The 72,089-nt window shown below is 35.6% G+C and overlaps 1 protein-coding gene across 1 annotated transcript; it reads left to right on the top strand.

Moving 5' to 3' along the window:
• Positions 1 to 15,244: 15,244 nt before the first annotated feature.
• LOC149830358 (uncharacterized) lies at positions 15,245 to 41,811 on the top strand. Its single transcript, XM_090015435.1, has 9 exons — positions 15,245 to 15,347; positions 38,481 to 38,527; positions 38,631 to 38,795; positions 39,051 to 39,224; positions 39,305 to 39,397; positions 39,514 to 39,582; positions 40,982 to 41,188; positions 41,273 to 41,398; positions 41,662 to 41,811. Exons 1-9 carry the CDS (start codon positions 15,245 to 15,247, stop codon positions 41,809 to 41,811), a joined length of 1,134 nt encoding a protein of 377 aa, XP_089871561.1.
• The last annotated feature ends 30,278 nt before the right edge of the window (positions 41,812 to 72,089 follow it).

Below are 72,089 nucleotides of genomic sequence, written 5' to 3'. Positions count from 1 at the left end.
CTTAAATGTAAATTAATAAACTGTGAAAAATAATAATGAAAATAAAAACTTAAAAGAGCTAATGGAACCAAGAACCAGATGCGGGTCATGGAAGCTCAGTCAAGTGTGGGGGATTAGAGGAGGAAATTGAGTCAATCAATGTAAGGGTGACTGATGGGGGCTATTCCAACAGTAACAATGTTCAAATAGAAAGAGACTGTCACTTGGGGATGAATGGATTTCTTTGAGGGATTTGTCCCAAAACTTGAACTCGTTACAAATTTATAAATGCAATCAAAGGGTATGTAAAATATACAGATATACAGAAACAATAACATTACAAGAAAAACATTAAAATTGTAAGTGAGTTGAGAGTGTGGACCTTCCTGGTGATTTCGAGCGTAACAATGTGTTCTTCACCCCCACAATAATGTTGCATCCTGACACTGCCGAAAGCAGTTTGTGCATGCGGGTGTATCGATGTAGGAATCGAACGCCAGTGACGTCAAACCGGAGCACCCCTTTCACGCCAAGGACTCATCACCGAAAAAGAAGCAGCAAAAAGGTCAGTTTATTTTTTGTTTTAGATAAATAAGTGAACCAAGGGTTCTCGATTTGCGAAAACTAAAAAAAAAAAAAAACAGGCAAAAGAAAGAGGATTCGGCCCTCTTTGGTTTCATTTTTTCGATAGAGAAGAAAAGAAATCACCACCAATGGTGATCGAACACCAATGGTGGCCCGATCATTCTCTCCCTCTCTATGTGCGTCGGCATCTTTCTTGGCTCGAACCTCCTAATTTCACGACAAGGGTCGCAATGTCGAAAAAAAAAGAAGAGGAAGAGGGTTCGATTGCTGCCCTCTTCCCTCCTTCTTTTTGGCATCCGCCCTCTCACCAAAGAGTGACTGCAATGGCAGAGGGCAGGGACTGAAAAAAAAATCATTGCTCGCAGGGCTGACAACCCCATCGAAGAACTAAAAAACATGCCTGAAATCCATTTTACACGAGGTTTTCCACCAGTTCATCGGCAAAAAAAAAAAAAACCCACCACATGGAGCGATAGATGAACAAAAAAAAGAAGAGGGGGAAAAGGGCTTTTACCTTGCCGGTGCCTAGGCGTTGTTGGACAGGCCAGAGGAGTTGATCGAACTTCCTCGTCCCTGTCTCCACCATCAGCCATTAAAAGAGGAGGACGATGACTCATCAAAAAATCTCACGTGTCGATGCTCCTCCAAGCATAGGGTGGCTCAATCCCACCCTTAAGCAGCGACTCACCGGTAGAGAGACCGAGCTGCCACCTGTTGCCAAAAAATCCCTCACCGAAAAACCCAATGCGGCTCCAACTGCCGTTCCCCTCTCTCAAAGAAAAGAACAAAAAAAAAAACTGAAAGGTGGAACCCTAATCAGGTTTTCCCTTTCATTTTTTACGTATAAGCTTTCACTTATAAAAAAAAGTTCAATTTGAAACTGAAATTTCCTGAAAATTTCGAAAAAGGGTCTCTTTAACATGTTAATTCGGTTTTTTTGTAAAAAACAGAAAATCAGTACACCAACTTTTTTGAAATTACAGAAAAGTGATTCTCTTCTTTTTTGTTAAACTTAGAAAATTTCAAACATATATATAGTCTTCTGGATAATTACAAAAGGCTACTAATATTTTTAGAAATTACAAAAAGAGGGTTGAATCTTTCTATTTAACTCAAAAAACATTTATTTTGAAGTTTTTGTTTTCATTTTTGCTTAGAAAGGCTTTTGCTTTTCTAAAAATTGTAGAAAGGTGGTTTATCCTTTTTGATAAACTCAAAAATTTCAGAAAGTGTTCTGCTTTATTGAATTTTTGCAGAACATAGCATTTAATCTTTTCTGAAATTATAGAAAGAGGGTTAAAAACTTTCTGTTTAACTCAAAAAGTTGCAGAAAGAGGTTTATATATTTTTGCTTACATAAAGCCTCTTCTTTTATTTTCTAAAATTGCAGAAAAGTGGTCCTGGGTTTCTAAAAAGCACCCAGTGCTTGTTTGTATTAAAAGTATTTAGAATTTAGCATTTTTGTCCATATTCTTGCACGTTTAAGTATCTTACTACATGCTAAATTCGTTTAGAAGGATCAAAACTAGTTATATTTATAAATCTTAGTTAAAATAAGCTTTGTTAATTCTAATATTTGTTTATTAGGAATATGACAAATAGAATAGTCATGGCTGAGTTGTCCAAAATTGAAAAATTCAATAGGATGAATTTTAAAAAATAGAGAAGGAAGATGGAATATCTATTAACACATGACAAGACTCTCTCTACATTGAATACTGTAAAATCTTCACTAACTGATAAATCGAGTGAAGAAGAGAAGAAAACTCATAATAAGTTTATCGAAGATGATCAACTTCATCGAGCAACTCTTCTAACATTTATGCAAGATGACCTCATCCGGGTATTTGAAGACTTTGACACTGCAAAAAGAATAACGAAAAAAGTTAGAAAGAAGTATGATATGACTTCAGAGATGCACATTCAACTTCTTCTAGAGCAATACAACTCATGTAGGATAAAAGAATCAGACAACATAGTCGATCATGTGAATTGAATGCTGGTAATGGCTAAGGACTTAGCCATAGCTGAAAATGATATTCTTGAGCGAATGCAAATCTGTACCATACTGAACAACTTTCTTTCAACTTGAAAAAATGGTGTCAATTGTCATGAGATTAAACCAAAAAAGCCTTACTCTAACTGAGCTCCCTCTGCAATTAGCCCTTGAGCAAGAACACATGTCAAAAGACAGGGAGGGAGAAGTTATGAATACCCAAAATTTCTTCATGGCAACCTTTCACAAGTTCAAGCCTAATGGCACATTCTTTAAAAAAATTTAAGAAGAATAAATTAAACAAGAAGCGTCTAGTGCAAACCAAGAACTCCAAGACTGCAACTAGGGGAGCATATTTTTCTTGCAAAAAAGTTGGGCATTTCAAGAATATTTGCCCAAGTAGAACAAAAAAAGAGAATCCAAGAAATCAAGTAAATAGAGAACGAGAAATAGTATGCACTGTGTCTAAATCATTGATCGCAAATAGTGATCTCTCAGGGTGGTGAATTGATTTAGGGGTGACGTGATATGTGTCTAAGTCAAAAGAAGGACTTGTGAAAATGCTGAAGTTGAAGCTTAGAGATCATAAAGTGTATATGGAAAATAACACCTATAGTAATATGGTCGAGATAGGGACCTACATGTTTTAAGTAAAAAAGATCAGTCTCCTACTAACAAATATACTATATGTACCTTCCATGAGAAGGAATATTTTAACAGTAGGAGATTTTGCTAAAAAGAGTTTCAAAATTCATTTTCAGAGTGACAAGGTCACTATTAAAAAAGATGGAAAAGTGAAGCTCAGGGGTCACTATGATGCTGACCATGGTCTTTTCCATTTAAATGTAACTCCTATAAACAATGCAATGAATATTTCTAGTTATATTGATTGCGCATTTAATGCCGATGCATATTTATGTCATTTAAGGTTAAGACATGTAAATGTCAATAAAATAAAAAGAATAATTCGTATAGGATTATTACCTTCTCTTTAAAATGTAGAATTTGAAAAATATGAACCATGCATATCAGAAAAAATGACTAGAAAACTTTTTTCTAAGAGAACTAGATCACGTAACTTACTAGTTTTAGTACACAAGATATATGTGATCCTCTAACAATATAAACACAGGAAAAGAAATCATATTTCATCACATTTATAGATGAGTACTTAAGGTATGGATACATATACCTATTCTTTAAGAAATCTGACGCTCTAAAAAAATTTAAGGCATATAAATATAAAGTTGAAGGATTATTATGAAGAAAAATCCAAGTTATTAGATCTAATAGAGAAGGTGAATATAACTCTGATGAGTTTAAGACCTTTTGTAATGATAATAATATAACTCTTCATACAACTATGCCTTATACACCACAATAGAATGATGTAGCATAACGAAGGAATAAAACCTTAATGGATATGACAAGATCCATATTGGCACATGCAAATCTTTTCAAAAAATTCTGGAGAGAAGCAATTTGCACTGTCTTGTATATCCTAAATAAGGTTTCTTCTAAGGCTGTAGAGCTTACACTCCATAAATTATGGACTGATAGAAAGTCAAATTTGAGTCATTTACGAAAGTAAAGATCACCTGCTCATGTGTTGATTCCTAGTCAAATGAGAAACAAGTTAGATAACAAAACTATCAAATACATCTTCATGGGATACCCAAAAGGATCAAAGAGATATCATCTATATAATTCTGAAAGTGATTTATAGAGAGTAAAGAAGTAGAATTCCTGAAAACTAAAGAAAAAAATTTTGATCCTAAAGATGATATCTTTCTGGATATCATAAATGATTCTGAGATACCAAATCAAGAGTTAGAGCATAATGATCCACTTGTGAATAATGAACAAAATTCACAATCAATAATTGAATAGAAAAGAACAAGAACTCATTCATCCTATTTGAATGATTATTATACATTCTTGAGTGAGAAATTATATTATTTCATAAATTTAGATGAAACTCTTGACAACTTAAGTTTTGAATATGCAGTTGCTTCCAATGAGTCTGATCTATGAAAGAAAACAATAAAAGATGAGTTGGACTTCATAGAAAAGAATGAAGTTTAAAAACTAGCCACTTTGCCTAATAGATATAGGACAATTGGTAGTAAGTAGGTTCTCAAGGAAAAACTCAAGGCAGATAGATCTATTGATAAATTCAAGGCAAGATTAATAACAAAAGGTTATTCTCAACAAGAAGAGATTAATTATGAAGAAACTTATTCTCTTGTAGCCAAACTGCCATCTATTCGAATTATTTTGGTATTGGTAGCGTATATTGATCTTGACCTCTATCAAATAGATATGAAAACAACCTTCTTAAATGGTGAACTAAATAAAATTATTTTCATGCAACAAGTAGAAGGTTTTAAAATTGAAGGTCAAGAAGATAAAGTATACAAGTTAAATAAATCTATGTATGGACTTAAGCAGTCACCAAGACAGTGTTATTTGACTTTTCATAATTCTATAACCAAATTGGATTATGAGTCAAATAGTCTGGACTACATTGTATATGCCAAGAATAGTGAGAGTAAGTTTATTCTGTTATCCTTCTATGTTGATGATATATTAATTATAGAAAATGACATAGACATGATAAATATGACTAAATCATAGTTAAGTTCTTGATTTAAAATGAAGGATATGGGTGAAACTTCATATATCCTTGAAATTAAGATACAGAGAGATAAAAAATCAATATTGCTATGTCTAAGTCAAGAAAAATATCTTGATCACATTCTAAAGAAATTTAGAATGAAAAGTACCAAGGCAAAGTGTACTCCTGTAGTAAAAGGTCAAAAACTAAGTAAAAATGACTGTCTAAAAGATGAATAAAAAAAGTTGAATGTTCTCTATGCTCAGGGAATTGAAAGCTTGATATATACAATGCTATGCACTAGACCTGATTTAAGTTTTGTTGTAAGTCTAGTGAGTAGATATTAAAGTAATTTTGGGCTCTCTCACTGGAAAGCAGTGAAAAGAATTTTTCGATATCTAAAAAGAACTAAGGAACTCAAGTTATGCTATTAGTTAGATAGTTTAAAGCCTGTAGGCTACTTCGATGCTGACTTTGCTGATGATAGAAATGAAGTAAAGTCCACCTCTGGTTATGTATTTATGTTAAGAGGTGGGGCAATTGCATGGTCACGCAAGAAATAAGGGTGTGTAACATAGCATACCTAAAAAGCTGAGTACATCACCTGTAACATGACAACTATATTTGGAGTGTGGATAAATTGCTTTCTAAATAAATTAAAATTGGATATTCTAAAAGATATAGTTCAACTTTATTATGACAATAAATCTATTATAAGATTAATACAAATAAGAGTTGATAGCTCTAAAAGTAAGCATATTAAAGTTAAATATCAATATATTCATGATATGCTTATGAAAAATGAAATAGAGTGGACTATATTCCTTCACGTGACATGGTAGCAGATCCGCTAACCAAGGCAGTTACTGAGAATGTTTTCACTAGACATGTGAGTCAAATGTGACTCAGATATGCCTAAGTGGTGAGTGAGTAAAGATCACTAAGAAAGTGTGTATACAATGTTTCGGTTGAGAACAAGCATATAAACACAAGAAATCCTTTATGGCCAAGTGGGAGATGTAAGGCTATATGGCCATAAGGTAACTCTTGAGGGCTATTTCAACCGTCACAATGTTCAAATACAAAGAGACGTGTCTCTTGGGAATGAAGGAATTTCTCCCAAGAATGTGTTCTAAAACTTGAACTCTTTACAAGTTTATAAATGCACTGAAAGGGTATGAAAAACACAAAGATATACATAAACATTAACAATTACAGTTACAAGAAAAGCATTAAAATCGTAAGTGAGTTGAGAGTGTAGACCTCCCTGGCGATTTCGAGCATAATAGCATGTTCTTCACCCCACAACAATTCTGCATCCGAGCATCCAAGTTATTACAATCAATCCTAGAAACTTCAGATGTGACAAACTTGAATCTAAATTCCCAATTTTGCACAGATATCTTTAAAGTTTTGTTCATGTTGGGTCCCTCCCATGCGCCTTATCCATTGTTAGTCTTCAACATTCCACCAACATATACTAGCCATAGATGGGCTTACACAATTAAGTGGCTTCAACTATACATGAGAGGTCATTATCTAATGATCGAGTTCTTCAGACTTTACATAATGGATTTTTATCATTTATTAGAGAGCGACATATTTTGGATTATGAATTTTTGATGTTTAGATGTGTTTTTGAAAGCACTAATAATCAAAGGCCTATAATATTTTATATTGTAAAGTTTTGAATGCATTGTAAGTAATTTTTCACGCTTCTAAAAACATGCTTATATGTCATGTAAAACATATTTCTTACTAAATAAACTATAAAGAACAAATATACGAGGTCTCTGATCGATGATATGCTTAAGTAATGAAAAAAGAGAGTCGTCTGATCGTCCTTGGTTGTAGATTTTGGACCAAGGTTGTCAAACTAAGAAGCGAAAGTGAAAAATGGTACAGAAAGCAAAAAGTGAAATATGAATAAAAAATGAAGCAATATGTTAACTGAATAGGAATCAAACAAGAAACAAATAAAAACTAAAATAAAATTAATCATTCTTATATTTCATAAGTTTTTAATAAAAGAGTTAAATTTTTGTTAAAGATGGTTACCAATTTAAAAAAAGTGCATGAAAAGTGAGTTAAAGCGTGAGAAAAAATACATGAAAACAAATATAAAAAACTATATAAGAAGCATAGACTATACGTGTGGAAAGCATAGAAGAAGCGTGGGAGAATCAAGATTCTCATGAAGTTTCGAAAGCAAGGAGTATCAAACTTTTGAAGCGATTTTTCAAGAACCGAGCTTCCCACCTACCTAAGAAGCTTTCGATAACTCTGTTTTGGATCTTTTTTTATTGAATGGTTTTTCTTCCACACACATATATATATATATATATATATATATATATATATATATATATATATAGTGGGTGTGTATACGAAGAATTCTTTAGTAAAAAATATAATTTTTTTATTTTTTCAAATTTTTATACATTTGACCCTCCGGATGTGATACATATTAAGTTTAGAGAAACTGACCTTTGGATCATATGTCAGGACCGAACTTCAAGAGCTGATCCGTATAAAATCAAGTACATAGATCACATCTATATGGTCATAATTTAAAAATAAAATAAAAAAAACCTAAGAATCTCATCAAACACTTATCTTAAGCACCTACGCTCTACTTTTAATATATATATATATATATAATATATATATATATATATATATATATATATATATTTATTTATTTATTGGTGTAACATCGTATTAGAGGAGATTCAGATTGACGATGATGGGCAATCAGTGTTGCGTGTTATTTCATTTGTCGATGCCAGTTTGGTCTGCCACGCCTCTTTCTTTCATACTTAAAAAAAAAGGTAACGAAAATCTCGAAGTGGAGAACTTCAGGGCGCTTTCAGGTATTTCGCAAAAGCCGCGTGGCTGTTTTAGCATATTTACAGTTTCCATTCACTGTTTACTGTTGCACGAAAAGGCCCTTTTGTTGTAGAGAGAGAGAGAGAGAGAGAGAGAGAGAGAGAGAGAGAGAGAGAGAGAGAGGGTTGTGAATGAAATCTAGTGGGATCAGAAGAATCCAACAGCTTCCAAATAACCCTGCTGATATCACCATTCTCAATGTAATTCTGTGTCAAACGGAAACCCAAAATTGCCATCAGCATATCTCCACCATGACAATTTTGGCCCATACCAAAGACACTAATTCGGTTCGGCTTGATGAACCTTTTCAGAGGCTTATGCTTCAAGTCACTCAAAGAAGTCTCAATGAGTGTTAGCTTAGTGGGGATGGGTCTTGGATATCATACGGGTGATTAAAGTTCAATTCTTGTGGGTGTCACCTTCTTGTACAAACCGACGCCCAGCACAGACCTTAAGATCCAGAGTCTTAGCCACCAAGTTTTCCTTCTTGAGGGATCGATCTATAATCTACCTACTATCAGGTTTTGGGTTTCTCCGTGTAACTACTACAAAAATTTATACTCAAGGGGTTTGGCTTAGTGGGATGGGGCCTAGGCTGTTTGACGGGCAGCCTAGGTTCAAATCTTATGGGCATCACACCCTGAGTAAGTTGAAGTTGAATTGGCGACTCCCTGGGGTCAAGGGGTAAGCCCTCAGAGTTTTACGCTGACAGGACAGCGCCGGCAGGCTAAGCCGGCACGGTTAGGTCTCTGCACCTGGGACGGTTTCTTCGAGTAAACAAAACAACAAGTACCATCATAAGCAATGCTGGTGCATCCATGTTGTGGGTGTTCTGATTTTTGATCCCTTTTGATCTATGACACAATTTATGAAATATCTTGAAGACCACACAACATGAAGTCTAGAACTGCTTTATTATTGTAAATTTTCATCACTTACTGACTAAATGATTTATTTTACTAGAGAATCGTTTCTTTGAGCTTGAGAGAGAACTTTAGGTGTATTGAGGATTGGGGTTTTGAAAGTTTTTGTAATTAACTATTGCATGACTCCCTTTCATTACTGGATTTCTGTCGCAAAGTCTGTGGACATAAGCCTAAGTATATATATATATATATATATATATATATATATATATATATATATATATATATATATATATATATATATATATATATATATATATATATATATATATATATATATATATATATATGGGGACTTCTCCTTCTCCATTTCTTTGTGTTTGCTTTGTTTGTTTTGTGTTTTACATAGCTAAATTATATGCTTGTGGCTGTCAACTGAAGCTTTGTTTGAGAGCTTGAAGTCAAGGAGAACTTATGGATCTGAAAAAATGGAAATTGATAGTGACCTAGTCTTTATATGCAAACTATTAAACTTTATAATGCACATTCTCTTTTATATGCTTGCAGAACAAACTATTCAATCAAAGAACTTTACTTTATATTCAAATCATAAACTCTCTCTTTCTCTCTCTCAGTATGTATAAAATAAAAAGCACTATTCATTGTTTTCAAATTTATAGAGATCTAGACTTATAAATGTGGTCTACATTAAGGTAGTAGAGATCAGGTTTCGAATTATAAACAAAACATCTTTCAGATTAATGCTTCATTTGGATTGCATAGTTTCAGCCACCACATGTATCCTGGTAATAGAGCTGCAAATGGATCGGGTATGGTCAGATATATGATCCGAATCCGACATGTTTTTGGAGTTGAATCCTCTAAGTAGAATTTGAATGTGCATTTGGATCAGATTCAGATTTGTTCAATTGGATTACTTTTGGATTCGAGTAGGATTTGGATCAGCATTTTAAGTCAGATCTAGAATTGTTCTGAATCAAAATCTGAACCGATTGCATTGTTTTACATTAAATAGCTTGTTTTTGTTCTATTTTTTCGGGATCCAGTATTACCAAATGCATTTGAGATTCGGATTCAATTTTATCTTATCAGATCCAATTCAGATTAGGATCCAAGTTTGGGTCTAGCATTCATTTTTTGGATTCGAATTCAGATCTACTGAGATCCAGTGCAAATCTGACCTGTTTACACCTCTAGCTGGAAACACACACACACACAGACTATTGGGCAGCAACCAAAGAGCTAGTGGTCTAAATGGATCAGATTCAGTTGGATATCTGATTCGAGTTCAGCATGTGATTCCCGAAATGAGAACCTAACGTGCATTCTGATCAAATGGATATGAAATGAAAACATTTTTGGATTCAGTCCAATATTTTAAGTCGAAACCAATCCAGGTTCTGATCAAAATCTGATCCAGTTGCAGCTTTTACGCATAAATAGCTTGCTTTTTTTTTACATTTTTTTTACTGGATCTTGTGCTAACACATACATTTCAGATCCGGATTTAACTTACTTCATCGGATCTGATTCAAATCTAGATTCAAATACATATATACCGTTAATGCTTCAAATTTGGATGTGGATCCAACATGATCCGACCCGAATATGATCAGCTTGTCACCCTACTACAGATGTATTATACAATTGGAAGTTGAAAAAAGTGATATGTTTCTGCTTTATCTTTTCTCTGGCAATCCTAAACTGGAGAATTTGGTCCTGGCCACTTTGCACTTTAGGTTGGGAAAATTAGGCCCCTTTGGAGATTCTCTAGCTTTTACTTTTTTGGACTATTAATTTTTTTTTTTCGTAGTTAGCCAACTGCTCCTCCCAAAGCGCCAAAAGTACATTGTCACCCTCACACGCACCCACATGCATCCCACAAGGTATATTTGTCTGGTTTTACAAAACCCTAATTTTGTTGAGAACCCAAGAACACCCTGAGTGCACTTCCATCCATGCATCTTCATCAATCCTAAGCTCCAAGGTGGGACAAGTTTGCTACAATCCCTGTCACGGACACAAAATGCATTAAAGCAAAACACTTTCATATAACCTTTTTTTTTTTTAGATTTATAACTCCAAGAAACTGCACTTGACACGAAGACCTGGTCGTGCTGGCTCAACCTGCTCATACATACAGTTGTTGTACACTGGGGTGTAAAACTCCAAGGTTAGGACCCGTCCCTGGGGCATCGGCTTGTGCAGAGAGGAGACGCTTGTGGGATTTGAACCTTAACCATCCGTTTAGTGGGCGAGGCCCCACCCCACTTTGCCAAATCTCCCCCTTTGGGGCGTCTTTCATTTTTTTTTTAAATGAAAAAGCTTGGGTGACTCTAACAGAAAACAATAAAACTCCATGACTAAGACCCTCCCCCCTAGGGCTTACGGCTTCGGCTTATATAGGAAGAGGATGTGACACCCATAGAATTCGAACCTCAACTACCTGTTTAACGGACTGGGCCTTACCCCACTACTCCAACTCCGTTAGGGTTAAGCCAAGAGGTATTATTGTGAACCAAGAGGTACAAAAATTCATGGGTACTTCCCTCTTCCTCTCGGTTTTCACTGGAGATGGTTTCGGCTTGATGGCAAGGACATGCACCCCAGGTATTGAAATCTCAATGTCCTTTAACTGGAATGCCTTAAGCCCAGAGCCAGATCTGTCAAGAGGCCAATGAGACTTGGGTCTCAGGCCCCTGGGCCAAAACAAATTTTAGGAGCCCATTTTTAATAGGGATTCCATTTTTAATGGGGACCAAAAACAGCAAAAAAATTTTTAGGGGCTCCCAAAAAATTGGAGGCGCAGACCTCGAACTCGTACTATTAATAGGGGGCTCAAAGCCCCCAAACTCCTATTATTAATAGGGGAGCTATTTTTAGGAAGCCCATTTTTAATAGGGGCTCAAAAAATTTCGAGGCCCTGCCCCAGAACTCCTGCTATTAATAAGGAGCCCATTTTTTAACCAGGTGTGCCAAACCCTTGTGGGCTGGAACCAGCAGGCCATTACTTTGCATCTGTTTTTTTTAAAGGCAAGATGGGGTTAGGCAGACCCACCAGTTACTCTTCAATATACCTTGAAACTGCAACCTCCCAACACATGACAGCTCCTACCAATCTTGCTTTGCTTAAAGAAAAGGTGGTGACCAAGATGACCCTGATGTGATGTACAGAAGATTATTTTGGTGATGTTAGGCCTTTTTGTTCTTAGAAAGCTTCCTTCGTTTCTTAAAAGCATGCTCAAAAGCACAAGGAACCTACTTTCTCTGAACCTGCTTTATCATGTCACGTCAAAAAAAACAATAATTCATTATCAGGAATGTAAACCTTTTAGATTTGGATCAGATGTAACTAATACCATATCCGACTAATCGAATGTTGGCTAAACTAATTTAGATTTTTGCTTGTAAACAGAATCAGATCCATACCAATGCACGTCACCTTGTGTTGGGATGTTGCAGATTCAAAACCTAATGGCATAGTTGTATAACTGGCAGCTGGATATCAATTGCAAAAAATTCAAAACCATATCCGCATTGGATTATAATAGGAGATGGCTTTGGCTTACCAAATTCCACTGAATGAAATAGGATTCGGTTGAATATAGGATAAAATCCGATTCATTGACATCCCTATTGATTATAGAGCTAAGATCTCACATGCACATGTCAGGATGCATCTAGCCATCTAGAAGTTGGATAATTTGGGAAATTGCGGGGAAGTTTGCATGGTGGGCCATAGCTGATTTGGAATCACATGACTCGGAATTGCACGGAGTCACTGCAATTCACATGCAAGTGAGAAAGGGACTTTCATTTGCTTTGCAAAATGTGAGTCGTTTTTTCTCATGCTCCATTCTCTCGTTTGCTTTGATGTGAGAAAATGGAGCCAATGAGAATCATTTTCTCATTTGGGTAAAAGAAAATTATTCCTATTATAGTTGAAACAAACGTTCCCTTCGGAGCACAACGACAATGGGTGAATCCGAGCAGTGTGACAAATCTTATGATATTTATAATATAGTGATATTTTGGTGGCTATTTTAAATGGCCTAAGTATCACAATATTTTCGTTTTTTGAAAATTTGTGATTTTGTCATGATATTTATTTTATAGGACATATCTGGGGATAAAAACAATATTAAAAATTTTTACTTTTTATCTTTCAACCTATTTTGCTATTTTTTTTTGTATACTTATTTTGTTGATATTTTCCTTGAAAAACACGAGATTTTGTTTTTTGAAATTTCATTTGTGTTGGTCCTCTCCCCTTTTCTAAACTCTACATGACTCCTGACAATTTTTTTGGTGATCCCTCGTCACCATGATGAATGAAATCTTTCAGCTTTCCTCACCAATTTTTTTTCTCAATTTCTTGCAATAAAATAACATCCGTTTAATTGTCAGTTTTATTCGTTTATCACTATTAATCCAAGTACCAAGCACTACCATATGCATTATTATGCTCCCCACTTTATCACTATATTAACCAATTTTTATTTTTCTAGCTAGTTGTGCCCACCTAGAGTGAGACATCCTGTGATGCTAGCTGGTCAAGTTGACCACCAACCACACATCTTTCATCTCCGAGAGATAGAAACATAGTGCCAAAAGTCAAAAAATAGCAAAATATCGGCAGCTAAATAATCTTGAGATTTTTTTTTAAAACTTGTGGTTTTGGCAAATTATCGACAATAAAAACTTATTTAAAATAAAAAAATAAAATTATATAAAAGCAGTATAATTTTAAAATAAATAAAAGCACACTATTTTTCATGATAAACAATCGATAAAAACATAAATATCAGCATTTAAAATACAATATTTATGTTTCTACAAAAAAATCATGATCTTTAAAAAAGAATAATTTTTGCTACTAATGAAGGCAAGGAACTAATGAACTATAAATCATAGGTACAAAGTTGTATTGACTCAATCTAACCACATAGAAGTGTTTAACATTGTTTGTTTGCTAAATAACACGCCTTTAATCATGCTTTTTTGATGTAAAAATGTCATCTTTGGAGTTTTGAAATTTTAGCACATTGTGAGTCATTGATTTTTAGACCACTTTAAAAACCTAATTACTTGTCATAATCACATAAATCAAAAAAAGTTTCCTACTAAACAAACCATATAGATCACAACCTTAATATTCGATCTACAAAAAAATGGATTTTTTTGAAGAAAAATTAAAGTGATTTCTAGTCATTAGTTACTTACCTTTATTAGTCGCCAATATTTACCAATTTTAAAAATATCACGATAAGTTAAAGTTAAAAAAACTTGCAAGTAATTTCTCACTATATTTTTACGACTTTTTTGAATAAATCTCGAGATATATTTGTCACAGTCGATAGAAGACACGGGAGGCTTCCTTTTCCAAGTGACAGCATCTTGAATGGCTCACAGGACATATAAGACACATTTTAATGCTCAAATCTTGTTCATGTTTGTTTGCATGCAACAAAAGATGCACTTGTATCGGTACCAACATTGACAATTTTTAGTGTTTTCTTAATGACGACAGCTAAGTTGCACACTAAGATGATTGCTAGTCATCCACTTTTTAAGGCCAAAATGTCATCTTCGATGATGATTTTTGGAGTATAGTACTGGTCCAAGTTGCCCAACAAACACAACCCACAAAGTCTCTTTGGTAATTGGCAGCCTCTATCCAAAAAGCCAATCTTAGGCCTTGTCCTATTGTCCAGAGTATGGACTCTCGTGACAATAAATTAACTAATCTTGGTGCATCATGCACTTCGGGAAGTGCCAGTGTCAATAGGTCGGGTTTACCTGGACCTGACCTAAACCAAACCCTATAGGGTTCGAGTATGGTGATAAATAAGAAAACTTGATTAAGACCTCGGTCCTGACCCGAAGGTCCGACTAATACATGGATCCGAGTATAGTTTGTGAAATTTTATACCAGACCGGGTCATGACCCCAGTTCTGATTACGACCTGCAATTTTTCAATGTAAAAATGATAAAAAAATATTATTTTGCCAGGTTTGGTTTATGTGGTTCTTATTGAATCTGGGTATGGTTTCTCTTATAGTGGATCTGATTAAACCCGGGTTTGAACCCGATACCATACCCAAAAATCAGGTTCAAGTCTGATTTCACCTGGGTCCGAACCAAACCCGACCCGTGACACCCCTACTTCCAAGTATATATAAAATTCATGGATGGAATGATAACAGAAGACGTAGAATGTGGTTGCATAGAATGAAGAATTATTGGGCTAATATTAAAACTATATAGCACAAGGGGTTTGGCGTAGCAGGATGGGGCTTAGACCATTTGACAGGCAGTCTAGGTTAGGTTTAAATCTCATGGTCATCACCCTCCTAGGTAAGCTGAAGCTTGATGACTCCCTGGGGTCGAAGGGTAAGCCCTTAGAGTTTTATGCTGACATGGACAGAGAACAAAGTTCGGGAGGATGGAGAGGGTGTTGCGTGTACACCCCCAAAACATGCACTGTAGCTACAATGCATGTTTCGGGGTCCCCACTGAGCACCGCGTGGCGCTCAGTGGGGTGTACGGGGGAACCGTACACCGCCGTACATCACTGAGGTGCTCAGTGGGGACCCAGGAACATGCACTGTAGCTAGTGTTCCTGGGGGGAACATATAACCTGCCCGCGGGAGGATGAGCTAGTGCGGCAAGGTCTCTGCACCTAAGGCAGTTTCTTCGAGTAAAAAAAAAAAACGTTGCTCTCTGTGTAACACTTTTCAACATGGAAACAAGCAAAGGCGTTAGCCAGTAGGGTTTGACTTGTTTTAGTGATTCACAACAGTAATTTTTGTTGCTTTCCGGTGTGTCCCATTCAGAGCTATCCGTAGGTTTGGTGTGGTATGGATCCGGCCAAACCCTGTCAATACAAGACCTAAACCTAACCCTTTTCAAATGGAGGATAGTGCTGTCCTTGTTTAGCTGATGTACAAGCAGGGCTGCCAAACGAGTTGGATGAACCCAACAGAGGGTCTTCAAAGCTTGGCTCGTTCTTGTGATGAGCTGAGCTAGACTGAGCTTGAGCTCATGTCAAGCCTGAGTTAAATGAGCAAAACTGGCTCATTAACAAAAATAGCATATATTTTTAAAGTGAAATTAATAGAAATTGGACTCCAAACCAATGTTGTCAGTATCGGTATTGGGCCTGAATTGTTTGCACCGATAAGTGAATTGTTCTGTATCTGGCCAAAAATAATAAAAAATTATTATGTGTCAATCATAACGTGACACGTGTTAAAATATTAAAATAATATTAAAAATATTTTTTGGTATTTTTTTTATATTTATTCAAAAACAGCCTAAATACATTGTTCCAGAGCTTAATAGAAAGGATTTGAACTCTAAATGCATTACTTGCAAGCCCAACACGTCAACCATTGACCCTTTATGATATATAAAAATATTACCTGACGAGTCTATATGAGCCAAGCCAGCTGAACACTCGTTATTCGTACTCAACTTGCCGAGCCTATTTCATCTATTTACAGGTTGAACACGAGCCAAGCTTTGAGCCGCTCATCTCATCTCTCATCCCTACCTACAGGGGTATTTTTGAAAATAAAATCAGGTGATCAAGGCAATCACTAGGGTGTCAACGAGTTGGATTTGGTTTGGACGCAAGTAGGACCAAACCCGGATCTGATTTGAGGTGCTGGTACCGGGCCCAGATATGGGTGTAGTCGGACCCACCATAAGAGAAAACATACCCCTGTACTATAAGGATTGCATGAGCCAGACCCGTAAAATAATAATTTTTATCTTTTGTACATTAAAAAATTACGGATCTTAATTAGAACTCAGGTCGGGCTCGGATATGATATGAAATTTCACAAATTAACCATACGTAGGGCTGTCAATGGGTCGGGTTTGGTTCAGACCCAGGTGAAACCAGACTTGGACCCAATTGTGGGTATGGTATTGGGTCCAGACCCAGGTCTAATTGGGTCCATTATAAGAGAAACCGTACATGGACCTGATAAGGACTACATGAACCAGTCTTGGGCCATACCCTGTAAAATAATATTTTTTTTATGATTTTTAGATTGAAAAATTGGGGGTCTTAATCGGAACTCGAGCAGGGCCCTGGTCTGGTATAAAATTTCATAAATTATACCCGGTTTCATGTATTAATCGGACCTTTGGGTCTTCTTATTTATTACCATATCTGGACCCTATAGTGTTTGGTTCGGGTAAACCCGACCCGTTGACCTACCTTGAATGGTTGGATCTGGATTTATAACATTTGATCAAAGCATGGATCTAAGCTAGGTAATGGCAGAAGGCACAGGTAAATTAGCTGGTCCAAACCCCTTACAAACCAGAATCCGGATCGGGTGCAATATGATTGCAGGAAAATTTGTGCATTGAGCACTCAATCGCCCTCCATCAGGTCTTGGTACCAGGGGTGGCAAAATCTGACACGCCCCCCAACCCGACCCGCTTCTTAGCCAGGTTTGGGTTTGGCTTAAACAGGTTCATGTCGTAAACGGGTCGACCCACCTAACCCGTTTATTAAACGAGTCGGGTTCGTGTTAGGGGTATGCCAACCCGCCAACCCAGCTAACCCGTTTAATAAACAGGCTAGGTGGTAGGGTCAACCCAATTAGTCAAACCTGACCCACCAACCCATTTATCCGTTTACCCGAACCTGACCCGCCAACCCATTTACCCGACCCGACCCGTTTATTAAACGGGTTAACCGTATCGTATCGGGTTACCCGTTTAATAAACGGGTCAGGTTCATGTTGAGGTATGCTGACCCGCCAACCCACAGACTCGACCCGCCAACCCGACACGATTGCCACCCCTATTTGGTACCATACCTGACAGACAAGACCTGTCCCAAGAGAGGAGGGTGATCAGTATTTGTCCAATTATATCGCACCTGATCTTTTCACTCAAAACCGTATGCCTATCATATAACAAAGAGCGTTTTATTTGAGAACAATTATTCCCCAAAAATTGAAGGGAGTACATGTTGCATTTAATGCGCTGGCATGGTTGCCTAGGATGTTCATTAAAAGAGGCACACACTTTAAGACTATCAAAATTGTCAGAACCAGTTTCTGAATCGAACGTTTTTTCAAAAAAAAATAAAAATAAAAATGAATGGGTCTGAATAGTTGAATCGAAGGTAATGGTATAAAATTTATCTAATAAAACAATGAACCCATTTTTATGGTTTTTTTTTCTTAAATTTCATCATACTGACGTGATCTATATGATTGGTTTTATAGAATCAAAGTCGATGCATAATAAAAGATCTTTTAAAGCTTAAAAATCAATAACTCATAATTTTAGTAAGTATTCAAAAATTGAAAAATCTTATTTTTTTTTATCAAAAATACATCATCCAACCGTCAATTCTTAGCAAATTGACCACACTACTCCATCTACAGGGTTGAGTGCTAAATGAAACATGCTAATGGATTTTTGGTATTTTTTTTTTGAAATTCTGACCCTAAAGATGTTTTCAACGTGATTGATTTACTAAAAATCGATCATGCAATTTGGATGAAAAAGGTAATTGGAGCCTAAAAAATTTATTAAAAATTGTACACTTGATTTTTGAAACCTTATAAAAACTTATTCATGCATCAAAATCATATGCTCTAAGAAGTGATTATTATAAAAACAAGCATATAGATCACATTTGTACAACCATAATTAAAAAAAAATGAAAATCCAATAGTATGTTTCATTTAGCACTATACCTATTTATAGGTTTTCGTTATATATATATATATATATATATATATATATATATATATATATATATATATATATATATATATATATAGAGAGAGAGAGAGAGAGAGAGAGAGAGAGAGAGAGTAATGGGTCCGTGCTAAACCAATTTGGTGCTAAACTGCGTGCTAAATGGGGTTTCCAGGCTTTTTCCATTTTACTATGAAATTGATTTTAGAGGAATTTCAAGCATTTGATTCCAACATATTGGTGGGTTTTTATAAAGTTTGAAAAATCAAGGGTTCAAAATCTTTGTAAATTTTAGAGGCTCCGAACATCATTTTTTTTATCGAAAACACATGATCCAGGTATGAATTCTTAGTAAATCGACTATGCCCAACACATTTATGGGGCTAAAACCGCATAAAAAGCACTAGAGAAGCCCAAAAAACCCATTTAGCATGCTGTTTAGCACCAAGTTGGTTTAGCATGGACCCATTACTCTCTCTCTCTTTCTCTCTCTCTCTCTATATATATATATTAGGTGATAAAATTTTCTAATGCCGACACTAGGTACAAATTAAACTTCTTTTTTCATCAAACAAATCATATAGATCTCTTAGTGGGAATCGACTTTTGAATCACCTGATTAAAACACTAGGAATGTTTGTATAAGACTTTAAAAATCAATGGCCTACAATGTGTGATACTTTTCAGGGTCATAAAATTATACTTTTTTCATCGACAAAACATGATTCAAAATCTGGTTCCTATTATTTGGAACATGTTGAACACATCTATGATGTCCGAAAATAACCTAAGCTTATGACTTTTAAAGCCCATGTGATGCCAACACACCATTATAAAATGTTTTCCATATATGTATACAAAGGAGATCCAATCAAAGGAATTTACAAACTGTTCAAACTATTAAAAATCATAGTTAAAAACTTTTTTTTGGCAAATTTGACCACAGGGATGTGATCTTCATGATAAAAAAAGCCTAAGAAATGATTCTCATTGAGAACCTTTTTTGATGCATAGATTGAATTTTTATGATCTAAAAGACTTCAAAAATTTCAAACTGGTAATTTTTAGTAGATTATAAAATCCTATGTGCACATCAAAAATTTTTTTTACAAGAGCCGGTTCATAGATCTTTTACCGTGAAAATTGTCTATATAGTCATATTTGCCCATAAAACACCTTTTAAACCAATTTTTGAAAGTGGTTTGGACAGTTTGTGCCTTACTTTAGTTGGACGGTCCTCTAATATATATATATATATATATATATATATATATATATATATATATATATATATATATATATATATATATATATATATAAAGAGAGAGAGAGAGAGCCGAAACAAGATTTCAACATAGCCAGAGAAAGGGTCAACAAAGTTGAACCCAAAGAAAACAAAAGTAGAAAAACAAAAACAAAACAGAATCAATCAGGAGCCAAACAAGCGAAAAAAATGGCTTATGCAGAAACTGCAAAACCAATAAAATTCGAAGGTAGCAAAGTGACAATAAGAGGAAACGTTAGATCTGAAAGATAATATGTAGAATCGCGTAAATGTCCATTAGGATTTTCTGAGCAAGATGATTAATGTCGATCAAAGATTCTTGAAAAAGGACATCGTTGTGTGCCATTCAAACGAACCACCAAGTCGTAAACAACCATGGCCTCCAAATTAACTGCCACCGCTTATTGCGCCGAAGGCAGACCAGACCCAAGATGAGGTATAGCGCAAAAGACTTTTCCATAACTAGGTCCTCCGGGTGCCTCCAAGTCCTACGAAAAATTTTCACAAAGGTAGGGCAAGACCAGAAGAGGTGGAGCAAGGATTCTTCAGCAGCATGACAAAGCACACACCAGCTCGGAAGCTGGAAGCTCCACCTCTTTAAGGTAGAGTAAATTTGGATCTTATCGTACAAGATTAACCAAGCCAGAACCCAAGAACGGGGTGAAGGGTCTTTCGCCCAGAGCACATATTCGGGCAACTAGATCGCCTCCAGGAAAAGCAACAATATATAGACTTTGCTGGTCAGGAACTTTTCGGTAGGAGCAATAGCCCAATGCACCTAATTACCAATATCGGCAGGATCCTCAAAATTGTCACTGAAGAACGCTAAAGCCGACAACTAAGACTTACGCAGATGGGAAAACGCTCTACGTTGCGAGCATAGGAAAAATGAAAGGAGAGAGAGAAGGCAATTTGGGCATCATTACAGTTGAATTGGCCGATTCGATACTGGTTCCAAATCAGCCCCAAAAGTGATTGGAAATGGGGCCAATCAGATTCGGTTTTGATAACATTGAGTCTGGGGGGTGGGATGATCATGTGCGTGGGGCTAAGTTTTGTGATCTTCTTGTTGGTTACAATTTCTGCAAATTGCCTTGATGGTGCTAAGTTTTGTCTCTCTTAGTAAAGGCATGCATGCTTGTTCAGACACTTCTTGGAGAAGCATCTCTTCTTTGAAACATGTGCCATCTAGAGATGCATCTCTCCCCCTTAATCTTTGTTCCAAATCCATTTGTGATCTCTAAAATCTGGTACACGATGATCTTTCTCTCTCTCTCATGCATGAGCTACTTTCTGAAAACTTGTACGTTATAAAATTTGACTAAAGGGGATGATTGGGATTGTTGGCTCTATCTATTTGAGAATATTGTCATGTAGCGGGGGTGGGATGATCATGTGCGTGGGGCAACCATATCCCAAAGAAATTGCAACTTCATAATGCCTCCGAATGGTTACCAATAGACACAGACGTTCTGAGCCACAGGATAATTCTATATCCATTATGCTGATGTTTCATCTTTATCTATATCTTGAGGGTGGTACCAACCGGGGGCTGGGCTTGTTTGGTAGGAGCTGTTAGTGTAAGTTACCTTGTGTTGAGACGTTGCAAGTTCAAATGTCAATGATATGATGTATAACTGGTAGGAGTGTCAACAGGTCGGGTTTACTCAGACTCGACCCGGACCAAACTGTATATTGTCTAGGTATGGTGACAAATAAGAAGACCTGATTAAGACTCAGGTCCAGACCCGAAGGTCTAATTAATACATGGACCCTGGTCTAATTAATACATGGACCCTGGTACAGTTTGTGAAATTTTATATCAGACCCAGGCCCAACCCGAGTTCCAAATAAGACTCGTAAATTTTTGATGTAAAAATGATAAAATATACTATTTTACCGGGTATGGTCTAGATCTGGTTCATGTAGTTCTTATTGAGTCTGGGTATGGTTTCCCTTATAGCAGACCTGATTAGACTCGGGTTTGGACCGGATACCATACCCAAAAATCTGGCCTAAGTCCGATTTCATCTGGGTCCAAACCAAACTGCCCATAAGGTCTGGGCTCATTTAGTAGGGTGACTTGTGAATGTAATCAAGTTGATGAGACATCACAAGTCTGAAACCCATAGGAGCATCAAAACAAAGTGTACTCCCCGGTGGGCAGGGGGGACCTCAAGAGTTGTACCAACTAGAGGCTAGAAAATGTGTGGTCACACCCAGGCGGTTCTAGCAAAAAAAAAAAAAAGGGTTTTAAGAAGAAGGGTGGAATGAGATAACTGCATGGTTGAATCACACTATCATAAGGAAGGAGTTTTGGGTTCAAATCAGGAGAGGACTATCGCCAGCTTACTTGTAAAACAAAGATGTTTCAGAAGCATAAAAGAGATTCATAGTTTCGCGCTTTTGAAGCGAGTTTCTTGGTAATCTAACTTCAAAGATGTTTCAAAAGCATAAAAGAGATTCATAGTTTCGCGCTTTTGAAGCGAGTTTCTTGGTAATCTAGCTTTAGAGAGCTTTTAATAACTAAAATTTTAGCATATGAAACAACACTGCAACACAAACAGTTGGCCTAGAGTTAAGTGCACATGGTAATAAAATCATCTTTTTAACTGCATATATGTCTGAATTAACAGAACTGATATACATTTGCTCTGGATCTACTGCTTGGGTCACTTCCCTATCATATGCCGCTGATATGGACTGCACTAAATACGTTTCATATGCTTGGTCATTTTCAGTCCAACTGGTCTTCAGGTCCCATGCCATGTAAAAACAGAAACCCAAAAGCATGAGTCCCATTCATGGAGGAACAGCTTTATTGGCAGCCTGCCATGCATCTAGGCAAGATCCACCAGAATAGTGGTACCAAGGGAATCTATCTTGTGCTTTTTAGGGGTGTCTACTCCAAAGAGGGAAGGGAACACTCAAGTGATGAAATCCATTGAGAGGTGTAAGGGTGTCAACTGGTCGGGTTTACTTAGACCCGACCCATACCAAACCCTATAGGGTCTGGGCATGTGATAAATAAGATCTGATTAAGACCCAAGTCCGGACCCGAATGTCCCGATTAATACATGGATCCGGGTATAGTTTGTGAAATTTTGTACCAGACCTGAGTTTTGATTAAGACCCACAATTTTTCATTGTAAAAATGATAAAAAATATTATTTTACCGGGTATGGCCCGAGTCTGATTCATGTAGTTCTTGCCGGATCTGAGTATGGTTTCTCTTATGGTGGGTCTGATTAGAGTCGCGTCCCGACCCGATACCATACCAAAAAATAGAGTCCAGGTCTGGTTTCACCTGGATTCGAACCAAACCCTGACACCCCTAGGTGTAAGGCAGTAAGAGAGAGGCCCAGGCTTGCTTACCCTTCAAGAAGCCAAAAATATATGCTTCCTTTGTTAAACATGAGAGCAGATCCAGTACCCGACCAAGTACATTTGCAACTTATTCGGCCCAATGAACGGAAGCCACACATCAATTGATAGACGTCTCCTGCATAGTGAGTCGATGCATGGGGCATCCAGTGATTGGATTGAGTACCTTGCAATGTATTTAGTTCATCATCAGATCTTGCTCGTTAAACATAGAACACTATAGTATATCACTACAAGAAAAATGTTAATTAGCGATGGAAATTTGCGATGGATTTTTTCCGTCGCAAATTAGCGACAGATTAGCTAGAGAAAACTTTCTTAATGAATCTGTCGCTAAGTAGCGATGGATTAGCGATGAAAGTTGTTTCATCGCTAATCCGTCGCTAATGAGCGACGAATTAACGACAACAATTATTTCGTCGCTAATTCTCAATACAAGAAAAACATTTTAGCGAGGGATTTAGCGAGGGAATTTTTCCGTCGCTAATCTGTCGCTAATTTTTGATTTAAACCGAGCGCAAAATTTTCCCTCTCTCCTCGTTTGAAATTTGAATCGATCGTGCTCGATTTAAACCGAGCGACGTCGGAGAGCTTATTGGAGAGCATGTACATGAGAGTGGAGGACGACGATGCCGGAGGACAGTCGGCGATCGCTGGAGGACGTCGACGCCGGTTCACGGAGGACGACAACGCCGATTCACGGAAGACGGCGACGTCGGAGGACAGCGACACCGGAGGACGGTCGACAATCGCTGGATGATGTCGGTGCCGGTTCATGAATGACAACAACGTCGGTTCACGGAGGACGATGACGGCGGAGGACGGTCGACGATCGCTGGAGGACGTCGGCGCCGGTTCACGGAGGACGATGACGCCGGTCCACGGAGGATGACGGCGACGCCGGTTCACGGAAGATGACGGTGCCAGTTCATGGAGGACGGCGACGCCGGAGAGCACCGGTTCATGGAGGACGGCGACGCCGGTTCGCGATGAGGCAGAGCGATCGTTCTGTGCATGCAATGCCTGTCGGGTGCGGTATAAGTCCGGCTTAGTGCTGCCGGAATACCGCCCGACAAGGATCATTTTTTTTTTTAAAATTTAGCGACAGATTAGCGACGGATAATGTCCGTCGCTAATCTGTCACAAATTAGCGACGAAATTAACGACAGATAATTTTTTCCGCTAATTAGCGAGCAAAAATTCGCGATGGCCTCTATCCATCGCTAATCCACGGTTTTCTTGTAGGGTATGCTTTCAGACGGAAACTTGGCAAAATAAAAGGAACTTTGCCAAATGTTCACTTTTCCATAGGGTTGCATATTGGTCATAGCACTCATGACCTGGGTCCAAAATGGTTCAAACCATATTGTTGGTTCCGGAACAAATCTATTGGAATCTGGGTTTGGTTCCAACCAAATCAAAGTTGGACTCAGTTAAGCCAATATGGTTGTATCTGGGTTGGATTCGGACTAACCCAACTCATTTTAACCTTTTCACATAAAATCAACATGTTCTACCCATTTTCAGCAGATTCAGTACCACAGGGACTCAATCATAACTGAACCTAGGATTTTACTGCAAGATTAGAGCTGGATCTGGATGCATTGGCCAATAGTTGCATACAGACCCAACCCATATCCAAACCATGCGATTTCAATTCTCTTCTCCCCTCAAAAAAGGATAATTTACTAATGGGCACCTAATGTACTAATGGGCACCTAATTTACTGTAAATTTATTCTTGGCCACCTGGGTTTTCAAAATATTTATAGAAACCACACCTTTTCAAAATCAAAAAATGATTGTATTAAAATGATCTTTTTATCCTTAGCCCAAGCGAATTTCTACCAGCAAACTTTCTTTCAAGTATGAGAATATGTGAATTTCCTTTCAAATATACAATTTTTCTAAATTTTCTTTCAAATATGATAATATGCAATTTTTTACGAACATTCCTACATGTGTAAGAATATTCACAAATGTGAGAGTATTTAGTAAAAGAAGGTTCACATATTTTGGAGACATTCACAACTAAAAAGTAAAATCATTTTTACTCACGTATATATAGAGTGAGTGGTAGCTGCTTACCACTCACTTGTCAAGATGTTAGTGAACTTGCACATGCTAAAAAGCATCGCTAGAGGCTTTTGGTGCTTTTGAAGCAACACTAAATACTTTAGTACTTTTGAAGTGCTGCTAAAAGGTTTTTTTGCCTTTAATGACACTTTTACAAATACCAAGAGGCCTTTTACTTAACATGTCCGCATTCACAAATACAATATGACATTTGCAACAATGAGTTGCAAAGGTCTCCAAAATGTGTGAGCCTTCTTTTACGAAAATAGCATAAAGGACACAAAAAATGTTAGGGCATGGGTGTGCGAAGGTCAAGACATTCACAAATGTGAAAGTATTTAGTTAAAAGGAGGTTTGTTTTGAGGACCTTCACAATTTATGAATGAGAATGCCCTCAAAATGTGCTTCTTCTTTTAATAAAATTGTATAAGGAACAAAGGCCAGAGGACATTCACATGTACCTATGTATATATTCTGTTTTGTTATGTTTTTAGGATGAATATTACATATTTAGAAAAAAATCACATATTTGAAACAAAAATGCATATTTAAAAGAAAAAACTAATATTTGAGAAAAAAATTGCATATTTAAGAAAAAATTCACATATTTGAAAAAAATTCTCATATTCTCATATATTTGGGATAAAATTTGCATATCTGAAAAAATTCTTTTGTGCATAAAGTAAAAAAATCCTTTTACAGCTGAAAATTTAAGAATTTGAATATCAGACCGATTTCAAAAATTGCAGGGCATTTTAAGAAATGCATAATTTTCCGTTTCAAACTGCTCAGTTTCACCCCTTAAAAATTTTAGTCTCGTAGTACTTGGCCAGATGTAGCCAAGAGACAGTTTCATCAGAGGGTTCTTCCGTCAAGCTCATGCCCTCAAACACAAGGCAATCAATAGATTAGATCTCGATCAGACTGAGAAGTTTTATCCACACAATGCCATTAACACAAATTAAAACGGCTAAAAGAAAGCTGGATACGTTATTCTTGGATAATTTATTATTAGAAAACTATATAAGTAGAATGACATGGGAATAATTTAACAAGTCGGAAATAACGGGCAGTTATGAGTCAGACCATGGTTTATACCAATTTGAATCTGAATTCCAAAAAAATAGATTCAAATCCAGATCTAGATCCAAATGACATCTCATGAGGTAGAGTTGTACCCAAACCAAATTATGTAAGTATCCAGGAAAAAATGGAATTGAGTTTTTTTTTGGCATAAATTGAATTTGACCTAATGCAAACACAAATCAAGCAAACAATTACGATCTTGTTCAGAATCTGAAAAAGCCTGGTAACAAATATGAATGCAATCTGACCACAACTTTTGGATCTTATTTCAAATTCTCATACAAGACCAAGGTGTCTTTTTTTTAGAGAAATACAAGACCAATGTGTCTGATCCAACGGAACTCAATCCATTTTGCACCCTCGTATTAGAGATAAGGGTGTCAACAGGTGCGGTTTACAAGGACCCGATCCGTAACAAACCCTATAGAGTCCGGGTATGGTGATAAATAAAAAGATCCGGGTCCAAACCTAAAAGTCCGATTAATACATGGAGCTGGATATAGTTTGTAAAATTTTATACCAGACCCGGGCCCAACCCGAGTTCCGATTAAGACCCACAAATTTTCGATGTAAAAATGATACAAAATTATTATTTTACCCGGTAAAAACAAGGTCTGGTTCATCTAGTTCTTATCAAGAATGGGTATGGTTTCTGTTATGGTGGGTCCGATTAAACCTGAGTCCACACTTGAAAATCGGAGCCAGGTCTGGTTCGGAACAAAACCCGACCCATTGACACCCCTAATTAGAGACTCCTGACATAGGGAGGCCTTATAATTGAAACTAAAGGACAACCATGCTTAGCAAGCACATCAAACTTGATAAACTACCATCGCAAATGAAATGAGAAATTAAGCCTTCGAACTTCACGCAAGTACCTCTTAGGCAGTTTTTTTTGAAAGGCAAGCTGGGGTTAGGCATATCCCTACAAGTTATACAACTATACCATTGGGTTTTGAACCTGCAACATCCCAACACAAGGTGACGTGCACTAGCTGCTCCTACCAGACAAGCGGAGCCCCCGTTGGTAGTACCTCTGAGGCAGTTGCTTACAAAAGAATGACTACAAGGCATTAGCAGGCATCTTAACTATGCTATCCAGTTGCGTCTATAGCTCATGAGAGCACATAATCAACATGGGTTGGATCCAAATGCTTTCAGTACCGTTTAAAAGGAGAAAGTCTTCCTGATTGGGTCTGGGTATCTGGCCTTTGCTAGGATGTTTGGGATTCAGACAAACCATTTATAAATTTACATATTGTGTAATACAACTACAACCCCATAAAGTTAGTCAGAAGATACTAACAATAAGCATTTTATACAGATCATCCAAGCCCGTATGCATGGTTCCTGTGCTGTTGGTAGATGATGCTTGTGAAAACAAGAATCAGGTGAACACTCCAAACCATCAGCATGCATGAAAAGATTGTAGTTTATCAAAGTGCAGCTCAGCATGTAGAGCAGTCAGTGTGCCAGTTGCACTAAATTACCTGCCACTCCAGGTATTGGTGCCAATCTTGCTTGTTAAACCACAACAATCTTCAGACGTACTTATGGCTGGTAAATGAGCCGAACGAACCGAACAGGGCATGTTCGGGCTCCGCTCGTTTACTAGTGGATTGAGCTCGTGGCTCGGCTCATGTTCATCTCAAGCTCGAGCTCGTTCCTGAATGAGATGAGCCGAACACGAGCTGGCTCATGTAAAAACATTCCATGTTATTTATACATAATATATACTTTTTATATATTATACTTGAGAATATATATAACTTTTTTATAAATTACACTTAATAGTCCATATTTTATGTATATATTTTTCATTCAACTTATATTTTATGCATTCTTCATTTTATATATTACACAAAATATATTATATATATATACATATATTTTATCTATATGAGCACTATCAAGCCGAGCTGAACACCTTGTGTTTAGGCTCGACTCATTTAAGCTAAATGAGCTGCTCGTGGTCCGGCTTGCCAACTATACGAACTGATCATGAACGATTTCGTGACCAGCCGAATCGAGCAGAGTTACGAGCTGCTCTGTTCGTTTACTAGCCCTACATACAGCCTTCAAACAGTTGCTCTGTAGCTTTCTGCAGATAAACAGCCAATAAAATGAGCCCGCTGATCAAATCCAAGGATGCTGTCGCCGTTTTTAGTTGAACTGATCTGTGACAAGATGCTTCATGCATGGGATCGGATGAGATAGCTGGATGGAATATCATGGTCATGACTGAAGGGTCTCAGGTTTGAATTCCATGAAGTTATTTCCTAGCTTGCCAATGCAGATATAAATAAATAAATAACATGCAGTTTTACCACTAACTGTTACAACTGTACAAAAGGTAAAGGTTCACGACTGAGAACTCTGATAGATAGTAAAAACTTCACCTATTGTAAGTGCAGTTCCATTAGAAAAAGCAGGATTGTTCTGAAAATTTTCTAATATATGAAACCTGGCACTCTGAGCAGTCTCATATTAACCAATTTACCTGATGTTTATTATCCTTGCCCTTCACAGCTAGGGCACACCTTGCAGCTACATGACTCAAGCTTCTGAGAAACCATTATCAATGAAGATTCCTGTAAAAATAGCATGTCCAGTCATATTAGCAGGAAACCTTGGCCATTAATTATTGTGAACAGATTCACAGGGTTTGTCAAGGAAAAGTTAAGGCTACAATCTATCAGTTATGATCAGGAAAAAGACAGTTTCATAAACTTCACCATGCATCACCGAGGTATATATTTTTAACCTTAAGATGATCAGTTAAAAAAACCACAGTTTGCGGGATTAATAAAAAGAATATGAGTGATTTATAAAAAGATGTGCGACTCATCAGCTATTTCTGAAACAACTTAACATTTCAGTAATTACACTCAGCTACCTCCTTTTATTAATTGTGTTTCAAAGACACTTGATCGTAGAATCATGTAGTTGACTTTTGTTTATTCAAGGAAAGCGCCCTCATTTTGTTTAATGAAAGACCATATAATTACATGAGCTGTTCTATAAAAAAGGTCAAATTTGACATTTTGTACCTCATACCTCATGTGGGTATCTGAAATGCATTCAGATAAAGTAGGCAGTTGAATGTCAGAGCCCAAAGATTAGCCAGCCTTTTGTAAATAGTAAAATAGCAAAGTACTCAAAGAATAAATAGAACGTGGTAATTGGATCATGACCCTTAATTCATATGAGGCCCAATAACTTGTATCATGGTTTTGATCAACCATCCAGGTTGTTTGTGTAATGAAAGAGGAAAAATACAAATAGGTGTCTCTTATGAGCTTACAAGAGTACAAGAACACAATGACCACTTATAGGTCTATAAAAAAGAGTATTCACATAAGCCACTTATGAGCTGCAATCACTCAAAAATAATGGATCTTATTGGGAGAATGGGTGCTTGATAAAGCAACACATCAAAAGGAAAGCAACCCTATATACACAAAGGAGAGCCAATCTCCCAAGAGCTATATTTGGGCAATGACAATATTGCTCGTTGCAAAAACAGAATTTATAAAACAAAAAAAATAAAGGAAACAGAAAATATACAAAGACACAAGTGCCCCTAGTGGGTACAACCTATAAAGTGACAAGACTAAAATACCCCTATTACTCATTACTTATTACAATGACATGAATATATATCATATATATTTAATTATTTATATGTATATGCTATGTATGTATATACCTAAATGATCATATACATGCATGTATGATACAACTTAACATTCTTCCTCAAACTTACGGTGTGATCACTGAAAGTTTTTCAAGTAAGAAGTCAATCCGAGAAGATAAAAGTGCTTTTGTGAAGAAGTTAGTTAGCTGAAATTCCGATGTTACACAAGGCAAAATAAGTCTTCTTAAGGTATTCTTCACGAACATAGCGACAATCTATCTCAATGAGATTAGTATGTTCATGGAATGTATGAATAAGTGTCCATTAAAGACACTTCAATCACAACCCACAAAAGGGCATAATTGAGAGAACTCAAAAGAGAAAATAATAAAATTTATTTCATTCACATGAAATGCTTAAAAAGTATTGATACAAGGAGAGGGAAAACACCTCTATTTATGTACATTAAGAGAGGGAGATAGATGTGCTTAAAGGAGGCTCAAGAGAGTCGCTGAAGCTAGTCCAACGACTCTAATTGTAGCCATTAGACTAGCTCCAACAGCTATTTCAAAACTAGTCAAATGCTTGACTAGTTTTGAGTCTACTTTAATATGAACTAGACTAGCCTAAAAATATAAATAAAGAAAAAAAGAAAAAAAAATAAAAAAATTTATTATATATAATATAATATATAATAAAATATATTATATTATATATAATTATATACACTTTTTAACAAACACTTAATTTGTTGTCACAACACAACCTTAAAGGTGATTGCATATGCACACCTATGTCCTCCATTAATCTTCTCAACCACACGATTTCAGATGTCGTGGTGGTCATGATGGGATATTCAGCTTCTGTTGAAGATAGAGACACATGTTATTTCTTGCATTTTTAGGACACTAACGAATTGCCTATAAATACATAGAAATAGGTAGTTGAGCATCTATCATTAGGGTCTCCTCTTTTTTAAGTGAAGATCCTTTCCATGTGGAATTTCATATTCTGGTGGAGGGTCCATAGGTAGTTGAGCATCTATCATTAGGGTCTCATCTTTTTTAATTGAAGAACCTTTCCTGGTGGAATTTCATATTATGGTGGAGGGTCCATATAAACATTTTTCTTCAATTCTACATTTAAGAAGATATTTTTAACATCCATTTGATAAATAAGTCAGTTTTTAATAGCAGCTATAGTAATGAGGGTTCTAACTGGAGTCATTTTGGCTAATGAGGCAAAGTTTTGTTATAACCAATTCCGTATTCTTGTGAAGTACCAAGTCAAAGTTTCATCATAATCAATTCTATATTCTTGTGAATAACCTTTGATTTCTAACATAGTTTTATATTGTTATAAAGAGCCATCACATTTGATTTTAACCTTATACACTACCTATAACCTATGCTAAAGCATCAAGCTCAATGTTCATGTCAGCTATCCATATTAAAGGAAAAAAGACTCATAAGACACAAATTTATCTGAAAGTTTAGTTTCCGTAGTGGATCTTCTAAAGGAACTAGATTTCAAGGATTCAAAATTAAAATATTTTTCTAAAGCACTAGGCTAACTGTCTGTTCATGGCTATCTACTGCATGGTTCTCATCACCAGAAGTATGTAACTGAGGTTTTTCATTCATAATATCAATGCATAAAATATCTTCTTTATCTTTAAGAAGCAATTAAAAAAGAAATGAATAATTAATAGTTTTCTTAGGCACATGATCAAAAAAACTTTCTCATTCTAAAAAGGTCACATTTTGAGATATATAGAGTTTATCATTTTTGAGATTATAACATTTAAAACCTTTGCGTTTCTCTATATCCAAGAAAGACACACAAAAAAGCTCTAGGAGATAATTTGACATTTTTGGTGGTAAGAAAAACACATTTGCAACCAAAGGTTCTTAATCTAGAGTAATCAAGAAGAATTTTATAAAGTTTTTCAACAGGTGAGATGTTTTGAAGCTTGACAGAGGGCATTCTATTTAGAAGATAGACAACAATAACTATAGCTTCGGCCCAAAATTCTTAGGAACATTTTTCAAAATGAGGAGAGTTCTAGTAGTTTCTATAATATATCTATGTTTTCTTTCAACCAATTCATTTTGTTGAGGAGTGTAAGCACAAGATCTTTGATGTATATTTTCATTTAGATCTAAATATTTTTAAAATCATTTGACTTCAATTCTCCCCCTTTATCAGAGCGAAGAATAGAAACATTAGTTTTAAATATGTTTTGGACTAAGTTGTGAAAGGTTTTAAAATTTTCAAACACTTTATTTTTATGCCTAAAGAAATAAATGCAAATATACTGAGAATAATCATCAACAAATATCACATAATAAGCATAGCCACCCTTAAATACAATTGGTGTTGGACCCCATACATTCGAATGTATTAATTCAAGTGGTTTAGAAACAAAAAAAGTTCTTTAATCAAAGGAAATAAACTTCATTTTACCAAGAATACAATCAGTGCAATAAAAAATTTTATTACAAAATTTCCTCAATATTGAATAATTTAGATATGCTAGGATGACCTAGCTTTTGATGCCACAAAAAAAGGTCCAATTCTTATACATTCTAACAAAAAGTATTTTAAGGAATGATCAATCGATCCATATAATAAAGGTCTCCGCTATGGCCTTCCCCAATCTACATCCTCGACTGGAGATTCAGCACCAAACATTGGTTTGATGAAAAAAGTATTTTACAACTATGATTAGCTATTTGAGAAATGAAAAGAATATTCAAATTGAGTTTTGGAACAAATCTAATTTTAAGTATAAAAAATTGAAAGAATTTTTCAAAACACCAATCCCTGTGATATCAAAAGAAGTACCATCCGTAGTAAAAATATTATATCTACTTAAATTATTTCTACATTTGGAGAGTAAAGAACTATTGAGAGCCATATGAAAAGAAGCACTAAAGTCCAAAAGCCAAAAAATGTTACCAGAAGAAAAAGAATAGGAGACTGCAACACCCATAATGGATGAGGCTCAATCCTTAAAAAGTGGTTTAGGGCCTCCATTAGTTGGGATAATGACATGTTTTCAATGGATTTTGAATTCCTATTGGTCTCATGCTTATCCAATTGTGATGCATCTATACTCGCTGCTCTTCGCTCATCTTTTCCTTTAAAATTGAGGCAATAAGTCTTAATGTGCCCCAATTTGCCATAATTATGGAAAATAATCTTCTTTCTCCCTTCATTGCTATATTGCCTCCCAAAGTTAGATATGGTAAAATAAGGTGACTTATAGTGTTGGTATTGGCTCCGAGCCTTGATACGACTAACACATTATCTTTGGGTCCCTTAGGATCCAACATGGATTTCAACCTAGTTTCCTCCATACATACTTTGGCTAATACTTCATGAAGGGGTGAAAGCTCATCTTTCTCAGGATGAGTGATGGTGACAATTACATTCTCGAATTTCGATCTAAGACTTTGCACAAATCAAAAAAATTATTCTTCCAAGATTTGTTTCTTTCTTAGGCGAGCATCATTAGGTGTGTCCCAAATGGGCTCATATTTAGTCATTTGGTTCCAAGGTCACTTTAAAGCTCCATAATACTCGCATACACTTTTGTCACCTTGTGTGCATTATGAATATTGTTACGTATCTCCCATTTATGAATGATATCTTTTTGAGTATATGTTTGCTTGATAAAGGTCTAAGCTTCATCCGCTCTTTCACACTCTAGGATATTCTCGTATGGTTATGTAATGAAATGAGCTCCAAGATCATCAACAATGAACACTTCAAGGAGCTCCAACCAAATATAAAAAATGGACACTCTTAAGAACCAAGAGAAGCTCATACATGAATACCCAAAAAAGGGTATTTAGCACCAAGAGAAAAATGAATATTATTGATAATAAATCACACCAGAAAAACTACCACATTTGGAGGGGGCAACACCCCATATATATACACAATAGAGAATAAGAGAGAGTCATTGGGCTCTAACGGTTCTAAATAGAGCCGTTGGAAGCCCAACGACTCTATTTATTTGACTTTAGTCAAACCTTTGACTAGTCAAATACAATCCAAAAAAGTCCAAAAAAATAAAAATAGGAAAAGGAAAAAATGCCTATACAAATAATACTAAAAAGAAAAACAAGAAAATAAAAAATATCTTGTAATACATTATTTAAGACTCTCCCTCAAACTTATAGTTGGATAACTGAAAGTTTGTCTAAGAGAAAGTGAAATCTAGGAGCTGCGAGAGGTTTGATAAAGAAATTTGTCAATTGATATTACGAAGAAACATAAAGAGGATCAATAGTGCCGTATAAAAATTTCTCTCATACATAGTGACAGTCTATCTTAATGTACTTGGTTTATTCGTGGAATATCTGGTTGTTAGCAATGTAAATAGAACTTTTGTTGTCGCAACATAGTTGTGATGCCCCTGTACTCTGAACACCCATGTCATGCAACAACCTCCTTAGCCAAACTACTTCTATAGTGGTTGTAGTCATGGCTATTTATTCTGCTTTAGTTGATGAGAAATAGACTTTTTGTTGCTTCTTGCACCTCTAAGAAATTAATGATTCACTTAAAAATACATAGAAACCAGTAGTTGGGTGTCAGTTATTTTGATCTCCTCCTCAATTTGCATCCGTATAAGCAATTAAATCTAAGGAGAAAAAAACAAACAAGAAAAGTTCTCTAAAAAGAGAGGTTTTAATATATCTAATAATACGTAAAGCAGCTCCCATATGAACAGTGGTAGGAGCATGCTGAAATTGACTTGCTATGTGAATGACATGCATAATGTCAGGTCATGTAATGGAGAGATAAGACAGTGCCCCGACAAGTTGTCTATAAGGTGTTGGATTTTCAAGTGGTTCTCCATCACCAATCTTTATTTTGACATTTACAACTTCGGGAGTGTTGACCCTTTTCTCATCGGAGATACCAAACCTATCAACAATATCTAGAGCAAACTTAGAGTGAGTCAGCAAATATCCTCTAGAAGAATAAACAACTTCTATACCAATAATTTTTTTAAAAAAAACCAAATCACTTATTTGAAAGTGTTTTTTGATTTTTTTTTTAATATTTTCAACTCCATGTTTATCACTTCCAGTGATGATCATGTCGTCGACATAGAGGAGAAGCATAATAATACCTGCATCAGAAATCTTAACAAACAAAACTGTATCAGTAAAACAAGATTAAAAACCAAAATCGAGCATAACTTGACTAAATTTGTCATAATAAGCTTTGGGGGCATATTTAAGACCAAGCCTTATTTAAACAAAGAGCCTTTTCTTTGAGAATATTAATACCAAGTGGTGGTTCCATGTACACTTCTTCAACTAAGCTTTCATTAAAAATGCATTTTTGACATTCATTTGATATATAGGCTATTTCTTTATAGAGGCAAGAGCCGCTAAGGTCCTAACTATGGTCATTCTAGCGAATGGAACAAAAGTCTCTTCATAGTCTATTCTATATTATTAAAAATATCCCTTGGCAACTAATCTGGCTTTATACCTTTCAAGAGTCTCATTACTCTTGGTTTTAACTTTGTATACCTATCGATAACCTATAGGTTTTTTGCTTGGTGAAATATCTTGAATAGTCCAGGTATTCATCTTTCTAAGGCATTTAATTCTGCTATCATTGCTTCCACCCATTCAGAGTGTTCCTTTACTGCAACATAGTTAAAAGGTTCTATGTAAGAATGTATTAGTGCGATGTAGGCTTGATGCTTAGGTGAAAAAGACTTATAAAACACAAATTTTTTAGAAACTTTTGACACTCTAGATGACTTTCTCGTTTGTATTTCTTCCTGTTCTTCATTACTAGTATATTTTTTGAGAACACATGTTTGCTCTAAATTACCCCGCCTAGAGTATTGAATACAATCTTGCTTATCACGAATTGACTCTGTACTTATCATGTTATCTTGATCTTCTTGGCTTTCATCAATATCACACTCATCAATCTTTAGAACTAAATCCAATAAAAAAGAATACTCATCTATTTTCTTAGGGTTTTCACTTTAAAAAAACTTTTCTTTTTAAAAAAGATATATTTTTTGACACATATAACTTTTTAGTTTTAAAATCAAAACATCTATAGCCTTCTTGATAATTTGTGTATCCTAGAAAAATACAAGGAATATCATGAGAGAGTTTATCATTTTTGTCAGAAAAAACAAAAATACTTGCATAAAAAAACTCTTAACCTCGAATAATCTAGAATTTGTTTGAAAAGTTTTTCAACAGAAAATATATTTTTCAAAGAAGAGGATAACATTTTGTTAATAAGGTAAACTACAGTTAGAGTTGCTTCAGCCCAAAAAACTTTAGGTACTTGATTTGTAATAAGTAGAGTTTTTGTTGTCTTTATAATATGCTTATTCTTTCTTTCAGCTAAACCATTTTGTTGAGATGTATAGGGACATGATCTTTGATATGTGATACCATATAAATTTAAATAATCTTTAAATTTTTTAGACAAAAAATCTCTCCCTGAATCAGTGCGAAAGATAAAAATATCATTCTTGAATTGATTTTTGATTAGGTTATGAAATATTTGAAAGTGTGCAAAAACTTCAGATTTGTGTTTAAGAAAATAGATTAAAGTATGTCTTGTAAAATAATCCACAAAAATTACATAATACATAAAGTCACCTTTTGATATAACAAGTGCGAGTCCCCACACATCCGAATGCTTAACTCAAGTGGTCGTGAAGAGACAAAGGTTTTTTCTTGAAAAGGTAATCTATTCATTTTACCAAGAATATAATTTTTACATGTAAAGTTTTCAAATTTGAAAAAAATTTTCATCTTTGAAAAAAATTGGATCTTGTATAGGATGACCAAGTCTCTTATGCCATAGATCCAAATATACTTTCTGAACATTACAACACAATGTATTCTTGGGTATTTCAAAAAAATTCATGTAGTATAAGCCTCCTTCTATATGGCCTTCCTCAGTCAGCTTTTCTGATTGGCGATCCTGTACTTGACAACCACAAAAGGAGAAAGAAACATTACATCCATGGTCAGATAATTAAGAAATAGATAAAAGGTTTAGGTTAAGTTTAGGAATATATCTAATTTATAAAATACAAAATCTTTTTGAGTTTTGAGAAATATTTTCAAAACTTCTTATTCCTTTTATCTCAAGAGCTGTTCCATCAACGGTAAAAACATTTGACCCACTTGAGTTATGATATTCAGATAACATATCAATATTTGGTGTCATATACAAATACCACAAAAGGCTTACGATACCATAAACACAACGTGCACATGCACAAGTCAACCATGGGATAATATAAGGTGCCAACATTGGCAATACCATGCATTAAAGAGCAAAAGCAAGAATAAAATAAATAACATTTTATTCATAATATATTCACAGAGTTAGAATGCTTTTGAAGAGTATTTGAGAACAAAAGAGGGGTTCACCCTTATTTATACACAAGAGGTAATCTCAAATAGAGTTGTTGAACTGTTTCAACAGCTCTATTGACTAGTCAACTCTATGTTGACTAATCCAAAAAGAACCCAAGAGCATTATTTGGTCTTTGACTAAATAGTCCTTATAAAAACAGAGAAGAACAAAATAAAATAAAAGAACTAAAGTACTCCTAATAGGCACAACCTATTACAATGTTGTAAAATGATGAAAATACCCTTAGAGGGTATTACCTATTACATCATTATAAATAAAATATATATATATATATATATATATATATATGAATATATGTACAATATGACACACACACACACACACACACACACACACACACACACACACACACATATATATATATATACAACTTCACACTGCACATACATAACACAGAGAAAAACAGAAACACAAACATGCATGCTCTTAAGCATACATGCATGCTTATGCTGATACACTCACCTGAATGATATTGTCACTTTATGGTTATGTGCGTACATCTGTATGTAAGTTCTGTTAACCATTTAGATCACACATATAGCATGTTTCCTATTGGATCTCACTTCTAACATCTATGAAACATAGGTACAATGTGTGCAATTAGTAATACTGTCCTATGCATGCCATGTCATCGACGCCTTGCACTTCATATATCCTTCTAATGTCTCAGCATAGTGTGTAAACATATTTTTGTGATTGCTTGCCTTTCTGGGAAAATCTCATGGACCTTTTCACAATAAAAACCTCCACCTGAGTAGTTGCTCATTTTGATTCCTGCTTGTTTAGCCTAGCTATTGAAGATCATGGTTGTCAATTAGATTTTGTGATTTTCAATATAATCTTGCTTCATGATTATGCTTCCACTGTGACAGATATAGGCTTCTTCTGCTATGCTGTTATCTTGTATCATGTTATCTATGTAGGTCAATGTCACTGATTAACTTAACGTGGTTCAGAATTACTCCCACATATATCAATCTCTGTTCAGTATATTACTTGAACTTTGTGATAACTTGGTGCAGTCAGCTATTGTTTCTAATGAGTGTTTTCTTCTTGAAGAAACTATGAGAATTTTGTGGGTCAACATTTGGTTCAAAATTACTGCGATATCTGTATTACTTAAAACTTTGTGGTTACTTGGTGCAGTCAGCTATTATATTGATGAATGTTTTTCTCTTGAAAAAACTGTGAGAATTTTGTGGATCAACATCCAGCAATTCCTAGAAGCTTAGGTTTCTGAGGCATGCTATCTGTAATTATATCTGAATTTTAAGGTTGTGCATGCCAATAGGCCTCCTAAAAGATTTGCATAAAATACTTCTATAGACTAGATATAATCTTTTACATGTGAATAATTGATAAAATTGCTTAATCCAATTTCATTTATTCATAGATATTTCAATTTATTTATATAAATAGCTTTCTGTGAGTGGTCATGACAGGTTGGTGTGATGCTAGAAAGAGTTGAAGTCCCTCATAGTTTTGTGGATAAAGAAATGAAGCAGAAAATAAAACTGATGCCAGAGCAATCCCAACCAGTAATCCCTACAGGCCCAGACCCTAAGTGGAGGTACATGTGGAGGATCGGGCCACATCCGCCTCAGACTCACTTTCAGGTGCACTTCCTTTTCTCTGCTGAAAAAGTTTCAAACTACATTCATAGTATTATTTGATCATTATTATTGTTTATATTTAGGAATTAAACTCAGAACCTGTTATACCTGAAGGTTTTCCTGAGGGGAAAGACACTATGGATTCTTGGGGATACAAAATGATATCTGCAATTGAAGTAAATAACTCTTGCTTGAAATTATCAATTATTCTTATAATGACCTTCAGTGTCAATGAGCATAAAGTTTTTTTTTAACTTTGATGATAATGCCACATCATTGCTCTCTTCAATAGGTTGTTTCTGAAATGGCAGCACTTGGATTTGGGCTTCCGAAGGATTTATTCACTTCTTTAATGAATCAGGTAACTTTTGATACTATAGGATTTCTGTCAATGTGATATTTCAATTTTTGGTTACATCCAATAAAGTTCCCAATTGCACTTTAATTTCAGCGAGGTCATATACTGAAAACACTATTTTGCGTTCTGTGCTTTCTTGGCAACTCTGGTATTTCTTGAGCATATCTTTGCACAAGATGTTAATTCTCTTGGGGAGACTAAATATAGCCAATTTATATAAAGAGTGGAAAGGAAAAAGTCCTGGCTTGACCAACTCAAGTTGAGAACCTGTGTGTAAATTATTTACATGATTCAAGTCCATGAAAGCACCAAAATGGAGCAAATAAACATTTTATGATTTTTCAGTTCTAGATTTTTGCTTGACACTATCTCAAACTTTTCATTAAGTGGCATACAGGTGACTTCAACCATTTTTGTGCCTCATTTAAGTTGTATTATATGATGAACCAACAAATGGACTAAAGGAAATCATAGTCAGGTGTGATACAATATAAAGGGACCCAGTACTGTGATGTTGAGAAAGATTAAGCATATGCCATGAAATTTTTTATGAGAAAGGCGTATATAATCAGGTGTCACTGATAAGTGTTCAATACTTCTCAAGAAAGCTTACACATATCTCGTGATATGTATTATGGCAAAAAGTAGTATGTACAACTGATGACTTTCCAGAGCTGGAATCTCTGAGAGACAATCATAAAGCCTTGCAATATGCTTCCTAGGCCGTGGTTTCCATCTAAAAGATGCATGTTGCTATCCCCTTGCTATGGATTGAAAAAAGAATCTCCTTTCTATGCAAAACAACTAAAGATGTTCTGAAAATGAAGTTCAATGCCAACTGATGAGCAGTACCATTTGATGAATTTGTTTTTTGGATATAATTTAGGTTCTTGCACACAGTTGCGAGTAAATAGTTCAGAATCTTCATTTTGTCATGGTTATATGGACTGTACTATTAATTTAATAGAAAGGAAATATGCATGTCAAGGCATATATTGTTGCATGTTTTCTCTTCTTTCCGTTCCTTTTCTTTTTCCTAGGATACAGTTTCAAGTTTCTACATGTTGACTTTTAGTTTTCTCTTCTCCATGCCAGCCTGTGAACCTAAATTTTTTATGATCATGAAGCATCACGAGTTTCCATCATGCCAACAACAAATGTTGCAAAGGTTTTTGTCCAAATGCATGTCACTAAAGAATTATAACACATTCTGAGTTTCACTTTTAATGCTTTTCATCTACTTCATATTTGTATCTCCATCTTTTCTTGTCCAATGATGAATAATTTACTGCCTAATAGTTTGTCATGATTAAGGTAAAATCAGATTCTTCTCTTTTTAAAACCTTTTGTTCATGATTATTCCACAGTTTGCTAAGTTATCATTTTGTTTCCTACATATCAGGGGCCTCATCTGCTTGCTCCAACAGGAAGTAACCTTCAAAAATATGGCAAAGAAGGAACAGTGTTTGCTGGATACCACTATGACTTTAACTTCTTGACAATTCATGGATGGAGAAGGTTTCCCGGCCTAAACGTCTGGTTAAAAAATGGCCAGAAAATCGAAGTAAAAGTCCCTGTTGGATGCCTCTTGATTCAGACAGGAAAAGAGGTAAGTTCGATCTCCAATTTGATGCACATGCAGATTAATATACACATAGATAAGAGCACTGTTCTGTTTTGTGTCCTTTTTCAGATTGAATGGCTGACAGGAGGAGAATGTATTGCTGGCATGCATGAGGTTGTGGTAAGTAAAAGGACCATTGCTGCTATCAAATCTGCACAACAGGAGAATCGTAGTTTGTGGAGAGTTTCATCAACAGTAAGTGGACTAATCATAAATCTCATGCCATCGCATTTTACAGTATGTTTATAAGGACTTTTTATGAAGATCTGACCTGCCGCCAGTCCTTGAATATGGTGTGATGCCCATCAAATTGCAAGTTGGGCAGTCAGATCATAAGATAACGATAATTTCCACAGTATTTTCCTTGTTGGAAAATATTGGGTGCCTATGGAACTCGGCCAGCTCAAATATTAATCTCATCTTCCTTTCCTAATTTTCCTTCCTGTTGCTGTTCACAGTTGTTTGCACATGTTGCGTCTGATGCTGTGCTGAAGCCCTTGGGCCACTTCGCAGATTCACTACTTTCTAGCAAGTATCCAGCTGTTTATGCAGGGGACTTTGTTGAGCAACAGTTGGCAGAAATAAATTTGAAAGGAAAGGGAGAATAAGAGATGAAAGTGGTATAATGCTGGTTAAGTGGGATTTATTACTGATAGGCCAGGACCAAGGTACTCTTACTCTTGAGCTAAAAAATCTGGTATGCAAATGACCCTTTTTTGTAGTAAGAGCTAGAAAACAAGTGATTTGATGAAAACTTTGTGACATCAAGATGTCATCCAATAAAGCAGGTACTGTCACTATTGGTGCATGCTCTTGGTGACCTCGTCTTCTGAGATAAGTGTTTGATATGGATCTCTTGTATCCTAACTCTTGTCATTTTCTTGTTTCTGATCGCTATTTAATAAAGAAAGCAGAACAATGCAACAGTTGATATTCTCTGCTCCGCATGGGTTATGTCATCATAAGGAGTTTCATGGGTGTTAATGTGTTGTGAGTAGCTTGTGGAAGATGATCTGGGTATTTTGGAACAGTAGGATTGCTGTTCTTGGAATTCCAAGCTCATGTGTCTAATATCTTGATAACAAAACAATTTCTCTCTCTCTCTCAATGCCCTAGGTTCTCTACAGGTACAGCGTCCTAGGCATTGCATCAATTTCATGATTTTAGAATATGCTGAATGTAGATGAGGATTTTCTCTTTGCCACCATTCATCTATTTTTGATATGGCATTGTGCTCCAATATTAGCAGACCAACTTATCCAAGTCTTTTCATAACTGCGCGATCCAAACACCCACTTAAAGACATGACTGGTGGGTATCTTAATTTGCAAAGAAGTGGACCTCAAGAGGATGTAGTTGATAACTCCACTCCATTACCCATTTCATCTCCACTTTGCTCCAACACCGGCCCCCAAAGAGAGCTTAATATGAGTTGAAACTCAACAAGAATTAGTATACACACTAAGTTGAGACTTCAATATGAGTTGAAACTCAATAAGAATGCTTAGTATACTCTAGCAACGATATCTGAAATAACTGTCTCCTTGCATTAACAAAGAAATTGTTAAGCGAAATGAGACAAATCCAGTATTTTTTTATGTTAGAATATGGGTTATATATATATATATATATATATATATATATATATATATATATATATATATATATATACATGACAGGATTGTAACATGTATTACCCTTTAGGGGTATTTTAGTCTTTTGACCAATGTAATTTTTCTGTAATAGGTGCCACCCAATAGGGGATGTTTTTATTTTATTTTGTAATATGTTATATTGTCAATGACATTTCTGTCCTTGACAATATTACAACAATATAACTGTTGGAGCTCCTAACGGCTAGAAAATCCGTAGCAGCTATATTGTGGGGAGCCTCTCACTCCTCTTTTAGTCTATAAATATGGGGATTAGTCCCCTTGTAAAGTAATGCATTTTTTGTGCATTTGACTCCCAATGAAGTCTTCATTTTTATATTTTGTGTTCAGTTTCTCTAAGCCCATAAGTGGCTGGTGTGCTTGCGCTTTTGCCCCTTTGTGTGAGTGTGTATTTGCCTCTTGCTTGAGGTGTGTGAAAGGTTTGTGATTTCATTACATGGTATCAGAGCCATTGCAATCTTGATCATAGTAAAGTTTTCTTGTGTAGACATGAGATCGTGGATTATATAATTGTGAACTCATGGTGTTCAAAAGTCTTTCGCTTTCATAGCTTTTTTTTTTTCTTTCTGTCTCTCTATCTTTCTCTCTCTTTCTCTTCTTGTATCAATGGAGGATGAATGAGAAGTGGTTGTCACCGTACTCATGAGACTCAATGACACAAACTATGTGTTGTGAGCATCCATAGTGAAGCACAAGATTTGGGAAAAAGGTTTATGAGGTTTGATAGATGGATTCGAGAAAGAACCAAAGCTTACGCTTTCTAAGAGTGCAAACAACAAAGAAATTGCACTTCAAGTAAAAGAGATGAACAAAGTCATTGCTGACTATGAAAAGAAATAGAAGAAGTGGAAGATGAGTCATTCCAAAATCATGGGATGACTCATTATTAATGTTGAAATAAAAAAAATGTTCTAGTTTAGCAAAGTTTGAATTTACAAGTGATGCTTGGAAATATCTCCAAAATATGTATTCTCTATAGGATGTAGCTCATGTATGCAATTTTTAAAAGAAAGAAAGAAAGAAAGATCTATAACCCAAGGAGATATGTGCATAAGAAAATAATACAATGCTCTTTCTCTCCTTTATGATGAATTGACTCTTTTAAAGCCTAAGTGGCATTGTCCACTTGATATAAAGCTTCGAGAAAAACAAATCAACTTAGAGCATTTCTACCGTTTCATAAATGGGCTTAGTCTCAAATTTGAAGGGACAAAATTGGGCCTTCTTCATAGAGGTAGTATTTATTCCATAGTAGAAACCTTAGAAGAATTAACTATGGAAGATAATATATTAAAGAAATCTCCTCCTAGCAAAGATAAGGAATCAATGCTTGCTATGTCAAGACCCAAAAATCATACCAAAGCGTATAGGCCTCCTCACTTTGGAAGAAGCCAAAATGACTATGGGAAGAACTCAAATGACTATGAAAAAAATCCAAGTGATTATGAATACAAAAAATGTGGTAAGATAATATGCCACTTTTGCAAAGAGTCGGTTCACATCAAACCATTTTGCCCAAAAAGGAGAAATGAAAAGAAAACAACTTTTATGAGATCATCAAGTGAAAGAGGTGTTGTAGATGAAGGCTCCAAGAATGTTTCATTTGCTCAACTCATGAAAATCGTTCAACCACTTATCAAAGGCCAATCTTTCTCACTCATCGGTGTGGCCGTATCAACATGCATGGAACCCGGTAATAACTCTTGGATTCTTAATTTTGGTGTCTCTTTCCATGACTTCTAACGAGTCCATACTATTCAAATGTCTTATTAACTTTAATGATTCTTATATTTCAACTGCCGATGGAACATCTTTAAAAATTAAAAGTTTAAGTACTTTACAAAATTCTTCTAAAATTAATCAAATTTTTTTGTCCCAAATATTAGAGTAGTACCCAAACTTAACCTCAACCTTTTATCTGTTTCTCAAATTAATTACCGACCATGGATGTAAGGTCATTTTTTCATCTGATAATTGCTTGGTACTAGATCTTCAATTCAAGAAGTCAATAGTGGGAGGTCATAGAAGAAGTGACCTCTATTACATGGACAATTTGAAACTATCAAATCAATTTTTTTGTAATTTTGTTGAGAAAAAAAGTATTGAACATTAGCATAGGAGACATCCAAGTATGTCAAAAATGTATTTATTCACTTTTCTTGAAAGTTGTAATGAAAATAATTTTGTTTGTGAAGATTGCATACTTGAAAAAATAAAGTATTTACCTTTTGGAAATAACCAATTTATATCTAAAGAACCTTTTGAGTTAATACATTCGGATATATAGAGACCGACACCCGTTATATCTAAAGGAAAAGTTTCCTATTATGTGATTTTTGTAGATGATTATAGTAGACACACATAGATTTATTTTTTTATACACAAATCTGAAGTATTTGAGTATTTTTGAAAATTCCATAATTATGTTAAAAATCAATTCAAAACCTCCATCAAAATCTTTAGATCCGATTATGGGGGAGAGTTTTTGTCAAAAGATTTTAAAAGTTTTCTTGATCAATAAATGATTACTCATAAAAAATCTTGTTCTTACACCCCACAACAAAATGGGTTGGCCGAAAGAAATCATCAATACATTATTGAAACCACTAGGACTCTTCTAATATTAAAAAATATTCCAAAAATATTTTGGGCCGAAGTCTCTCTTACTATGGTTTATTTAATTAATAGAATACCTTCTACCATTCTTGAAAATACTTCTCTTATTGAAAATTTATTTAAAATCTCTCCCGATTATTCAATATTAAGATTTTTTTGTTGTAAATATTTTGTTCTTTCCAACAAAAATGATAAGCTTTTTGCTAAAGGCATTCCTTGTGTTTTCTTAGGATATGCCGAAAACCAAAAAGAGATTAGGTGTTATGATATTGAGAAAGTCTAACTTTATGTTTCAAGGAATGTAACTTTTCTTGAAAAAAAAATGGTTTTGAAAAAATTGAGTCTAAAAAACCATGTGAGTATTCATTTTTGTTTGATATAATGCATGAGCATAATGATGATACTATTGATGAAAGTAATAATATCAATGTGAATGAAAGTAATTATATTCATGATATGCATGAGAGTATCGATGGTAACACTCATGATGCACATGAAGGTGATATGACTATTGTTGAACCTCACAATGAACTTCAAGCATACTCTTATCGTACACAAGGCCAACCACCATGTGCATTAGAAAAATATATCCAAAGTAAAGACATAGATCAATCTAGTATTTGAAGATCTACGAGAATATCCCAAGCACCTAGTAGGTTTGCATCCTATGAGTGGTTTGAGCCCCAATATAGAGCTTGCCTTATTGCCATATACTCTTATGTAGAACCCTCCTATAATGAGGTAAAAAATCATCATGAATGGATTGTGGCTATGAATAATGAATTAGAAGCCTTAGAAAAGGCCAAAACTTAGGAGATTCAATAATTACCTATAGGAAAGAAAACCATGGGATGCAGATGGGTCTTTAAAATTAAAACCAAAAGTGATGGAAGATTAAAAAAATACAAAGTTAGGCTAGTCGCCAAAGAGTATAGTCCAAAATATGGGATAGATTATTAGAAAAACTTTACCCCAATAGCTAGGATGACCACAGTTTGAACTCTCATCACCATCACATCTATTAGAAAATGGCATATCTTTCAAATGGATGTTAAAAATGTCTTTTTAAATGAAACACTTGATGAAGAAGTCTATATAGAACCTCCACCCGAGTTACGTTTAGCATATAAAAAAGTTCTTCATTTACAAAAGGCTTTGTATGGTTTGAAACAAGCTCCTAAGGCTTGGTATGAACATTTAGTAATGTGATGGTTCAACTAGGTTTTAGATCTTATTATACTAATACTGTCTTGTTTGTTAAGTCCTCTGATACAGGTATAGTTATTTTGCTACTCTATGTGGATGATATGATTATCACAGGAGGTGATAAACACAAAGTTAGTCATATCAAGGATGTTATAAAAAAAAGTTTGATATGACAAATCTTGGATTTCTTCGATATTTTCTTAGTATAGAAGTTGCTTAATTACTCACCCGAGGGTATTTTTTGTCTTAAACTAAGTATGCTGTCAAGATAATTGAAAGGTTAGGTCTTATGGATGAAAAGAGAGTGGACACGCTAGTGGTCATGAATGCAAAAATGAAGAAAGATGATAAAGAACTTCTGAAAGATCCAACTCCACATCGTAAAATGATTAGTGCCTTAACTTACCTTTCTATTACTCATCCTGATATTGCTTACGCTATTCATACTGCTAGTCAATTTCAGCATTCTCCCACTATAGTATATATGAGTGTTGTAATGCGAATAGTTAGATATATTAAAAATACTATCAATTATGGTTTATTTTTATCATCTTCATCATCATTAGATGTTATTGCATATACTATTGTGATTGGGGAGGAGATGTAAATAATCGTCACTCAACCACTAGTTTTTGTATTTTTGTAGGTGATTCTTTGATATCTCAGAGATGCAAGAAACAACAGAAGGTGTCCCTGTCTTTCACAGAAGCTGAGTATCATGTAATGGCCATTACGACTTCTGAATTGGTGTGGTTGTGACAATTACTCGAAGACTTAGAGTTTTCATATCTACACCCTCAAAATTATATTGTGATAACAAGAGTGCCTTCTATATTGCGAGCAACCATACATTTCGTGAGTGAACAGAGCATATCAAAATGGATTGACATTATGCCAGTTAAGACTTCCTGAAGAAAACCATCACTCTACCATATGTGTTATCTAAGTATCGATTGCCAAACATCTTCACTAAGGCACTACCATCTCCTAGATTTCACTTTCTTCATGGCAAACTATCGATTGTCATTCTATGAGTTTGAGGGGGCATGTTAAAATATGTGTTGTATATATATATATATATATATGATAGGATTCTAACATGTATCACCCTTCAGGGGTATTTTGATCTTTTAACCAATGCAATTTTTCTGTAATAGGTGTCACCCAATAGGGCTGTTTTTATTTTATTTTGTAATATGTATATTGTCAAGGACATTTCTGTCCTTGATAATATAAGAACAATATAGCAGTTGGAGCTCCCAATGACTAGATTTTTAGCTGTTAGGGAGACCCAACAACTATATTGTGGGGAGCCTCTCACTCCCCTTTTAGTCTATAAATATGGGGATTAGTCCTCTTGTAAAGTAATGCATTTTGTGTGCATTTGACTCCCAATAAAGGCTTTATTTTTATATTGTGTGTTCAGTTTCTCTAAGCCCATAAGTGGCTGGTGTGCTTGTGCTTTTGCCACTTTGTGTGGTTATGTATTTGCCTTTTGCTTGAGGTGTGTGAAAAGTGATGATTTTATTATATTTTATTGGTATTTGTAAATTTGATTGAAATAACGGTTCACTTATTTGGAACATTATTCCTATTTAATTTTATTATATTGGTTAGAACACACTTGTTGTGTAGTGCATATGAAATCCTCTATCTCGTGACCATCTTTGGAGAAAATATCCAAAAGATGGATAATTAAGGATAGGATCTTGAATCAGATTCGAAACCCAAGTCTAGCTTCAAACACACAAAACAACAACACACACACATACACAAATCAATATTCCAAATCAAAGTTTGGCAATATCAGAATTTTAAGTATATATATCATCCACATGTTAAATGCCATTTTCTGTTCAAGAAGGGTTTCATCAGATATGTTGCTTAGTATTTATCAGTAGAGGATGCACCCAAGAATTAAAAAAACTAGAGAATACTCTAGAAAAACAAAGTTTAAAGGGTTAGTAGAAAAAATGCAAGATACAACTTAAAGTGAAAATCTAGTCATGAAGATATCACAATAGAAAGGAAGACTTTGAAAAACAATAATGCAATAAAATTATTCTCTAGTTAAACTGATAGTCCAATCCCCCAAGGGACTCGACTCTGCATATCCAGGCAGAGAGAACCGGGCAAGGCTCGGAAGTGGAGGACGCACGTGTTAGAGGCAGTACCCAGGCAAGCAGGGCTGCAGGGCCAATGGCAGTCTAGGTGCGGTGCAACTGCAATAGAGAAGCTGATGGTCGGGTAGCATGTCCTACAGCAGAGGGACACGTTGTTGGCTGAGCAACAACGGGGGCTGAGAGAGGAGTGCAGGGAGGGCACCACAAGGGGCGCCTGGGCTGGCTGATGCTAGGGCATGCAGCATGATCGTGTATCAAGCTGGGGACATGATCACACAACAACAAGAGGGGGAAGGGGTGTGCCTAGGGCAGGGACACGACTAGGTAAAGAATCAACAAGAAGAAAGAGAGGATTCTCACCTAGAGTGTGCGTGTGCAAAGTGGATGGTGGAGGCGAGTGCTAGGGTGTCGGCTAAAAGGGAGAATATTGATCCTGACTGGTTGATGATGGTGGAGGTGGACGGGCACGTGAGAGAGTAGAACCTTTCCCTTAAGGAGCAATCACACAAGTACCAGAATAAAACTCAAGAGGTTGAACTCAATAAATCTCATTGAAGAAAAACTAAACTAAACATGCTTATTTTAGAATACAAAAGGAGAAGATAAGCTATATATAAGCTACATAGAAACACTCTCACCCTAGACGGGAGTCTCAGGGAAGTGTCCCACCATAGTCTCAACCTAGGTAGGACTCCAGACTGGGCCGGACTCTGCTAACTTCGGAAGATCTCAACCTAGGTAGGACTCCAGACTAGGTTGGACTCTGATAAATCCAGCAGTGTTTGATAAATCATGCAGAGTTCCCACTTGGAGTTGGACTCAGGTTGGGTGGATTCCCTGGTGGAACGGATCCAACTGGGGCAGAATCCCTAGGTCGGACCTAGAGAAGAAAAGGGCCTGTAACTATCCACCCATCTCAAACACGCCTTATCCTCAAGGCGGGAACTCAGGGTAGCATCTCTGTAATCAATCTCTCCTCCTGGATCAAACAACTAGGTAGGATTTTCTCCTTTTGCCATAAGCTAGTTATATAAGTGACAACTTAGATGGTGCCCAAATAATTGATTGTCAACTGTATCAAACGTTGCCTTGAACACATAACATGCATCAAATTATTATAACCTTACTAGCGACTTGCCTTAGTGATGACCCACAACTATGGTAGGGGCAATAATTAGCAATGTCATATCATCACTCATTTTGCTCATAATTGAATTGAGCTCTTGTTACACTTCGATGTACCCACAACATGCATTGGGGTGTTGTGCTTCAGACATGCCTTCTTCTATCCATTCACTGGGATCCCCATCGGATGTGATCATCTTCATAATTGCTGATGGATACTCACTCTCAACAACTATGGGAACTAGAGTGTCCAATTTTGAGTATTTTGCATTTTGCACACAATACAAGCCAAATTTGAGGTTGCGACTTGCATGGTTAGCTATAAAATTTAATTATGAATCCAATGCAACAAACCATGTCACAAAATTCCTCATGAATTAACAGGAATCATGATTCTGTTGTGCTAGATTGAATACCTCGCTATAGTACCCCAAGAGAGCTGATTGCAATGCGTGTCAATCCACATCATGAGTGAGAGAGCTCATGATTGAAGTTGGGTAGCTCATATCTCCATCATGGTGATGCATATTCAGTTGTAAGAGATGCTCCAAGAACTCGCTAGGCGCAATTGAACTCAAGTGGCATGCAGTCCCACCCTGCTGGCCTGATTCAAATATTATATTGGACATGTGGAAACTGACACTGTTATGCCAATCAAACCCATCTTTGCCACTTGACTTCACCCATTTCAGACCTCCTGGAGTGGCATAGTGATCAGCCTCACCTGGTTAGGACATTTCACAGAACAGATTGGAGCCAGTCCTTTTCGGCTCAGGTTTGGCTGCCTTCAGTTCAGATTTTACAACAATGAGCCCACATACAATGCTGGAAGTGTCTTTCTTAATCTGGTTAGTCATCTACATCATCTCAGCAAGCTTCTTCTTGAACCTTTTGTCCTCATCCTTGAAGCATTTGTGATACTCCTTTATGTAATTAATGGGTTAAAGTATTTTAGCGTCCCTGCTCTAAAGTCTCGACACCATTTCGTAGTGCTGCTTGGTATCTACAGTTGTGAACCTCTAGTTGGGATTGCATTACATTATGTTTCACATATGATGAAGAGCCAAATCATAGAATAAATGCACACATGAATGCTTCCCAAGTTGGTACACCAAGGATCTGTTTGAACTAGTGGTACCAATGCACTGCATCTTCCTCCAGATGGATGGAGGCAATATAGAATTCTTTTATTTTTATGGTCTGCATCACCCAAAAATAATGCTCAATTTGGAATATCCAACTGGTTGGATCTTTGCCGATGAAGGTGAAAAATTTGATACGGGGTGGCTTTATGACTCCAAGTTATGTGTTGTTGGCCTGTAGGACAAATTGTTGCCGATCCAAAATTTGGGTGGTGCAGAGGGCTAAGGTAAGTTTTATAGCTAGCTTTGGGCTTGGTCGACTGGTGGGAGGTCATAGTTACGTAAATTAATTCTTTTAAAGATTTTTTAAGGATTATATAAGGTTGAAAATAATTAATTTTCAGGACTAGTCAGGACGTTACAAGTTCAGTCTGAGATTTGGGCTATGACAGGATCCAAAGATTTGACCAGATCTTAAATTTTGGGGATATGTAAATTGGGTATAAAATCAAACATGTGTACGCTCCTACAATTACATTTTTAAGATTTCTGGCTGTGAGACCTAGCCTAGTGTATTTTGGAAGTAGTAGGTCAGAAACCAGTTAAGATCTAGGCACAATTTCTGATAGGGTCTGTTAATAACATAATATCTACATATCATAAATTGATTTTCATGATCTGTAAATTGGGTTTGGTCTAGGATAGGTAGGACTAGCTAGAGTATTTTTTTGGGGGATTTTTAAGAATGTCTAACTCTAAAAACAAGAATTTTTAAAACCAGACTTGGATGCAGGTCTGTCCCGATCCTTTCTAAGAACAAGCAAAAATTTGGCTTAACTTCTAGAAGTTGAATTAGGGTCACTAGATGTCAAATTCTAATGATCCAAAATTTAATTTAGAAGTTTGGGAATAAAAAAACCTGTACTGGTATCAAAATGTAGCACATAAATCAAGAAGATTATATAAACATTAAAATTGCTATGCCAAAAATTGAGAAGGGCAGAGCCCCTTTTTGTGTTGCTTAGTGCAGTCTGGCTGGTCAGTGTGGCTTCTTAGGAACGTTTGCTCTAATACCAAATGATAGAGTCTGATTCCCCAAGGGAGTCAACTTTTAAAATCTAGGCACAACTAGAGAACCGGGCAAGGCTCAGGAGTAGAGGACACACATGTGAGAGGGAGCACTTAGGTGGGCAGGGCTGCAAGGGAAGTGACAGTCTGGGTGCGGTATAGTTACAACAGAGAAGCTGTTGGTTGGGTGACGTGTCTTGCAGCAAGAGGACACACTGTTGGCTGAGAAATAATGAGGTCCGAGAGAGGTGCAAATGAAAGACACACCACAAGGGGCCGCCCAGGCTGCGGTGTGCAGCGAAATCGTGTTCCAGGTTGGGGACACAGTCACACAACAACAAGAGAGGGAAGGGGCATGTCCAGGGTAGGGACACAACTAGGGAAAGAACTGACAGGAAGAGAGAGATGATTCTCACCTAGCGGACATGGGTGCGAAGCAGATGGTGGAGGCGAGTAGCTAGGGCATTGGCTGGAAGGCAGAATATTGATCTTGACTGCCTGTCAATGGTGAAGGTGGATGAGAAGGTGAGGGAGCACAACCTTTCCCTCAGGGAGCAATCACACAAGAACCAGAATGAAACTCAAAGGTTGACTCAATAAATCTCATTGAAGAAAAAAAAAACAATACAAGCCTATTTATAGAATACAAAGGGAGGAGAAGATAAGCTACACATGAACACTCCCACACTGAATGGGAGTCTAGGGAGGTGTCCCACCATAGTCCCAGCCTGGGTAGGACTCTAGGCTGGGCTGACTCTGATAACTTTCTGAGATCCCAGCCTGAGTAAGACTCCTAGTTGGGCTAGACTCTGTCAAATTCATCCGAGTTTAATAAATCTTGTAAAGTCTCACTTGGAGTTGGACTTAGGCTAGGCAATTCCTTTGGTGGATCCTTTGACAGAACACCTAACCTTAATGGCTAGCCTTAACATCTCTAGAAATGTTTAGATGTTAGTGGGTGCGCGCAGCCCATTATAGGTAGTCGCTTGAAATTTAATGGGTGTATGATGCCCGTTTGGACCTTAATGGGTGCATGCTATCCGTATGAATTTTAAATGGGTGCATGTTACATGTTTAGCTTTTATGGATCCATGCAAACAATTCTCTAGACCGTTCTATTGGGGTCTATATAACACCAATTGTCTCAGGTCAATCTATTGATGATTTTAGTCCTTCTCACTCTATTATTTATGCTCTTCTCTCTCTTTGTCAATCTCCAGTGAAGCTGTTCAAGGTAGTCATGTTGTGGTGGTTAGTCTACTTAGTGCTAGGATTGACTGGTATTGCATGTGAGGTGCAAGCTTGGTTGTGTTCGACCCTTAAGGGGCTTGTCAATTGAACTTTTAAACTTTAGACTTAGACATGAATTTAGATTTGAATAAGCTCTGTCCAATCTTGGTTTGACTTTGGCAAATCTTTTTATTACTTATTTTGAACAATTTTGTACCTTATAAAATCCTCTTAAAAGGCATTTATTTTTAAAACATTTTGGTGGCTGGACAAGGTAGTCAAAGGTCATTTGCAACCTAATTGGGGAGTGACACCTAGCCTTAATGGCTAGCCTCAATGTCCCTAGACATATTGGGATATTAGTGGACACATGCAGCCCATTGTGGGTGGTTGTTTGGGCCTTAATAGGTGCATACTATCCAATTGAGTTTTAAATGGGTTCATGACACCCATTTAGGTTTTATGGACCCATGCAAATGGTCCTCTAGACCGTTCTGCTGGGTCTATATAAACCACAACTGCCTTAGGTCAATTCATCAACAAACTTAGTCCTCACTCTCTATTATTTGTGTTCTTTCTCTCTCTATCAAATTTTAGTGAAGTTATTCAGGGTAGTCATGTTATGGTGGCCATTCTATTGAGTGCTAGAAGTAACTGGTATTGCACGTGAGGTGAATGCTTGGTTGTATCTTAGAGGAGAGGTTGTGTTCAACCCCTTTGCACCTGGGTTCAACCTCAGTGGAGAAACTTCTACTTTTAAGAAGGCACTATTGTTGCACACCTCCAAGATTCTGTCCAACCGATTACTATAGAGAATTTCCAATTTTTAACAATTTAAAAGTGGCATCCTAGCTCCATGACAACAATGTTAAAGGTTGGGAACTAGGAGATTCTTAAGTTCTCTAAGTTCGATAGGACCAATTTCAAATGAAGAAAAAATAAAGTAATGATCTTCCTTACCATGACCAAGGTGGTGAAAATGTTAACTGATCCATGTCGTTTAGAACAAGAAAAACAAACTACTGCTAAGAATAGGAAGCACCGCAAGTAGAAGGTAGATGACTATGTGTGCTGATGTCACATTTTGAATGCTCTGTCTGATCCATTGTTTGATCTTTACTTAGAAGTAGACTCTGCACAAAAGCTCTCAGAAGCTCTTCAAAATCAATACAATACAAAGAATGTGGGTAATCATAAGTTTCTTGTTGGCAAATATATGAATTTGAAGTTTTTTTATGACAAACCACTTCTACCTCAAGTTGATGAAATGCAATTGCTGGCACACCAACTTAAGGTAGAAAGCTGTGATCATCGCAAAATTTTTCCTCTTGTATTCATTCTCTTCCTTCTCTTTTTCTTTCTAACCTCTATTTTCCTTTTTGAAGGGGAAATAAAAGACAGAAAAGAAGAGAGAAGAGAAAAGAAAAAGAAAGAAGAGAGAGGAACTCTTTTGCGAAGGTCTCACTTGACCTTAATTTTAAAGAGATTTTAAAAATTACTCACCTCAATTTTAAAAATTTGCGGAAAAATGAAGAGATGGGATTCGCTCATCGGTACGAGGTTCGACCGTTACTGGCGCCTTTACTAGGGGTAATCAAACCAAGGATCAAATTTATGCCTTTTTGCTTTGCTAAAATATTATCTAAGAATTTATTCTAAGTCTAAAATGCACAAAGAATCATGCTTATGCAATGCAAATGCAGAAATGTATGCTTTTGGAGAAAATAGTTTAGAAATTTTTGAGATTTTTTTAAGTGATTTTGAAATAAATTTCAGAATATTTGTGAAGAAATAGTTTTTGAAAGTTGAAGATGGACTTGGAGAAGTTAGATTTTCTAACTTAAGATTTAGAATAGATCTTGAGTTTTGAAATAATCAAAGATTGAGATGAATCTGAATTTGAAGAAGGGAGATTTAGAAAATAAGAATTGAAAAATGAATATAGACTTCAAAAATGGAGTTTAGAATTGAAAGTCAAGATGGACTTTGAGAAATGGAGTGAAATTCTAGATTTAAAGTTTGAAATCAGAATGGATCTTGGATCTAGGTGGAATTTGAAAGCAGAATTGGATTTTTAGATCTGGATTTTAGGATGGATTTGAATCCGTAATCTGGAATCCTAAATGGCATTGGATCCGAAGTCTGGAATCCAAGATGGGTTTGGATTTGAAATCTGGAATCTTAAATGGAGTTGGATCCAAAGTCTGGATTTTAAACATGTATTTGGATTTCAAGATCTAAATTGAATTTAGATTTGGATCTTAAAATATCCAAGTTGAATTTAAAAGTGGAAAATTCGACTTTGAGAAACCCGAAATTGAATTTGAGAATCCATATTGAATCTGAATTAGATTTTGAGAAATCCCCAAGGAATTTGAAGATAGGATTGAATTTTTGGAAATTCAGATGGGACTTAGAATTAGATTTTAGAGATCCTAGATCGATTTTTGAAATTAGAAAGAAGGATAGAGAATGGAACTTGAATTTTGAAATCAGGAGATGAATCTGGAAATTTCAAAGTCGAATTGAACTTTGAAATTAAATTGAATTTGAACTTGAATCTTGAACCTCGAAATGAATTTGAAATTTCAAAGTTGAACTGAACTTTGAAATGGACTTGAATTTAAAATCGAATCTTGAAAATGGAAATGAATTTGAATTTTTAAATTGAACTTTGAAATCGAATTTTGAATTGGAGATTGAATTTGGAGTATAGAAGTGAATTTGAAATTTCAAAGTCAAATTGGACCTTGAAATTGAATTTGAAATGAGGTAGATTTTTGTGAATAAAAAGATGAATTTGAATTAAGAATTGATTTGAGAAATGAAGAAGGTATTTGAAGAATTGTCTCAAAATTACTTGATTTTTGAAGAAAATTTGAAATAATTTGAAAACATGATGTAATTCTATCCTAAATGATGAATGAATTAAAAAGAAATTTAAAATTGGGCTTTTGAAAGCATATTTTATTCTTTAAGTGAATTGAAATAAGATTGAAGATATAATACATCTCTGACTATGGTCATAAAATGTATTTTAAGATAATCTGTATTTAAATTTAGATGAAGAATAAAATACATTTTGGTGCCTTTATAGAGTTTAAAATGAAATTAACTCTCAATATATTCTGACTATGGCCATTGATATATATTTTAAGTTAATTTCAAGTTAAACTCTGATAAAGGAAGAAAAATTCAGAAAATATAATGATTTTTGAAAGAGATCTAGTGTGGATCCAATGTTATTCCATAAAAGATAAAAATCTTAAGCATTGTTCACATTTTGACTATGGCCATCAATGTGAATCATTTGCTTAGGATTAATTACCTTTTATTAGAATGGTGCACATGCCATTCGTGTTTCACCATGGTGGATTTTTTTGAAAATAAGGGAAAAAAATGATATGAAACAAATAATTTTATGCTCATACATTCTAATCTAAAACTGGAAATGTAAGGTTCTCATTAATATCTAGCTATTACAAGTTCGAAATTGAAATTGAAACTAAAAAAAAAAACTTCTGATCTAAAAAAGAGATTTGACATTTTTATATCTTTCCTGCAAAAAAGACTGAGTTAGTACCGGGCAATAGAAAAAAACAAACATGAAAAAGAAATACCATATTAAAACTAGCATACCAGGACCTAAATATTATATCTAAACTAAGAACAGGGATGCATATGATATACATAGCTAAAATGCATGTAATATGCCAAGGTGGAGACGGGGATGCACATATCTATGTGTAGTATGGTGGAAATGTATGTGATGCACATTGCTCTGCATATGCATGATATACTAATGTATCTACATGTATACTACACGAGAAAAGTTTGAGATATGTCTATATCATGCTGAAGCTAGAATGCTAGATGAAGGATACAGTAACTGATGGACCAGTTTGTAAAACTGAAGCTTTTAGGTGAGTGTATGCATTGAAATGGCATGTACAAAATACAGGTAGGTGGTGTAGTCAAGTGTAAGATGATTGCAAATATAGAGAATAAACAGGTGCAGGAAAATGCTTGGACGAATACATATTACAGGTATAACTAAATATGCCAAATTTCATGTACAAATGATTTATATAATGTGATGATATCATGATAGATACCCAATATTAGTTATAAAGGCATTGAAGACAATTTGGGAACAAAATTTACTGTGCACATGATAAATGTAGGAGTGATTTGTGAAATGGAATGCTAGAATGTAAAGAAGACAACAACTATCCAAGTATTGTGGGTGTTGAATACACAGGGGCAGCAAAGAAGATGGATACTAGAATGCCATAGTGATGGGGTGCAGGTGATGGCATGTTGTGATGATGAATGGAGATGCAAAAATGTAGTGAAGGATGTTAACATGGATGGTGCTGCTATGAGTTGTACAGCAAGGGCAGGGCAAACAGTGAATGCAAGGCTGCTGCTGTGAAGAGATGCTGAGGAGGTTGCTAATGATGAAAGCACAAATGGAAGTGAATGGGAATGATGGTGTGATGAAGTGGAAAGTGTGATGGAGGTGTTTGCAAAAGTAGCATTCACAGTGCAAGGTGGATGTAGCAAGGAAAAGGGTAAGTTCATGAGAATATGATAGGTTGCGAAGGACTACTGAAGAAGATATCAGAAAGTTGTAGGATTGGTGCTTCTGAGGGTATCCAAAGTGGAGGTACAACAGTGCCTAAGCACTGCTGTAGCCGCAGGAAAGGCTACAACCACAAACAAGGGTGTTGGAAGTGAGATCCCAGCACGGTGAAGTGTGTGTATTGTGGTAAGTACAGTGGCAGTGAGGATGCTGCAAGTAGTTACAGGAACACTGTGATGTGTGAAGGATATATAGGGGCAGATGGGTTTGTGCTGTGGAGAAGGTGATGGTTAATGGTGCTGGAAGTAGATATGGTTGAAGGTGAATAGTATGATTTGCAGAAAGTGGTGTATTGTGGAATGTAAGCTGTGTTGAAACTACAGAGATGTGAGTTGGAGATGAGGGAATAGAAACAAATATTTTGACAGTTGCAGAATATAGGTAGATAGGTAGATGGAATGGTGGTTGTAGGTATAAACACCAAGTGGACCTATGCCACTATAAGAGCAGGGGAATGTAAACATGTGGGGAGGCAACAATGTGACGAACACGCTGTGTAAAAAAAAATGTGGTGGCAAGGGAGGTACTAAAGAGAGCAGGTGTAGGAGTAGAGAACATGGTGTGCTACTGTGTCGGATGGGGTAAGTGATGAACTAGGAACTGCCCGAGTTGATAAACATTCATTCTTTAGGATTTCATAAAAGGAAAAAAAAATTGAGAACTTTTCAAGAGCTACCAGTGGAATTCAAATCAGATTTTCAAAGACAATGACCCATTTGACACTATTTAAATGAGAATGTAGCCAAGAGCCCTTCTGAATCCCATGTCAATCCATTCTCATACCAATGAGAATGTGAAGAATGAATTATCTTCAACATTCATGATGCTATTCATTGCATTTTCTTAGCAGCTATAGTTATCACTTGATAAGTAATCACTGAATGTTAAACATCTATCACATCAACAACATCCAAAGATGGATGGATAACCAAGTCAATTAACAAAAGTATTGGCCATGATATCATCAATGGATTTATGAAACTGGAGGTGGTGGTGATATAGCAGGGGGGTATTCCAATAGTGAAACATTTCTAAAAAAAAAAGGGTTTTCACGATGGATCTAACTCATAGCAAGCCATATACAGAAAACAAAAGATTTTATCAGAGAGTTTAACAGTGAACTAAATGTATATCTGGAATCATTCTGGCACCTATCACCCATTGACGAGCCATCCCTGAATGCAAACATATCTCTTCTAACAGCCATCTCAAAACAGAAAAATTGACAATATATAACAAAAACAAACAATCAAACAAACAAGGTGTCTACATCTTCTTATTTCAAATAAATTTCAAACATTATTCAGTTCCAATAAACAGCTGCAACATGTGTTGGTAAGTTCAAATGGATGACAATGAAGCAAAGGGGCTTCTTAGGATTAACGTCAAATACGTTAATGCATTTGCTTCTCATCACAAGGCTTTGGTGGGTCGATCCTTCTAAGATGAAACCAACCTGAATGGTCAATCCGATAAAGATCTGATGGATCTGAGAGGACAAATATATTGGCTCCTACATGGGGATTCAAGTCTAACCATCTCTACTTCGGTGATTGAAGATTCCTTGTGAGAGGGAGAAGACATTCCAGCAAATGCCACACTTCTTTCCAGCATTACTTTTCTCAACCTGATATGGATCACTTTTTCGTGAGATGTAGTGAAGCAAAGAGAAGTGTGTTGGGGATTGGTATAACGTGATGCTATGAAACCAACCAAAACGATTGGATGTGGTGGTGAATCAAAAAACAAAAAAACACAAAAGCAAAAGAAAAAGAAAAAGAAATGATGGGTAAAATAGACAGATGATGTTTATAAACAGGTAGGTGGAAAATGAGAATGATGAATCACATACTATCAAAATCATAAGAAATTAAACATGAACAAATGATTACGACTAAAAAGAAAGAAAACTAAATAAAGAATCAAAGATCAGAATACATCAGTTCACTAGGATTTCTACATAATCAGGGAATCGAGACAACAAAAGGAAATAAAAAACAAAACCCACTGTAACAGAAAGGAAAAAGGAACAAAATACAAAATACAAAATACAAAATACAGAAAGAAAAGAAAAAAAGAAAAAAAAATGGAAAGGGAAATTCTGTTGGAATGAAACATTCTGTTTATGTAGCGATGGGTGGATTGACACTGCTATATGCAGGTCGACCGCACCGTTTGTGCATTTGGGCGAAAAAAAAGAGAACGGGGAATGAACTTAAAACAAAGGAACGATTAAGTAAAGAGAAGTTTTACAGAAGATCAAGAAAAGGGGGGAAGAGGATGATTACTTACCCAAAATTGCAGTTGATTTCGACCTTCAGCGGATCGCCAATCTTCAACTAAAGAGGGAGTGGGATCTCTTTTGAGCGCCATGCAGGCCCGATCAGAAAAAAAATTTAACAAAAGAAAGAGAAGAAACAGGGAAAAGGAAGAAGGCAGAGGAAGAGAATGGGGAAGAAGAAGGAGGAGTTGCGTGAAGAATATGAGAGGGTGAGAGCGGATGAAGGGATGAAGGTATCGACCCCTGATGGTCTGTTTATATAGGTGAAGACCGTTAGAAAGATTTCAAAACGGGTCCCCCTCTCTTTTAACGATTTCCGAAAAGAGGGCTTTTGAAGTTTTGGGAAATTCAAAAAGAGGTTTTTCATTTACAAGGCTTTATCAAAAAAATGGTTTAAACTAATATATATATATATATATATATTTTAAAACTCCCTTTTTTTATATTTTTGAGAGGGATTTTCAAAATCAGTAGGAAAATATGAGGGACTTTTAGGAAATGAGGTCCAGAAATGGGGTTTTTTGAAGAATTTTTATAAAATATTCACTTTGAAATTATAAGTTTTTCTTAAATAGGGCTTTTCATAAAATACATGATTTATTTCAGAAAATGACCCCTGAAATGGATTTGGATACAAGATTTTGAGAAAATATGGATTTTGGATCTCAAATTGAGATTGAATCCAGATACATCTGAGAAAATTCAAAGAATTTGATTTTTTTTTTGTAAAATAAGAGATCCAAGATCAGAATTGGATCCAGATATTCGATTCGGATCAGAAATTGGGTCAGAAATGAAAATTGAGTCTGGATTTCAGTGAATCCGAGAAATAAATGGAATTTTGATTAAAGATTGACCCGATTTATTCAGAGAATGGGCCCAGGGGCAAAAGGGGAAATTTTGGATTTTTTTTTGAGAAAATTTGGGGTGTTCACAAAAGCATGAACCTTGATGAGTCCTTTCAAGTAACTGTAATAATTGAGAAATTACCCAATTCATGAAAAGGCTACCGTAATATGTTAAAACATAAGAACGAGAATTTTACTTTGAAGCAACTTCTTTTTCAACTTTGAATTAAAGAAGAATCCCATCACAGAGATAAGAAATAAGAAATTAAAAAAGTTGGCACCAAAGTGAATATGATGGATCATAAGCCACAGTTCAAGCCTCATTCGAAGTAAAAAATAAGAAACCCAAATATTTCAAAAACTCCAAACATGAGATTATTTCTTGCTATGTATGTAGCAAACTAAGACATTATGCGAGAAAGTATCGTCACTGCAAGAGACAAGGCACCAAGGCAAAAGCTCCTAAAAACAACCTAGTGAATGTAGTGAGATTAGTAAAAATTAAGAAACCCAAATATTTCAAAAAATCCAAACTTAGATTATTTTCTGCTATGTATGTAGCAAATCGAGATATTATGCGAGTGTGTTGCCGCAAGAGACAAGACACCAAGGCAGAAGCTTTTAAAGATAACCTAGTGGATGAAGTGAGATTAATTTATATAGTGCAAATGGAGAAAGGGTGGTATGTGGATTCAAGGCCTACAATTAATATTTGTAATGACCGAAGTATGTTTAAAACATACGATGTCATAGGGAAAAACAATTGAGTCTATATGGGAGACTCTCATTCTGTGAAGGTTGAAGGAAAAGGGAATGTAAAACTCTATATCACATCTAAAAAATGTCTTACCTCTCACGAATATATATCATGTACCCACCATGATTAAGAACCTTATATCAACCTTCCTACTAACCATACAAGATTTTAATTTTGTGTTTGAATTAAATAATTTAATATTGTCAAAGAACCATGTGTTTAAGGGTAAATGCTTTGTCTCTGATGTCTTGTTCAAACTAAATGTGATCAGAAAGATGACTGCTTTGTTTATACTTACTTGCTTCACTCCCTTGAAGTATGGCTGAAGTTAAAAATTTTAACAACTATAAAATTGCTTTAATAAGGATAGATAGAGGTGGATAATACTTGCCTCATGATTTTATCAAATTTTGTGAAGAACATGACATATACAAACAAAACATTGTACCTTATACTGATGAGCATAATGGTGTTATAGAACACAAAAACAAAACTTTAATTGATATGGTTAATGCAATGCTTATTAGTTATGACATTGAGTTTAATTTATGGGGATAAGCTCTACTTAGTGCATGTTATATTTTAATTCGTGTGCCTTACTCAAAATTTGAAGTTACTCCTTATGAATTATGAAAAATAAAAAACCAAGTTTAAGTTATCTTAAGGTTTGTGGCTGTATTGCTTATGTTAGATTGAATGAAACTAAACAAACTAAATAAAGACATAAAACTAGCACATGTGTTTTTATCGGCTATTCTCAGAACAACAAAGCATATAAATTTATGAACTTAAAAATTAGAGTAATTTGCAAATCTATACAAGCTGGTTTTAGAGAAGATCTAAAATATATAAAGTTATGAACTTAGAAACTAAAGTAATTAACAAATCTATACAAGTCAAATTTAGAGAAGATCTAACTTTCAAGGATTTGCAAAATCTTTCTTCTCTCAATGTAACTTAGAAGAGATTTACATGAAACTATTTTTTATATGACAATTTAGAAGAATATATTTACATGGAATAACTTAGAGGTTTTGTAGTTCCTTGTCAAGGAAACAAAGTTTGCAAACTGCTTAAGTCTTTATATGGTTTGAAACAAGCTTCAAAACAATGATATGAAAATTTTGACCAAGTGTTTTTTAGCTTTGAATTTAACACCCTTTAATATGAAAAATGCATTTATACTAAGGCTGACAATGAAAACATTACTATAATTTATTTATATATAGATGACATGTTGATACTTAACAATAATAAAAAATACATAAATGATACCAAGAATTTTTTGCTGTTTAATTTTGATATAAAAGATAAGGGGATTGCTGATGTGATTCTTGGAATCAAACTTGTTAGACATGAGCATGGTTATGGTTTGACTCAATCACATTATATTAAAAATTTGATTAAAATTTAATTATTTTGATTGCAAGGTTTTTGATATTTTGTTTGATCTCAGTGTTAAATGATCTAAATGTACTGAAAAAAAGTATTTTCCTATTTGAGTATGCTAGTATTATTGTTAGTCTTATATATGCTATAAATAAAACTAGACAAAACATAGCATTTTGCATGAGCAAAGTAAGTAGATATACTAGCAAATTGGGGCCTGAACATTGAGATTCGATCTTTAGGGTCCTGAAGTACCTTAAATGGATGTTGGATCATGGGTTATTCTATATGAGGGAACCTGCTAACATTGAGGGATATAGCGATGTGAATTAAAATTCAGATAAATATGATTTCATATCCACAAATAGATGAGTCTTTACCCTTAGATTTGGGACAATATTCTGTGTATCAAAAAAGCAAACCATTATAACTCAATCCACTATAGAAGCTGAGCTTATAGTATTAACAAATGTTAGTATAAAAGTCAAATGGTTAAGGAATCTCTTGATTGAGGTTTCATTGAGTAGCAAACCCTTGTCTCCTGTAGTGATTCATTGTGATAGCCAAGCTGCTATATATAAATCAGAGAGCAATAGTTACAATGAAAAATTTAGAAATATCAGTATAAAGCATAATACTGTGAATAATTTACTCAAATAAGAAGTAATTTTAGTAGAATATGTAAAATCTTACCAAAATTTGATAGTGCTACTTATGAAAAGTGTTCCACAAAAAATCATTTAAAATACATATGATAGAATGAGATTAAACCTACTAAAGAAATTACCCATGACAGAAACCCAACCAAGTGACTCAGGTTAACTAAGTTCTTGGCTCAATGGGAAGAACAAGTCATTAGAGTATTTGGGTGAGCACTAAAGAATATATGAAGATAGAGAGTATCTTCAAGTCCTATTATATTGTAAGTGCTCAAAAATCTTTGATATGAAGATGAGTCTAATGACTCTTGATGAGATCTGTATGCCAAATTAACTAAAACAGTTTAAATAGATTTTCACTTTTCACAGACTTACCTATATGAGTGTGAAGGTATCAGTCACCTTCTACGAGAATGAGGTTGTCTCTAGAGCACTCATGAAGTGAGATACTGCATAAGACTCTAAATATATATAAACTTTATATATTGATGGCATACATGGTTACCTGAAAGAAATGTGTGTGTGAATGAGCCTAGGAAGTCCACAATAGGGGCTAAGTTTAAAGCCTAGCTACTTAGTTTAAGAGGTTGTCTGAATATTGTTCATACTAAGTGAAGGTTCAAACCCAAAAGATACCTTTATTTATGTATATGACTTTCATGAACAACATCATGTTTTCCTTGTTATAATTTTGACCCTTGTAAAGATTGTTGTCATTTGACTCAAAATTTATAGCTTCATGAACAAAGTTCTTTGGCCAAATAACCATCTCTTGGCCTTGGTTTTTGGGAGATATGTTTTGAAAAAAAAGACTATTATTTTAAAAAAAAATTTAGTCTTCATTAAACACATTTAAGAAACACATTAGGTTTAAAATGTATAGAGTTGATGATTTAGAGGGTAAATCCCTTAAGGGGCTTGCCAATTGAACTTTAAATTTTGGACTTGGATTCTGATTTGGCCCGACCTGACCTGATTTGGTCTGATCTTGGTCTTATTTTGACTTTGACAAATTTTTATCACTTATTTTGGATAATTTTGTACCTCACGCGGGCCAGTGGACACACCACTTTGGCAGACTCGGGTCCGTGAATATGGTATGAATTGAATATGGACTTGGTAATGAGCCAAAAACACTGGGCTTGAGGTATTCATGGTTGGCTTGTACTTATGGTGAGTTGAGTTGAGCTCGAGCTCATGCCAAGCCTAAGCTAAATGACCAAGCATGGGTTGACTCATTTACCCAAAAAAAGACATTGTTTCAAAGTTGACAGTAATAGGATTTGAAATTTAAATTTATTGAACCAAGCTTGAGCTAGCTCGTTTGAGAAGTTTTAAAGATGAAATTAATATGATTTGAACTCTTAAAGTTATTTCCACCACAATAATTTTTTGCACTCCACTATGTGATGAAAAAATATCTAAAATATATATTCATAGCTACTTAAACTAGACTTCTATTTCATGTATTTGGCTTGTCGATAATATTTTATGAGTTTGGATGAGCTCTTCACCAGTAGAGCATGAGTTAAGCCATGAGCAATCTGTTGACTCATATTTATGAGTCGTGGCCATGGTTCCTTCTCTGTTTATCTTTATCCAAACTATCTTTTTGCGTTGTTTTACCTTTATCAAATTTGTTTTCCAAAATCTAATCTCGTTTTAGGGACAAGTCCCACTAGAGATGTGCCTTTACGGTTACTGAGTTAGTTTTTCTGGGCACTAGGCAACACCAACAGGTGAAACTATTTATGCCCAGGGTTCTACCAAATTAGAATAAGGTTTCTAATAAAAGAACCTATACTTCTCCTAAAGCAAGTCCTCTACTACTACTCTCTCTGCTATTCGATCTACTGCTCAGTGACTCTTTGGGCCTTTAGTGGTATCAAAGCTAGGTATATCTGTAGTGTGTATTGATGTCTCCGATTGAAGCCACAACTTGATGATTGAAGTCACAAATCACCTATCAAAGTTGCAGATAATTGCTTGAGGCCGCTGATCAAGAGGACACGATCATCACCATAAAAAAAACATGAAAAAGTGAACAAAAAGAATAACGACAAACTTAATGGAACAAATTTCCATACATGGAAGATGAGGATCTCACTTGTGTTATCCTTAGAAGGAATTGAATATGTTTTAGAAAAGGAAATGATAAACCCAAGTGACAAGGCATTAGAGAAAGATAAAAAGAAATTTGAAAACTTTAAAAAGGATGACAAGCTTGCCAAAACTATCATGCTCACTTATATGGAGGATAATCTTCTTAGAGTTTTTGAAGATTACACTGCTACATTAAAAATGTTTGAAGATATCTCCTTGAAATATAATATGACCTCTGAGACATGCATTCAATTAGTTCTTGAAAAGTATAATTTGTGCAAAATGAATGAAAGGGATAATGTGGTAGATCATGTGAATAATATGATGGTTATGACAAAAGTGACATTTAAATAAAGTATTTTATTTTCAAAGGAGAAAATATTTTATAAAGGAGAAAATATGTGAATAAAATATTTTATTGTCATAGATTTTAGACTTTGTAATTGATAAAATCTATGTATAAATTATTTTATAAAGGGTAAATGTTACATATTTAAATAAAGTATTTTATTTTCAAAATAAATCAATTAATAATATGCAAAATATGCAATGCTTATATTTTATTGTAAGAAACAAATATATATTAATAGGAATGACAATAATAAAATTTTAGATGAATAAAAGAAATATTGGATTAGTAATTACCTAAGGCCGCCATGGACGACTCTGGAGCTGTAGTGGTCTGTGGTGTTTAGGGGGGGCATCTTTTTCTCCCTTAAAGTATCACTCACATGTGATATGAAGTGGATCTGGTCTAGGTGTTCACCTTGGCTGGAGGGTGGTGAACCATTCCACAGGGAGAAAGAACGCAGACGTCCTCATCATGAATGACTATATATCGATAATTATTAATTTTATGCAAACAATATTAGATCAGACTACACTGTACAAAATTGAATCATACAAGAATATTCATTGTCATACAAGAACAACATTAAATTTGATATATATTACAAAGAACCCATATACATTTTTGAACTCATTACAATACACTTCCTTTGTAACCCTAGATGATTTGTCACCACTTCAATAGATAGACATTTAACTGTAGTTATATCAAATTTTGGGTTTAGCCATGAGTCTACTAACCAATTAGGACTTTTTGGCAATATAGTGTCTTTCTTCTTCACTTGTGATGTAGATATGCTGCAGTAACCAATATACATTTAGGTGGCCAAGGTTCCATTCTTACATACATTTTATTTTTACTCAAATTCATTCTAAATTCTAATTCGCTATGCGGTTCTTAACAACCATCTATCTTATATAAAGTTAAATGAATCACATAAAAAATATTAAAAAAAATCTTCTCAGTGCAAATGTGAGAAGAACAAATGTGTAGCCCACCATAAGCAAATCAAGCAATGAAAGACTTCAGCAAGTATCAAGCCTGTGGCGCAAGGAGTCGTGGGCGAGGGTGCCTCCGTATTCTCTAGGAGGCTTTTGTGCATCGTCAGGGAGCTGGCCAACATGACTCACAAGTCATGGATAAAGGTCTCAGAGGATGAGAAGATGGTGTTGCGTGAGGTAGTTTATGTAAGTATATTGTCTAAGTATGTTTTGATAAACAAATTAATTCATAAAAAAAGTGTTACTAACTATATTATGATAATTTAGTGCATGCAGAGTTTGATTTAGATAAGGATATAGTTGAATATTGTGCTACCATGGATAAGCAACTTCAACTATAATATTCAAGGGTGTGAGAAGGTTTTTACAAGCATTACAAGACGTTTGAAAACCACAATGAAGCAACAAAACATCCTCCCCAGGGAGTCGACTCTTAGGTGTGGAAAGGGATTTATAATTTTTTTACCGGAGACTATTGGATGGTAAATGTTGGATATATATTGATAAGTAAATAAATGTGTACAAATTTTTAGATTTTTGTAAACTAATTGATCTTCCTTTAGTTAACAGCAGGCATTGAAGAAAAATTTCATGAATAGAGCAAAACAAAATGTCTAACATACTAGTGGATTATCTTTATACATTCATAGGTTTCATACGAGGGTAAGTTTCTTATTCTCTAACTTTATTTTTTTTATATAGTACTATATTGTTAAATATGTTTGATTTAATAATTTCTAAATTTATTATTTACAGACTGAAATAGATGGGCAAGAACCAATGATGAGTGCATTCAACAAAGAGACGCACACCAATTCAGATCACATGATATTCATCTACAACAAAGCAGAATACACCTTTGTAAGTAACTCATACTTTGTAGCAGTGAAGCAAAATCTATATTTTGTACATTATCATTAATTACTGATAATCAAATATTAATGTTACGCAAAACAAGCTGCACTCTGTGAAGATTGAAAGTAATAAAACATGTTCTTCACAAGGAGGCTCGACAATATCGCAACAAGACGTCTTTGCCAAAGTCCTTGGGGAGCGATCTCCACATGTGAGAGGGATGGGTGCATTTACCATTCTATCCAAAGGCAAAACCCATGTTTTAGAGCTATCTTCTTAGCTGAAGACGATGCAATCAAAGCTCTAATAATTAAGAGAACAACTGAAGCGATAGAAAGAAGACCGAGAACAAGAGAAAGAAGATTGAGAAGAAAATAGAAAGTTCAAAGAGCAGATGTAGACTTTCATAGATTCTCTTAGATAGAACCCCCATCCTATATCTCTCTTGTTTTCTTGTAGATAAGACCACAAGATGTATATTTATTGGATGAACATTTCATAGTTTTTGATGTCATGTTATGTTTTAAGGACATGTGTTTGTTTATAGTTTCTTTTTTTGTTTGGCATGTATTAAATCTTTTTCTTTTATAGTTAGTGTAAAACTGATTATATATATATAAACTGATTTTAAATATATATAAACTGATATATAACTATATATTTATTGAATTAAAGTTGATATCATTTTGAATGTAGAAAGATATTTTGTTAATATTATCTTTATGCTTTTTTAGATTCTCATGTAAGTGAAGGAAAAGGCGAAAGCATTATCGAGCCTTCAATCGTAATGTGATTAAAATATTTATAACTTATTAAAATGAATTCTTATACTGCTATCATCATCATTAACATTGTCATAATTGAATTGTCAAATTATAGTCATTCTTGAAATGTCTTTGTTGCAAGTTTAGAGAGGATGTAAGAGAGAAGTTTGAAGATGATGTATATTTATTTTTTGAAGTGTATATTTATATTTGAATGTATGTTTGAAATTGAATGTTTGAGGAGGTTGAAGAAGTGTGTTTATTTTTTGAAGTGTATATTTATATTTGAATGTATGTTTGAGAGGGTTGAAGAGGATAAATGTTTGAGGAGGTTGGAGAAGTGTGTTTATATTTGAATGTTTGAGGAGGTTGAAGAAATGTATGTTTATATTTGAATGGATATATGTTTGAGGATGTTTGAAGTGTATATTTGAATTATATTTCTTGTTTTGTTTAATGTAATGTAAACTAAAGATTAAAACAAATATAAAAAATTATTTTTGCAAGTTTAAGGCCTGCGACAGTGACATTTCTGTATCACCGTTGCAGGCCTCAACACTATGTTGTCGTTACAACCTATAATGGTGACATAATTATCGTTGTCATAGCCTAAAACAATAACTTACTTCTCATCATTATAGACTATAACAGCGAGTTAATTCTCCCAATTAGGTCACCGCTAGTGGTGTTTCCAATTCTGATGAGATTCATCGCCGGTATTGGGTCACACATCAAGTGCGACGTATAAATGTCATCATTATTACTCGGCTAAGGCAATAAATTGATGGCCATTATTTATCACAATTATAGATCTATAGTGGTGATAAATAGGCCAATAGCGGCGAGAAACGTTGTCGCTATTGACCCTCATCCTTGTAGTGTATAGTCTATGCATACATGAGCGAGTGTGTGCCCATGAACACTTTCCCCCGATCAACACACTTGGCTTAGATCGGTATCTACGCATGATTAGAGAGATAAAAGAGTACCCATTTTCATATTTTCCATTCATGCATGAGAGAGAGAGGCATACCAAAACACTACAAGAAAAATGCTACTTAGCGACGGAAATTGACGACGAATTTTTTCCGTCTCCAAGTTGCGACGGATTAGCGAGCGAAAACTATTTGTCGCTAACGTTTGAAATATTTGCAAAATTAGCGACGGAAATATCTCCGTCGCTAATTAGCGAGGGATTAGCGACAACATTTTTTCGTCGCCAAAAACGTTACAAAAAATGCTAATTAGCGAAGGAATTTTTCTGCCCCTAATCCGTCGCTAATTAGCGACGGATTAGGGACAAAAAAAATCCCTCGCTAATTCCGTCGCTAATTTTCGTCCCACTTGAGGTGCAAAATTTTTCCTCCCTCCGTTCAAAATTTTTCCTCCATTTGTTTTTCCCTCCCGTTCAATTTAAACCATCCCCACTTGAGGTGCTTCTCAGGACGCCAAAAGCCCTGCTGACACGTGCACAAAGAGTCGATCCCCACCTATGGAGAAGTCGCAGATGGAGCTGCCGTGGCTTCGCCGGAGCCGAGACATCAAGGGGGGCGACAAAGAGGAGGCTGCTGTTGGGGAGCCACTGGAGCCTGCCGGAGTCGAAGAGAGTGGCGATGAAGAGGAGGCTGCTGTTGAGGAGCCACTGGAGCCTGCCGGAGTCGCGAAGATCCGCGCGGAGTCGCGAAGATCCGCGCGGAGTCGCGAAGATCCGTGCGGAGTCGCGAAGATCCGCGCGGAGTCGTGAAGAGCCTGCCGGAGTCGCGAAGATGCCGTACTCGTTGCTCCTCCCCCTGCAGCTCGCGAAGATCTGCGCGGAGTCGCAGCTGAACCTGAGCGCCCCCGCCATGAAGCTCTTCGGCTGGTTCTCATGGCAGACCTGTGGAACTTGAAGAGGAGCTCCCCCCGGAACGCGCCCCCGCTGTGGAGCTCTTCGGCTGGTTCTCGTGACAGACCTGGAACTTGAAGATGAGCTCCCCCCGGATCCGCGCGGAGTCGCAGCCTGCCGGAACGCGTCGGTTTTGTGCAAAAAAAAAATTGCTCTTTGCCGGAGAACGCGCCGACATCGAGCAAATTTTTTTTTAGTTTTTTTTTTTAAATTTAACGACGGATTAACGATGGATATTATCCATCGCTAATTTAAAATAGCGAAAGACTCGCGCTGGATCATATCCGTCGCTAATCTGTCGCAAATTAGCGACAGACTTAGCGGCGGATAAGTTCTGGCACTACTTAGCGTCGAAAAATTCACGATGAAAGTTTTCCGTCGCTAATCCGACGCTAATCCGTCGCTAAACAGTTTAGCAATGGATTAACGACGAATTTAGGTCATCGCTAATCCACAGGTTTCTTGTAGTGAAAGATACTCTCCATCCATGTATTAAAGAAATAATGCTCATATATATATATATATATATATATATATATATATATATATATATATATGAGAGAGAGAGAAAAAAATAATGCTCATTCATGTATATATGCATGCATGCATGAGAGAGAGAGACTTATGGAAAGTCAATAATCAATTAATGCTAAATATGGGGAAAGGTTATTCATGCTCTCCCTTGCTTTTCTAGTTTTCGATAACTAATTAAAAGATGTGCACATTTAACACTTTTTTTGTTTCATTACAAAATGGACATGCTTGCATGTTAGACCCTGTCATAACTGTTGGATATGAATAGACCCAATGGCTACAATTAGGGAGTAAGTGTCCCGGGAGTACCTTATACATATAGAAAAAGTGGTAGTGGCCCAACCCTTAGGTGCGCAGTTACCTACGGGATCACGCTGGCCATCCATGGTAGGGTTTGATGGACGGCCAGTGCAAAAAACACTAAAAAAAAAGTTTTTATCGCTGGTTTTTGACCGCCGATAAAGGTTCTTTTTTCTGCTGGGATCAGCTGCTAAAAGGCCCTTTTTGTGTTTTGATGCTGTTTTCAGCATTTTTTGAGGGGAAAAACGCTGAGTGTCATTCTACTCGGCAGCTAAACTCCTATGGATTGGGCAGCTATATATATAATGTCAGTGAAAGGCAAGGTGAGGTCAGGCTAGTTGAGACCCAGCCTTAGTCAGACTGAGACAAGCTGTGCTTGTATATTCCAGGATT

The sequence above is a fragment of the Nuphar pumila genome, chromosome 8 (assembly GCF_984573655.1).
Source record: "Nuphar pumila chromosome 8, dmNupPumi1.hap1.1, whole genome shotgun sequence".
Classification (NCBI taxonomy): Eukaryota; Viridiplantae; Streptophyta; class Magnoliopsida; order Nymphaeales; family Nymphaeaceae; genus Nuphar; species Nuphar pumila.
This window is presented reverse-complemented; position numbering and strand designations above follow the sequence as displayed.

Bases quoted from the DNA above. Each gene is read 5' to 3' on its own strand.
- LOC149830358 (XM_090015435.1), top strand. From the start codon at position 15,245: ATGGGGCTTAGACCATTTGACAGGCAGTCTAGGTTAGGTTTAAATCTC. The intron at 15,348-38,480 runs GTAAGCCCTTAG...CCACTGTGACAG, and splicing joins TGACTCCCTGGGGTCGAAGG to ATATAGGCTTCTTCTGCTAT. The intron at 41,399-41,661 runs GTAAGTGGACTA...TGCTGTTCACAG, and splicing joins TGTGGAGAGTTTCATCAACA to TTGTTTGCACATGTTGCGTC.